The sequence below is a fragment of the Salvia splendens genome, chromosome 15 (genome assembly GCF_004379255.2).
Source record: "Salvia splendens isolate huo1 chromosome 15, SspV2, whole genome shotgun sequence".
Classification (NCBI taxonomy): domain Eukaryota; kingdom Viridiplantae; phylum Streptophyta; class Magnoliopsida; order Lamiales; family Lamiaceae; genus Salvia; species Salvia splendens.
In genome coordinates, this window is record NC_056046.1 from 20746450 (window position 1) to 20818538 (window position 72089).

At 38.6% G+C, this 72089-nt stretch overlaps 5 protein-coding genes and 1 pseudogene across 6 annotated transcripts; 1 reads left to right on the forward strand and 5 right to left on the reverse strand.

The window, feature by feature from the left end:
* LOC121768254 overlaps positions 1-591 on the reverse strand; it is a 3712-nt pseudogene extending 3121 nt beyond the window's left edge.
* A 13466-nt stretch (positions 592-14057) lies between these two features.
* On the reverse strand, positions 14058-17074 carry LOC121769541. The gene is made up of 3 exons (XM_042166380.1): positions 16368-17074; positions 15401-15511; positions 14058-14528 (listed from the first exon to the last, which is right to left on the reverse strand). Exons 1-3 carry the CDS (start codon positions 16950-16952, stop codon positions 14361-14363), a joined length of 864 nt encoding a protein of 287 aa, XP_042022314.1. The 5' UTR covers positions 16953-17074; the 3' UTR covers positions 14058-14360.
* Positions 17075-19793: 2719 nt separating this feature from the next.
* On the reverse strand, positions 19794-21620 carry LOC121766848 (serine/threonine-protein phosphatase 7 long form homolog). The gene is made up of 3 exons (XM_042163084.1): positions 20962-21620; positions 20792-20879; positions 19794-20213 (listed from the first exon to the last, which is right to left on the reverse strand). The coding sequence occupies exons 1-3, from the start codon at positions 21618-21620 to the stop codon at positions 19794-19796; spliced, it is 1167 nt and encodes a 388-aa protein (XP_042019018.1).
* An 8918-nt stretch (positions 21621-30538) lies between these two features.
* LOC121766849 (ras-related protein Rab11D-like) lies at positions 30539-43297 on the forward strand. The gene is made up of 2 exons (XM_042163085.1): positions 30539-30646; positions 42845-43297. The coding sequence occupies exons 1-2, from the start codon at positions 30539-30541 to the stop codon at positions 43295-43297; spliced, it is 561 nt and encodes a 186-aa protein (XP_042019019.1).
* Positions 43298-56401: 13104 nt separating this feature from the next.
* LOC121768532 (RNA cytosine-C(5)-methyltransferase NSUN2-like) lies at positions 56402-62315 on the reverse strand. Its single transcript, XM_042165067.1, has 15 exons — positions 62042-62315; positions 61820-61908; positions 61198-61264; positions 60992-61107; positions 60171-60237; positions 60012-60060; positions 59777-59862; positions 59354-59601; positions 59196-59251; positions 58794-58879; positions 58452-58544; positions 58001-58331; positions 57229-57815; positions 56888-57122; positions 56402-56795 (listed from the first exon to the last, which is right to left on the reverse strand). The coding sequence occupies exons 1-15, from the start codon at positions 62225-62227 to the stop codon at positions 56539-56541; spliced, it is 2553 nt and encodes an 850-aa protein (XP_042021001.1). The 5' UTR covers positions 62228-62315; the 3' UTR covers positions 56402-56538.
* A 3373-nt stretch (positions 62316-65688) lies between these two features.
* Positions 65689-67962, reverse strand: LOC121768933 (serine/threonine-protein kinase SAPK2-like). 2 transcript variants are annotated; one of them, XM_042165543.1, is made up of 9 exons: positions 67716-67962; positions 67559-67633; positions 67322-67423; positions 67154-67207; positions 66979-67071; positions 66796-66888; positions 66602-66706; positions 66326-66424; positions 65689-66094 (listed from the first exon to the last, which is right to left on the reverse strand). In XM_042165543.1, exons 1-9 carry the CDS (start codon positions 67839-67841, stop codon positions 65810-65812), a joined length of 1032 nt encoding a protein of 343 aa, XP_042021477.1. In that variant the 5' UTR covers positions 67842-67962; the 3' UTR covers positions 65689-65809. The 2 variants fall into 2 exon arrangements, with proteins under 2 accessions (XP_042021477.1, XP_042021479.1); XM_042165545.1 differs by lacking the exon at positions 67154-67207.
* Between the last annotated feature and the right edge of the window lie 4127 nt (positions 67963-72089).

Consider the following 72089-nt stretch of genomic DNA (forward strand, 5'->3'; position numbering starts at 1 on the left):
AATGAAGATCTGCAAAACCTCAGGCTCAGAATAACTATTTATACTGTACAACTTATGTTCTGATACATGTTACATAATCAAACCTCAGCATCACATATTAGACAGCAACAAATGTTCTACACGTACCTTTTTTATAGCGTTGCATTGCATCAGGGACGAGTAAATCCGTTATCTGGAGAGAGAGAGATGAGATGCATTCTAGCATAATAGAGTTAAAGAAACAGAAAGCAAAGTGAATAAACAATGTACAAACCTTTGAAATGTGTTTAGAAATCAATTGGCACTTCAATGAGAGCTCAAGCTGACCACTGTGTTGCATCTTCAGCGCAATAGGAAATCAAATGACAGATGGAAACAATTACGAGAAAATCGAAATCGAAACATGCTGTAAGCAATTGAAAAGACAAAATTAAGAAATTGAATAGCATCTGAGAATGAAATTGTGGAATTGGATTAGGAAAAAAAGAGGTGAAATCGGCGAGGAACCGTTCGGCGTCGGGATTGGCATCAGAAACTCCAACAGAATGAAGCAAATGAATATTCAACCGAAGTTTTTCCAGCTTCTCCTACCCTTCCATTTTACACTCTGCACGACTGTTAGTGTCAAGTGAACGAGAAATTTTCGGAATATGGGTTTAAATTCGCTGACCTTTCGAGATAAGGGATTCAATTCGCTTACCTTTCGAAATATGGGTCCGAGACATGCGAATTTTTCGGAATAAGGGTTTTACACCTTTTTATATTTATTTTCTTCATTTTTCTTATTATTTCCCTTCTAATAATTATAGATTTACTAAACTATCCTTTAACCAATCTCTCAAAAATTTCATTTTACCTCCCTACAAACGATTTGCGCTCTAAAAGTCAATCTTCTCTCTCAAATTCTCACGTTCACGCCGCCTCGCCTCCGCCTCCAAATCTGCCGATTTCTTCCCTCCAAATCTCATCTGGTGATTTTTTTTCTTTCATATTTTTGCTTAATTCACTTCTTTTTTTATTCTGCCGATTTCTTCCCTCCAAATCTCATCTGGTATTTTTTTTTCTTTCATATTTTTGCTTAATTAACTTCTTTTTATCTCATCTCTGTCGATTTCTCTTCTCGTATCTCACTGTCGAGTTCTCTTCTTCCTTACTAACTTTCAGTTCCCTGATTATCTCATAAACAAGTTTATCAAATTATGCGGTTTTGTATTTGAAGTCTTTTTTTCATTTTCTAATTTTGATGTATTTGATCTGTTCGTGTAATTTTATTAGTTCTTGTAATTGATCTGTTTGTGTAATTATAATAAAACAGAGGCAGCAAAACCAATTAGGAAGAATGATCTGCAATTTTCCAATGAGAAGTAGGAGAAGTTAAGAGGTTTAATATCAAATTTGAAGCGCATGATTAATAGAATTAATAGGATGAAATTAGTTCATTTTTTTCTACAATTCTGAACTTTTATATATATTGTTATGGGCATTTTAAGAATCATTCATTCCTTATTTTTGTATCAGCGGACGTGAGAATTTGAGAGAGAAGATTGACTTTTAAGATTGGAGCGAGAAGATTGACTTTTAAGATTGGAGCGCAAATCGTTTGGAGGGAGGTAAACTGAAATTTTTGAGAGATGGGTTAAAGGATAGTTTAGTAAATCTATAATTATTGGAAGGGAAATAATAAGAAAAATGAAGAGAATAAATATAAAAATGTGTAAAACCCTTATTCCGAAAAATTCGCATGTCTCGGACTCATATTTCGAAAGGTAATCGAATTGAATCCCTTATCTCGAAAGGTCAGCGAATTTAAACCCATATTCCGAAATTTCTCGCAGTGTCAACCACCTCAACTCTCCTTCCTTTTTCATTCGCTCCTTTTTCATATTTTTAGAAATATCATTTTTCGAAAATTCCTAAAGTCTTTGGCGTTTCCAATAATCCCTATATTGATTGGAGCTTTATAAGCTCAAATCAATTTTTTTAATTCTAGAGAAATAATATTGTAATTTGAATAGTATCTTGGGTCTTTCAATCGGCTTGAAAGTTACTAATGTCTACAATCGGCTTGAGCATTACTAATGTTAATGTTTGTTTTGGCCATGAAAAGCTATTTTGGATTCACAAGTATATACTTGCATTGAACTTGTCATCACTTCTTAGTTACTTAGGTCATTTCTTATTCGGGTATCCTCTCATACTCTATCTCCTAGATATTTTTTTAAGAATGCTTAGAGCATCCATATTCATGCTTTTACCAAAGAGTATGAATGTGAGTTTAGACCCACTTTTATTAATTTTTTACTCCCTGCCCTTTTCCAAGAGCACAACACCCATATCCATGCTCTTCCGCAAGGACATGCTCAAGGGTCCCACCATTCCATTATTTAATTTAAATACTTCAATTACTAAAAACATTTCTACAACATAAAAATACATTAAAATATAAAAATTACATAATTAAATCCTAACAAATAAAAATTACAAAATTAAAATCCTAAAAAATAAAAATTACATAATTAAAATCCTACAAATTAAAGGCTAAAAAATACTCTGGTGGAAGACTAGTCCTCTGGTCCTATCCCCAATATTTTTCGGAAACCCCGTATCATTGCCAAATGTGAATCAAGTTGCTCGAGAGTCATCCGAGACCTATCGGCCAAATTAAATTGAGCCAAAAGGGTCCACAACGAGTTGGTGGGGGTTGAGGTGGCATAAAGGGAGCGGGAGCGGGGGCGGATGGAGTCGCGGCGCAACTGCGGTTGGCCGTCGCCTTCTTCATTACTTGCGGCCGGCGTTGGGAACTGCTCGGGCCAGCGTCGGGGCTACCCAAGTTAGCTCCGGCAAGCTGGCTAGCCACCTCATCCTCGCCGGCGTCGGATAGGGATAACGACCTCAACCGTTTGCTGGAGGAGGATGATACGCCTCCCTTATACTTCAGATGATGGCGCACCTCCTGCCAAGCGCTGCGGTACTTGAACGGTATGTAATGTTGGGATTGGTAGGTCGCCAACGCGGCACTGATTATGTCGAGCTCGCTCCTGCCGCTCCCCTCCGACCGCTCTTCCTAGAGATAATACCCCTGGAACTTTTGGATTTTTTCGTTGGCTCTGAAGATGACAATGCGCACCATACTCTCATTGCGCTTGATGGTTTCATCCGGGCTATTTTCATTGTACCGGCGAGCGATGCGCCACCAAAACCTGTCACACCTCAACCCCAGTGATGGTAAATAAATCAGTAAATTTAAAACCTTTAACCCACATATCAAATAAAACACTAAAACTACATTTATCTATATCATTGATATCTTGCTCTTGAAAAATACTAGTGGTTTATATGAGCCACAACTCAGTGTATAAATTTCATCTTTAATTTCACATTACAATAATCAAACAAATTCTCTAACCAACACATATAACCATAAGCATTAAATATCATAAACAATTTCACATTCGTATATGCCTCTCTGTCCAGTTTATTATTCTATGACAAATTAAGTCTGGTATCTGCCCGAGATTTCCAATATGTCAATATGATTTGACCCGAAGGTCCCAATATGTATTGACCCGTAGGTCACAATATGAATTGACCCGTAGGTCACAATATGATTTGACCCGTAGGTCCCAATATGATTTGACCCGAAGGTCCCACTGTGATTGACCCAAAAGTCCCAATATGTCCATTATGATTTCAGATCCAGAGCAAGACCGTCACAGATCCTCTTTAGTCATATGATTCATATGAACCCAATACCGTGTGTAAAACATATTTGATATCCATATCATATTCCATCATTATATTCCAATACAATTTATAAAACATATCTATTGCACCAATCCAATATACAAACCATAATATTCCATCATCACTATCAAATAACACACACAACCATATTTGGTTCACACCATATAATCTAATTATTCATTCTAGTTCTACACAAATAAGTCAACCACCTAATAAATATAATTTCAAATAATATATTTCAATTTAACACATTAATCAATCACATAACATATAAAACTAAAAGTGTGATTTGTGGACATATAATTAAAAATAATTTAACCAAACTCTTGATTCTGTCTACTTATCTATCGGTCTCGATCCTTTTTTATTGACGGCGTAGTGGGAAGGGAATGGATCCCCTGCTGTGCTCCCACCACAGCAGGGAGTGATGTGCTCTCACAGCCCAATTAAAAAAGAAAAATTTAATTAATATTTTAATATTTTATTTTATTAATAAAAAATTGTGCTGTGAGAGCACAGCACTCCCTGCTGTGGTGGGAGCACAGCAGGGGATCCATTCCCGTAGTGGGAATTCACGTTGAACTGAGCGGGACAATATTTCTCTTTTCTTTTCGTCTAATACCAATTTCCCATCATACACTTTTTCTTTATCTATTTTATTTCTCTTTTTTTTCTTACTCCCCTCCTCTCTCTATTACGAACACAAAGATGTGTATATATAAATAATTCAAGTAAAGTCGGCTTAGCCAACTTGCCGTATACACAATCTTTTTTTTTATATATATTTCAATCAATTTCTAGAAAGTGGAAAAAAGACACATGCATTGGTTTATTTCATTACACGTGCAAACCTTATGTTATTAGTTTGATACACTAAGCACTCAAATAATATGTTATTAGTTTGATGTGCTTAAATAATATGTTATTAGTTTGATACACTAAGCCGTTGGCCAATCCCGTCGCGCCACATCAGCCTGCTCAGTGGCACGGCGCTGCTCGATGCATATTAGTTTGATACACTAAGCACTCAAATAATATGTTATTAGTTTGATGTGCTTAAATAATATGTTATTAGTTTGATACACTAAGCCGTTGGCCAATCCCGTCGCGCCATGTCAGCCTGCTCAGTGGCACGGACGTGCTCGATGCATCGAGCAGCGCTGTGCCAGCGGCAAGAGCGCATCGGCGGACAACGCGTTGTCGTACCAGCGGCACGGACGTCGTCCGTCCCAGCGATTACCGCTCTGCGGATGCTCTTAAGAGTTAAATAGTCAACATCTTATCCCTTTCCTATAATAACCGTCAATTTCTCTATGCATAACATGCGAATAATAGAAATCTTTTGAATATTGCAACTAAATTCGTATAGCTTTGTTGTTTTATTGAACCTAAATTATGAGATTTACAATCATAAGATGTGGATATCACTATAATCCTCTTTGAAATACGGCTTTCTAGTTTCCTCATTCTTTGTACTATAGTACATTATGTATGTATATATATATATGAAAGGATTATTTGCCTACAAATACACGAACTTTCATTTTTTCCTGTTATTTTTCCTTGACTTTGAATTTAAATACATGAACTTTGGACTTTTTTTATTTTTCCCTAAAATATACACTCTTCGTCCGCCATTAGGAGTCCCTTTCTTGGCGGCACGGATTTTAAGAAATGTTAATAAAAGTGGGTGGAAAAAAGTTAGTTGAATATGGGTTCCACTTGTATATATATGTTTGGGTTATTTGCCTGAAAATACATGAACTTTGAGGTTTTACTGGTTTTTGCCCTAAACTTTAAAATTTGAATATAAATGCATGAACTTTTAATGTTTTTTATTTTTCCTCAATATCCAAAATCAAAATACATGTGGCAAATTAAAGCTTATGTGTCAATCAAAACTACACCAACATATTTATATTAACTAATAAAATAATAAATTTAAATTCCACATCAGCATCTCTTATAGACCACACCTTCTTACTCTTTCTTGCCGCACTCTTCAGTAAGGCTCTATCGCCGCTGCCGTCGAGACAGCGCCAGAGATGTTTGCATCTCCATCAGCCCTCTCCTTGCTCAGATCGAAGCTCGCGCCTTCATCCTCAGCTCTTGCACGCACCGCGTGAGTGCACGCTCCTCCACAAGCTCCCTCTGCGGCTGCCCCTCCACCTTCAAAAACCTCTGTTAGGTATTGATTAGCCGAAGGCTTGATATAATCCAGGTCTAGCTATTACAATTCTGAGGAGATCAACCCTCAGACAGATCAGATACAAGAACTAATACTATAGCTGCAAGCAATAGCAATCAATCCCGAAACACTAAATAAACGATTAGTAACTTCAAGACAATTATCAAAGCAGTAAAGAAATCAAATAGGAATCAACAATTAATGAAGAAATCAAAGTTTTGATGTGGCTCAAGTTGCACCAGGTACAACTACACAGATCGATATATCCGGCCCTCAAATATCATGCCAACTCTGATTTACACCAAGGGAGAACACAGATCGACCGCAGTCAATCAAGGATAGTCACACCGGAACCCTAGATCCACCACCACACATCATATACTCAACCATCCGCTTCACACCGGCTACTACAACAACACTCAAGCTCTCGGAACAACTCCTCCACACTAGGAAGCCAACAACCAGTCCAGAACGCCCGCCCAAGACCAGAAACTAGAGGTTTCCACGAACAGCCTCAACACTCCATACACCTGGAACTCACACCAGAGAAGAAGGAAGGCGAGATATCTCTCAAGTTCACACAGAGAGAAGGCATTAGATCTCAGGGAGCAAACCCTAGATCTAGAGGAGAAACAATTACACACCGAGAGAGAAGAGAGTGAAAAGAGAGAGTAAAAAGTGAGGCGGTGGAGATCAGAGCGAGTATATATATAAGAGTGATAGAACACCCAATCACACACTGACACTTAGCTAGGGTTAGGAGCAGGGCCAAGAAATAATGGGAAGTGGATATTGGGTCAGAGACTAATTACTTAGGCCTCCTGCTTAAGGGCCACATTCTTACATTCTCTACCTTGGGCCTTATCAAGAGATGCATGGACTTGATCATGTGTGTTTCATGATCACCATGAAGATGCCTACAATGTCTTAGACATTAATAAGCATCAATCCCACAGACTGGGGTTTTAAAACCTTTGCAAAAGAAAACTTTTACAAAGTAAACAACACAGTCAAGGGAAAAACAACCTAAGTACCAGATTTACCTATCCACTGTCAATGCGGAACTTCCTGATGCAAGAAAGCATCTTCCCTATTGACAAACATTTGGTGCCCATATCAGCTGGATTGGAGTCAGTATGAATCTTCTCCAGCAACACTTCACCTTTCTCCACAACATCTCGGATAGAGTGAAACCTGACATCAATGTGCTTTGTCCTGTCATGAAACACATGATTTTTGCACACTTGTATAGCTGACTGGCTGTCAGAGTATACAACAATGGGCTACCTGAGGAATCTAAGTTCACTCACAAACCCTTTCAACCATAGGGCCTCTTTCATTGCTTCAGTGATAGCAATGTACTCTGACTCAGCAGTAGAGAGTGCCACAATATGTTGTAATTGTGGCTTCCAACTCACACAGGAACCTCCAAGAGTGAAGACATAAGAAGTAGTTGACTTCCTCTTGTCCCTATCATTAGCATAATTTAAGTCTACAAAACCACACAGGTTAACTAAACAGGTAGCTGTGTTGATGGCTTCACACCAAAAGTTTTTAGATAAACCACTCAAGGATAGCAAACACCTCACTCTTTCTAACAAAGTTCTATTCATACTTTCTGCCACCCCATTTTGTTGTGGAGTGTAGGGGACTTTCTTGTGTCTCCTGATACCTGCATTCATACACAGATCATCAATCTGAGGATTACAAAACTTTAAACAATTATCAGTCCTAAGAGTACTAATCTTCCTTCCAGTTTGGTTCTCTATCAGCTTCATCCAGTTCTGGAATTTCACAAACACATCAGATTTGTGTTTCAACAAGAAAACCCAGACCTTTCTGGAATAGTCATCCACAATAGAAAAAAAATATGAGTAACCCCCATGTGTAGAAATAGAGGCAAGGCCCCAAACATCAACATGTAAGTATTCAAGCACATAAGCACTGGAGCAAGTAGGCACAGAAGTAGGAAAAGACACCTTATACTGTTTTTCTTTTACACATGTATCACAGAAGGGGAGAGGCATGCTCACATCATCATTCAACAAGTAACCATGTTTATGCAAGATATGCATGCCTTTCTCACTCATATGTTCTAGTCTATTGTGCCAAAGCACAGTGTTATTCACCTTCACAACATGGAAAGTAGGTATATCACATAAGGGTTGTGCAGTGCACACATACAAATTATGTTTTTTCTCAGCTTTAAACATACACAGAGAACCCTTAAAGATTTTCATCACACCATTGCCCCCACATACGTTCTAACCCTTCAGACTCAAGGGAAGCACAAGAAAGCAGATTATAATGCAAGCTAGACACATATTTCACATTTTTCAAAGTAAACTTACAACCAGAATTAAACATGAGGCAAATAGAGCCAATGCCTTCAATCCTGCACTGTTAGCCATGGAAACAAAACCATTAGTAACAGGAGTTAATTCATTGAAAAGATCTTTGAAAGAGGAAATATGATAAGTACAGCCTGAGTCTACCATCCACTCAGACTTATTAAAGTCTTTACTTAGAGAGGCATTCACAGAAATAACATGATGGAGCATAAAGCATGTTCCATCATCATCTGACTTGACCACATTAGCAATCTGCTCAGAGTCATCATTCTTATTCTTCTTAAGCGGACACTCTTTGTTGTAATGGCCAAGTTCATTGCACTTGAAGCATCTCCTAGACTTTTTAGGGTCTTGAGATGAGGATCTGGACTTGTTTCTGTGATGCTTTTTATATCCTTTCTGAGAGGATTTACCATTTGGCTGCTTGTCCTTTCCTTTGGTGTTAGATCTGCCCCTGACTTGCAAGGCTTTGTCCAGAGCAGCCTTGGAGTCACTTTTCTCTTTCAGTTCCAACTCTTTTGATTTTAATGAGCTGACTATCAGATCCAAGGAGGCATTGTCCCTTTCATATTTGATGGATGCCTTAACATCGCTGTAAGAGTCAGGAATGAAATTCATGAGAGCAATAGAAGTATAATCATCAATATTTTGTCTCCAGATCTCTTAATATCAAGCACGAGTTTAGAGAAACAATCAATATTCTCATCAATATCCTTGGACATATCCAACTTGAATTTGAAAAGTTTCTCAAGAAAATACATGTGGTTAGACAAAGAAGTTTCAGTATACAACTCATCAAGCTTGTCCCACAAATCCTTAGTAATATCAACAACACCAACTTTTCTAATCACAGAGTCACTTAAACTCAAGAAAATAGTAGAGCAAGCCTACTCATTCATTTCTGCCTTGATGGCATCAGTATCAGTAAACTTTTGATCAATGGCTTTAAACACTTTCTGCTGGACTAAAACACACTTAAGTTTCTGTTTCCATATGCTGAAATCACCATTTCCATTGAAAGGAGTGAGTCCAAAGGGGAGGTTTGATATTTTAAACACAAAACCAGAGGCACACAAGTACAGAGCACAGGAGCCCAGAGGAACAAAACAAAAACAACAAACCACAGCAAGGCCAACAGGAAACAGTGTCACGACCGCACTTCCTAAGGATAGAAAGTACGGTGGGTCGCGACTAATGGGGGAATAAAGAAGCGGGGAAGAAAAGGGAAAACAATCAAGGGGTACGATATGTAGATCAAAAGATGAACTTTATTACCAAATTATAGTCTGAAATAACGAAGCAACAAAGTTCGTAGGAAAAATAGTCCAACAGAATAAAGATAACATCAGAGTTCTAAAACTTGACGTAGCGGAAGCATTTGAGAGTTAGCTACTACTATGTATGAAGACACAATAGCAACCAGAACGTTTATTGAATATGGTCTCGGTCCAATGCTCAACATCCTTAATCTTCATTACCTTACGTGAAATTCTAGGGATTGAAATCCTCTTCTCAATTCAAACCACTGTCGTCTTCTTCTCTCTCTGTTCACTCTTCTACTGTTCCACAGCTCTTCCTGTCGCCACCTTCGCTCCGGCAGCTTCCGTCATGAGCAACCGAGACTGTTGCTGCTGTCCGCCGCAGCCTCTACCCGAAACACGATGGCTTCAGCGCCGCCCCGTCGTCCACGCAGCTGCTGTCTGCTCAGTCGCTGCTGTTCGGGATTCGTCGAGCAGACGAGCAGTGTCATCGCTGTCCCGATCAGCATCGCACCGCCGCTGCTCTCTCGACGTTTCATCAGTGCGCTACTGCTGGCAGCCGGTTGTGAGGCTGTTGATCGGGCAAAGAGGCGTCGCTGCAGTTCGCCGCTGCTCCGTCTGCACAGAGCCTTCGGCTGCTGTTCGCCGCTGCCCCGCCATCACTGTTGGAGAGGTGGTGACCCAGCCGTCGCGGCTCACGCTGCTGCTGCCGCTGGTCTCCCCACCGGCTCATCGTCGTTCGCCTTCTCCCTCCTACCTCATCGGCAATCGGCGCCGTCGTTTCTCTCATTCCTAACTCCTTCGGCTCCCTCTCCTCTCTCTCTTTGTTGTGAAGTATAATGTGAGAAAAGGATTGAAGGGGCTAATGTATTAACTTGTGTGACTCTTGGGTGGTAGAATTAATGGTGGAAGAGGGAAGGTGAAGAATGTGGAAATGGAGGGTCTCCACTTGAAGAAACTGTCGGCCATGAGGGAGAGGAAGAAGAAGAAAGGATTCTTGGGCTTGCTCCCATTTGTTTGGAAAAAAATTTGGGCTCCCACAATTTAATTAAATTTGTTTTGGGCTCATTTAGTTACAAAGCCCAAATTTGTATAATTATTTATTTGTTAGACTTTTTTATTGTTATGGCCCAAAGCCATATTGTAAAATAAAACATTGGACTTTATTTAATTGAGAAGCCCAAATTTTACTTTTCGCATAACTTTTTATTAATTAAAGTTCATGGAAAACTTTAATTAATTTCATCGTTCCCAACTCCAACAAAAAAAAACGAGAAGCATAGCATGACGACAGAAATTCATTTTAACGAATTCACAATATTTTTTTTTTAATTTAGTACTTAAAAAGTACGGGCGTTACAAACAGAAACAAAAAAAAAACTTAAAATTAATATAGGAGTGATTCTGACAAAGCAAGATCACCACAAAATAGTCAAGAACAACAGAGCATCTGATTCCAGGATTTCCCAATTCACAATCACTCGATTCTTCGAGGGTGTAGGGGATCACTGAGATAGACTTAAGGCTCAATTGCAACCACACAGTTTCACAGACTACTTAGAGTAACTTCAAGCAAAATCACCTCAAAGATTAATGCCAAGAACCACAGAAAAAGAATCATAGCGGAGAGCAAGAGAAACACCAGGAAAAAACACTGAAAGCCACAGAAAGTGACAGAATACAATACCCCCCCCCCCGAGACCGTAGGATCTCTTAATTTACCAGATATCCACGAAAGGAGAGTAGACTATGTGAATATCACAGCCTTGGTTGATACCACTGTTACGTAATGTTCAGCTGAAGGCTTGATATAATCCAGGTCTACCTATTACAATTCTGAGGAAATCAACCCTCAGATTACAGATCTGATACAAGAACTAATACTATAGCTGCAAGCAATAACAATCAATCCTGAAACACTAAATAAATTATTAGTAACTTCAAGGCAATTATCAAAGCAGTAAAGAAATCAAATAGGAATTAACAATTAACGAAGAAATCAAAGTTTTAATGTGGCTCAAGTTGCACCAGGTACAACTACACAGATCGATATATCTGGCCCTCAGATATCCTGCCAACTCCGATTTGCACCAAGGGAAACACAGATCGACCGCAGTCAATCAAGGATAGTCACACCGGAATCCTAGATCCACCACCACACATCATATACTCAACCAATCGCTTCACACCGGCTACTACAACAACACTCAAGCTCTCGGAACAACTCCTCCACACTAGGAAACCAAAAACTAGTCCAGAACGCCCAAGACCAGAAACCAGAGGTTTCCACGAACAGCCTCAACACTCCACACACCTGGAACTCACGCTAGAGAAGAAGGAAGGGGAGATATCTCTCAAGTTCACACAGAGAGAAGACATTAAATCTCAGGGAGCAAACCCTAGATCTAGAGGAGAAGCAATTACACACCAAAAGAGAGGAGAGTGAAAAGAGAGAGTAAAAAGTGAGACGGTGGAGATCAGAGGGAGTATATATATGAGAGTGATAGAGCACCCAATCACACACTAACACGTAGTTAGAGTTAGGAGCAGGGCCAGCAAATAATGGGCAGTGGATATTGGGCCCGGGACTAGTTACTTGGGCCACCTGCTTAAGGGCCACAATCTTACAACCTCCACGACTTGCAGTGCGCCATGGCAATCGCTGCCGACGCGCACCCTGACAGCATCTACGAAAACCACCACTCACCTCAGTGCCCGTTCTGCAATGGGGATGACTATGCGAAGAGGATCGTGAAGAATTCGCTGTGGAAGAAGGTGAATTGAGTGCAGAGGTGGAAGATCTCTCGCCGGATCGAGTCCATTCGCGATTCCTTCTTCGAAATTCTCCTTCCAAACAAATCCTCCTCCCTCTGCCACTGGTTTAGCACTTAGAAGGAGGAAGTGCCCCCGGGCTGCGCAAGATCTCCGCCAGCGGATGGCTCCTCATCGCCGTAACAAGCCGATATGTGGCGCTGCTCCTCGTTCACCACCGGAGTTTCCACCACGTGAGCGTCTTTACCTTCCGCCATTGATGTAATCTTCTACCAAGATGGAGAGGCGGAAGGTTGGAACTTGAGACACGAACATCTCCGATGTTATCCCGACGGCGGCGGGCAGAGCCTTGACAAAGAGCTCGACAAAAAAGAGCAAGAAGTGTGAAAGATGGTTGATGTGACTTCAAATTTATTATTTTTTAATTAATACAAATATGTTGGTATAATTTTAATTGCCACATAAACTTTAATTTGTCACATGTGTTTTGATTTTAGATTTTGGGGAAAAATCAAAATTATCAAAAGTTCATGTATTTATATTCAAATTTTAAAGTTGAGAGGAAAAATCAGAAAAAACTCAAAGTTCATGTATTTATAGGCTAAAATCTCTATTAGTTTTAAATGAAATGTGAGTGAAATGAGTTAGTGGAATGTGAGACTCTATTACCATTTATGATAAAAGTGAACCGGGACTCATATTCACAGACGGACTAAAATAGAAAAACGGGACTCCTATTCACCGACGGAGGGAGTAACTTTTCCCCAAATTAAAGTTGATGTTTTCACCGAAAAGTGCTAAAATGGAAGAAACGCTGGCAATAAAAATGACATCGTTTATTGTGAAATGATGTAATTCGATTGTAAATACACGAACATTTGAGATATTCTACATTTTCCCCTTGAACTTTCGAAACTTTTTGATATTTCCCCAAATCGAATTAACCTTTCTTGTATTTTCCCAAACTTTTTTAGCTAAATTCAATGTCTCCATATTCCTTGCAAGATATCATAAAAAAATTTAACGTATTGATACCCAAAAGGATTGGCATGACAAATCATGCAAGTCGGTTTGTTATCATGTCGATACAACCCGATATGCCCAAACTCATACACAAACCAACCCACTTCATTCTAACATTAATACGACATAAACATATTAGCAACATGATAACAATCTGATAACAACCCCATACAATAGCCATAGAATGTCTAAATAATTTTAATGATAATAGAATACATGAACCCAAAACGACACAATAAACAAACAAATGAGACTTAATACCACCCATTAATTTTATGCAGGTTTGCGTTATAATTTCGTATCCAGAGTCCAATTTATCACCCCTTAAAAGATCTACCACAATTTCAATTTTTCCAAGAAAATGCTTACAAATATATTATCTTAAAAATGCTAAGTATTAGAAATGGGCCACTCACCCCTTAAAAGGGGTCATAAGGGGGAGGGTTATCCACACTTATATAGGTGAGCTAGGATCGTTACTAAGTCGATGTGGGACAAGAATTATGAATTTTAACACGCCCCCTCACGTGTGGGCCGGAATGACACATCGGACTTCCATCACGTGGGTAGGCAAGAGAAGAGATAAAGAGATATAATCCATCATCGACTTGGCCCCGCTCTGATACCATATTAGAAATGGGCCACTCACCCCTTAAAAGGCCTCTTAAGGGGGAGGGTTATCCACACTTATATAGGTGAGCTAGGATCGTTACTAAGTCGATGTGGGACAAGAATTATGAATTTTAACACTAAGTGAAACTCATTCGTGCTCGCTCTCAAGTCACAACTTCTATCTCGTAGTCACAATTATTACGGCTAAAATGGCCACAAAAATGATTTCCAAAATCTACAAACAAAACTAACATAACTCATGTTTTAGGAACAAATTTGGTGGCAAAGGCGACATATTTCTGCTCAGCCACCAAACTCGAACGCGGCTGGAGTTCTGGTTTGCCTGCAGCTGAACCAAGGTGCTCGTCATCTCTGCAGCTCTCCTCATCAGAAAGAGGTTGAGGATGAAGTTGCAAGTGTTTCTGTCAGAATCTACAGGATGTCGTTGTTGCTTTCTTTCTGCCACACCATTGTTTCGATCTGGTTGATTGGAGCCTCGGGTGCTTTCGGATCTTGGGCTTTTACGCGTTTGGCTCCGTCCCACAATTTCCCGGCTTTCCCAATTGCGAGAATGAGCTGGAGCTGTTTTTGCTGCTGCTCCTACATGAAACTCAGACGAAGAATCGGAGTAAGATTCAGATATACTCCCTCCGTCTGCCATTAGGAGTCCCATTTGTGGGTGGCACGGGTTTTAAGAAATGTTAAGAAAAGTGGGTGGAAAAAAGTTAGTAGAATAGGAGTCCCACTTATATATATTAGTTTTAAATAAAATGGGAGTGGAATGAGTTAGTTGAAGGTGAGATCCTATTACCATTTATGGTAAAAGTGAACCGGGACTCCTATTCGCGGACGGACTAAAATGGAAAAACAAGACTCCTATTCGCGGACAGAGGGAGTATTAATTAGTAAACATTCTAAATGAATAACTGTTCAAATCATTACATTTCTCCCTAATATGCAAAGGAAATTAGACGAGGCAGCCACATTAAACAGCTTAGAAATCTATGCTAGAATGCATATTTTACATAAAAAAAGCACTCGAAAATTTAGGCTGAAATGCAAAGATAGCACAAACACAACCGTGAAGTGGTAAATCAAACTAAAAGGCATATTATAGTCTTATAGATGCTCTCTCTTCCAAGATTGCAACGGGAGGCGAGGAGGGTTTTGATTTTCAACAAAGTTACATGAACTTCGTGCAGAAATTACCAGTATAGCCTTTTAAAAGATTAAATATAACCAATCCAAGTGAAATTGCAGAGAACGAAGAGGAGAAGGGAGCATTTTCTTCTGCCTTTATCATTTCCATTGATAATGAGAGCTAAAAGGACAGACAAAAAAAAGATTTCTTTTTCTTGCATTTTGCTGCTTGGCCGGTGATGATAATGGTAGTATAAGGCTTTAGTTTCAACACAGTTCAACATTATGATCAACCTATCTAAGGTTAATATTCAATAAAATAATATAGATACCTGCATAGAAAGTAGAACCTTCTGGATTTCACCTAGCTCCTTCTCCAAAACGTCGCTTTCTGCAGCCAATGCTTGGGTGGCCTGAGAGTTTTTCTGGACCAACAATGCTGTCTGATACAAAATGCAACAACTTTGAACTTTCTCAATAGCAAAAAACAACCCTTCATTTGATTAAATAACCAATTTAAAAAGCACGCACACACACAATAACAACACTCTCCGGAAGTGAGAGTAGCATCTTGATAAACACATTATAGAACCAATGGAGGAAAGGTCTTTTGAGCAAGTTTTTGACTGCACAGGCCATACATCTAATGAGAATTTCCAGTATCAGGTCAATATCGTCGTACAAGAAAGAGCATTGTATATCATACTCGAACAACCAATCCCTATCATATTCTCTAAATGCATCAAGAGTGCCTAGTAAAAGCAACAAAGATTAAATGTCCATTTATTCAACCAAATTTATCTTAGGCACTAACCTTTATATCACTCGAATGAAAACAACATGCTAACCGTATATGCAGCTTTCTAGTCACTAAGCTTCATCTACTAGCATTCCACAATCAAGAATCACCCCAATCCATTCAAATTTACTCATTCATAAGAACATTATCTAAGATGGTAATCTATCAATCGACAACTTTTCCGCACTCCTTGCAATGGACAGACAAACAGCTAGAAAGCTAAATAAGTCGAAAACATGACTTATCATCCTAAATGCTACCAAGTTGTCTACTTTCCAAAGGCCACCAAGCAAGAAATTCTTCAATTGAAAAGTTTTGAGTTATGGAGTGGGTCCATTTAGTATGGTTTCGACAGAAATTGGGTTATCGAAGCAATTTTTGTGTGTTATTTTGCTCTTCGCAATCAATTCGTGCTTTAATTTGCAACGAAAATTGAGCAAATACAGTACTATGCTATCAACAATTCAACATCCCAAATGTAGCATGATCCAAGAAATCACCTCAGCAATGGGCTCCTTGAGAGCTTTCCGATTCAGCCGGAAGCGAATCCCGAGCTTCTCGAGCCGCCTCGCTAGAGCCTGAACGATGGTGGCGGCGGCGCGCGAATCCTCTTCCAATTTCTCCACCCTCTCCAGCAAATTAGCCGGCCCTGCGGAGACCCCAACGCCGCAAGTCCTCGTCCACTGGCGGCGCCGTATCGCCGCCCCGGCAGCCAATCCGGTCACGAGAACCACACACTGCCACACCAAAACCCTGCTCCCCAAACCGGGGCCAATCTGCAGGCCGCATCTGACTGCGGCATAAACGCAAACAGCTGCGGAGGATGAGAGGCTGACGAATTCTACGAGGGAGAGAAGGGCATCGAGGCCGTCGGCGTTGGGTTGCTGCTGCTGTGAGGGTTCTTGGAATGAATCGGTTATTCTTGCGGCGGCGAAAAGGCGGGTGGAGATGTTTTGATTGGGGAAATGGGTCCTCGAATTTGGGGGCGGGAATGTGAATTTGGGGAAATTGGAGAAATGGGTCGGGGGGAATTGGAATTGAGCGGGATTATTGTTTGTGAAGATGGTGTGAAGTGTGAGCGCCATTGGTGTCACTCAAGTGGAGAATTGCATTAGTACTTTGAAAGAGGGAGTGGACTTTCAGAGAAAAGGATCGATGCTTCTTTCTACGAACTCAACATATTTCTATTTCTTTCTTCATTGGTATCCTCGCTGCATATTGCTAGACAATCATAAAAGAGTGTTTGGGATGAACTTTTAATACCCTCTCTATTCGAGAAAATCGCATTTCTAGGCTAGTTTGCCTTTAAAATAACGAAATGTACCCATTTTATTATCTATTCCACATATGGGAAAAACGTCAATGCCAATGACGTGTATATAAGTAAAAACACCAATGGTAATGGCGTGTCTTTAAGTAAAGACGCCAGCGTGGATGGCGTTTTATACTGTCTTCGTATTTCACCTGTATTTTCTCCAAATACAGTTTAAATAAAACATGCCAACCTGGTTAGCGTATTACGTAATAAAACGCCAACACAGTTGGCATTTTTACTAATTATAGACGCCTATGGAATTGGCGTGTTTAACATAAACACGCCAACCTCATCAGCGTGTTTCTGTTGAACCATATTCCCCAGATCTCCCCCAAAATCGCGAACTCTAACCAATATCCCTTCCCAAAAACGCGAAAACCCTTCCCAAAAATGCGAAAACACTTTCCCTTGCTCGGGTTGACCCGGTGGTTGATCTAAGCGTGTAGATTTTGATTTTGGCTCATTCTTCCAAACATTAGTCCTCCCAATCGGTTAGTATATCTAATTTTTGACTCATTCTTCCAAACATTAGTCTACCAATATTTGTTGGATTGTTATGATAGTATATATTGTAGTGTAATTTATATAATTATTTGATGGATTGTTATGGTATTATATATTGTAGTGTAATTAATAGAAATATTTTGACAAATTGTTATGGTATTATATGTTGTAGTATATCTAATTTTTGACCAATATTTGATAGGTTGTTATGATAGTATATATTGTAGTGTACTTAATAGAAATATGTTTTTACCAATATTTGTGTTTTACATTAATGCAGATAGTATGACGTGGTGTGCCAATTTATATTGGGGTGGAAAGATAATTCCCGGACCAGTTATTTCATATGATCCTCCTTTTGCAAAAGGATTCATTATGTTGGATGAAAGTATTTCATACGATAAGCTTGTGGAAACAATTTGTGAAAGGATGGGGATAAACATATTTGAAAACAAAGTTCAAATAGTATGAAAACGTCATATATTCTATGGATCTTCAGTCACGTTTATAGGTATTCTATTAGAAGAAGTATGCATGCCACTAATGTTTAGTGAGAGTATGGCTACAGGAGGTCAAATTGAATTGTATGTTGAGTATTCGGCAATTACTCAACAACATAGTCATCATCTCATAAGTTATGATGTTGGTACATCTACGAGAGGACAAGAACCATGTTTCGCTGCAACACAAGATTTTGATGTTGGTACGTCTACGAGAGGCCAAGAACCATGTTTCGATACAACACAAGATTTTGATGTTGGAGGCGTGAATTTAGGGAACAGTGACAATTGTGATGTGGTTAAGGCCATAATTGGGCATGATAAAGCCGACTTTGTTGATCCACAATCACCTTATGATTCTGAAGATGTTGACCCAGATAGTACAGACTCAGATGATGCTTCGTCGGATGATGAACAATTTATTGCTTCAAGACCATCCATTCCGTTTGGAAAAACAACAGTTGAAGAAATAGTGGTTGGAGAAACAGCAGTTGGAGGAAGAGCTGTACGAGGAAGAGTAGTTCCACAGTTCCCACAGCCTGGTATGAACTATTTTCGCACCTTACCAGGTCCATATGATAGTTTTGATCCAAAAAACTTTGAGTCTATTGATCCCAATGTGCATTATTGGAGTGAAAAAGATCCGAGCAATGCCGGTTTGCATACTAAATTTAAAACGAAATTGGAATTGAAATCAACTGTGACTTTTTGGCATTTGGAAAAAATCCGACAATATACAGTTGCTGAAAGTAAAGGAAAGAGATGACATGCAGTTTGTAAGTGGCCACAAGGAAATCCGAAAGATACGTCCTTACCTCCATGTTTGTGGGAGTGCCGAGCAACACGCCAATGTAGTTGGCGTCTTTTCATAAAGGCGCCAACAGCATTGGCGTTTTTTATAACACGCCAACCGGAAGGGCGAGTCAATACAGAATGTCTGTTTTTCATGGATAAAATCTCCAACGGAATCTTCCAAGTATAACACGCCAATGTAGTTGGCGTCTTTTCATAAAGGCGCCAACAACATTGGCGTTTTTTATAACACGCCAACCGGAAGGGCGAGTCAATATAGAATGTCTGTTTTTCTTGTCTAAAATCTCGAGCAGAAATCGCCAAGTATAAAACGACAACACAGTTGGCGTTTTTCAAAAAAGACGCCCACATCATTGGCGGTGTTTATAACACGCCAACCGGAAGGGTGAGTCAATACAGAATGGCTGTCTTTCGTGGATGAAATCTTGAGCAGAATCGCCCCAAGTATAAAACACCTACCGTGTTGGCGTTTTTGCGTATAATGTTTCTTTACAATACTACTCCAATGACAAAGTTACAATAATTATGCACAAACTATATGTTCAGTCCAATACTCCACTCCAGTATGTTCAGTCCAATAAATAAGCAAAACTATTTGTTGAAAAGTTACAATGATCAACTCAATAAACAAGTAAAATTATAAATATTACAACGTTCAACTTAATAAATAAACAAAAAATAGCAAAGTAACGTTCACGGGTCTCGCCTTTTCCGCATAAACAGACCACGGATTCCCTTCCCGATTCTGGAGGTAGGGATTCTCTACGGAGGAGTATCTTGAACTACGGCATTCTCTAAATCAATACCAAAAACTCGTCTCTCACAGAAGACCGTGGTGGAGATTGGTGGACATCACTGAGACCGATATCTTCACCTGTAGCACCAGTGTGGCTGACAGAGTGACGACCCCGAACGGCAGATCTTGATGGAGGTGGAGCCATAAAATCGCCATCGGACTCATCACCCAACTGAGTATCCATCCTTGCTGATGACGACTCTCCACCATCGTTCTTCTTTCCACGCCGCTTCACTTTTTGCCGCACGGGCATGTCAATGTCCAGCTCAGAGCGCTGGGAAGGACGACAGTCCATCGTCTCAACTTCCCCAGATATCTGGAGACCATCTTCAACCATCCTCGAAACGGTGAACAAATCCGGCCGTCCTGTCATGTCTTGCTCCCTAAGAAATTGTCGTATTTTGTGAAGCGTCTCCACCTACAATTCTCAATGTTAATTACATTTCATCATATGAATTTAAATAGTGATTAGTTGTTTCAATTTACTGCATAGTTATGAGATGAAGCCGTTTCATGGAAGCTCTCCTGAGCATGCACGCCAGGTTTTGTTAGGTACACAACCGTTATTCGGCGAAACCAATCCATGTACTCATCAGTTGCTATAGGCTCCATCGAGTACTCCGAATCGGTCCACACAATGTTGTGCCTATTATCCCAATTTTGTATATGAGCGGCGTGTCACTCAACCCAATTCCGGCCAGCTTTGCCTCGCCGATCCTGTTTCGCAAAATCAGTTCCGTGGAACCGGTCGACAAGCGGGATATACGGTTGGACAATCCCAAATTGTCGCAACACTCGCTGTGGCAAGTGTGGCTCAACCATATTCCAGCAAATAAGTGTTGTGATCGACGTCCGTATAGGACGACCGGCAACACAAACTTCCAGCAGAGTTCGCATGACATACGGCCTCCAAATAAACTAAATATGAAACAAATTTAGTCAAAACAAGTTCAATCAAAACAACAAACAAACAACAATTTAGGATACGTAAATTACTTGGTTGGCGTGCATTATAGAGAATTGATCTCTGAAAGTTTCAATGCAATGTCCGGGTGCTTTCACATAAGAGGCCGGACCATTCCACCTACAAAAATTAAATTATGAGCGAATAACACGGAAATTAATAAAAATAATGCTTAAAAACAAATATTTAGTGAACAACTTACGCGATTGCACATGGTACGTAGTCTATGGGCACGGGATTTAGCATCGTCGGTCTAATAATTGGGATTCTCTCCCAAGCCCACAACTGTAACAGAGTAAGAGCTCTTCCGACATCGGACCTCTTTGCAAGTGCAGCTTCACAAAGATTGTGGTACAAGCAGGCAAGAGTCGCACCACCCCAGCTATAGCTACCACAACGTCCTACATCCATGAAAAATTGAAGGTAGAAGAATGGAATTTTATTACCGGAGGCGTTCGGAATTAACAGACCACCAAGTAATAACAGACAATAAACACGGGCGCGTTGAACGTATATGTACTGGTCGTGGTCATCATTCAACTCAACCCTCAGTTGTTTTGATAAACTCGTCTGCTTCCAAACCATTTCTTTAAACTCAACAGTATCTGGTATAAAGCCAAGAAAATCCAGACACGCTTGCGTCCAATAGCCGACATCCTTACTGGGGATATAACCTGTCACAGCTTCCCCGTCAACTTTGAGGCCCCATAAGACCTCCACGTCTTCCAAAGTCACTGTCGCTTCGCCGATTGGAAAGTGAAATGTGTGAGTCTCTGGCCTCCATCGTTCAATTAATGCGGTGATAAGATGGTGGTCAATGTCTTTCGGTTGACCACACTTCAACATCCCGCCAAACCCCATCTCGTCAATTACAGCCAAAACACGCGGATGTATGGGAACATCCCAAATGATTACTTCGTACCTTCTGCAGCGTACATCTTCTGATGGCACTCCTTCCCATATGTTATTCGAGACGTGTTGTCTCTGCAGATATAATACGGAGGGGTCCTCAGGACCACATAAGAGTCTTCGGCGAGCACTTGAAGATGATGCCATAGTTCACCTACACAACATTCACAATTCAAAACATTAACAATTTTAACTATAACAATTTTAACTAAACAACAAATATCAATTCACCTACGTCAATTCATCAATTAACTAAACAACATACATCAATTTAACTACATCAATTCATCAATTAACTAAACAACATACACCAATTTAACTACAAAACATTAACAATTTTAACTATACAACATACATCAACCTAAACAATTTCAATAATTTATACCCTAACTAAACACCAACATCTCAACTATTATTCCACAATAATGCTATTCAAACAAGCCAATATGCTTAATAATAATTAAACAATTCAAACTAAACAATATACATCAATAATTTGTCACTAGGGTTTAGGTTTATAAGCCAAATAAAACCCAAATAAATAAAAAACCACATAAACCAAATCAATTTGCCCACTTTTTAAGCCATAACAACCCTAGGGTTTAGGTTTATAATCAAATTTAAACTCTAGCTAAACATCAATATCTCAACTATCTCAACAATATACAAATTCACTTAAACCCTAACAATGCAACATCAATTTCAACTCAATTCACAACCCATTAAAAACCCTAGCTAACTATCCAACAATTACTCTAATAATGTAAAAGATAAGCATACTAACCGAAAAAAATATACGAATTTGGGGAAAACAAGCACCGATTGATGAATGGAGGGCGAAATCACGGAGAGGAGGGCGAAATCGCGACGAGAGCGGCGCTGCTTTGGATGAGTTTTTGCGAAGTGTGTGGTTGGTGTTTATTCGCGATCTGGATGAGACAGCAATATGATTCTGTGTAAACACGCCACTCGTGTTGGCGTCTTTACTCTCTAATTATAACACGCCAACCTCGATGGCGTCTTTACCAAAAGACGCAATTCATTTCGGCGTTTCTTATTTCCTAAACACACCAACCTTAGAAGCGTTTTTCATTGGCGTTTATACTTATATACACGCCATTGGCTTTGGAGTTTTTCCCATATGTGGAATAGATAACAAAATGAGTACATTTTCGTTATTTTAAAGGCAACCTAGCCTAGAAATGCGATTTTCTCCTCTCTATTCCATAAAAATTATGAGCACATGATATGATTGTTAAGAGCATTAGCAATGGTTGGGCCCTCCCATAGGGCCCTTCTTTTTTTATTAATTCCAAATCATCATTCTTTTTTTATTAATTCCAAATCATCATTTTTTGATAGGACCTATCTTCCCACAACATTTCCATTTCATTTCCACATCAACATTATTTTGTTTTAATTTTGTAACACTTCTATATTTAATTTGTTATCAAATTAAATAAATTTAAATGTAAAAAATATTAATACGCAAATCCTCGTTGTATTGCAAGATTGGAAAATAGAATACAATGAGATGAAAAAAAACCTACATTTAAAATGGAGGGATGATCGAAAATGATGGGAAGTGGATGTATATATAGAGAAAATAATGAAAATTTCAAAAAAAAAAAATAAAAAAATGAGAGGGCTGATGATCGGCCCTTCCTCCACAATGGAGGGCCAATCGAAGGGCCCTTCTCATCGGCATAAGATGATACAACGACCTCTTGGGGGAGAGGAGAGGGGGCCGATCGACGGCCCTTCTGCTGCAATGGTGGGGCGATGGGGGACGATGGGGAAGGCCTTCCCATCGACCTTCCATTGTGAAAGGCCTAAAGTAAGATAAAAGAAGTGAATGGTAGTTAAAGTAAGGTTAATGGATAATGAGACCCACATTATTATTAGTGCTTTTATGGTGATATAAGTTGTAAATACACTAATGTATAGGGGTAATGAGTTTTGACAACTTTCCATAATTGAATCCCCATATTTTTATGAGATGAACGAAAATGGAAAGTGTACATATTTTTAAGGGGCGGAGGGAGTATTACTTTATCCATCCACCAATACAAGGATCCCCCAAAGGATCTACCAATACAAGGAAAATTTTAATACGACATGAATTTTAAGAAATATAGGAGTAAACTTGTTGAAAAGGTTAATAGAAGGTGAATCCTATTTTTATATATAGAGTAGTTTTATAATAAGATGTGAGTGACATAAAGTTAGTGAAATGTAGGGTTCATTATAAAAAATAATAAAAAACAAATGGAAAATTAATTGATGGAAGGTTAAAAATCACAAAATAGAAAGTTTATTGGTGAATGAAGAGAATACTATGATGTAGATACCCTAAATTGCATTTCCTTTCGTTATAGTATATAAGTCTCATGACTATTTTCATTCGAGAAAAATAATTATTTAAATCATAATATTTGATTGAATTCATCAGAGTTATAGCGGTAGCTTTCATAACACTAATTTTTCATTGAAATTGGCGATAGCGTAGAAGTGAATTTTCCCACGTAAACAAATTATTAGTACTTCAGAGGTAGTTATCTAACTAGAGTTGAAATAACTTTATTTCCATTTTTTCAGTAAACTTTAGGTTTTTTTCTTAGAAGTTATTTGGTTACTTTGTTTGACGTAGATAAGAGCATCCACAACCGTGATCTTGCCAGCGAGCACGGTTGTGGGCCCGACCTCACTTTTTCTGCCTGCTCTCTGGCAAAAGCACAACACCCACAGTTGTACTCTTCCGTAAGGACGAGGACAATTCAATTTAAAATTCAATTAAACAAAAACATTTCCATAATATTAAAATTCATTAAAAAACCACAATAAATATTACAATTAAAATCCTAAAAATTACATAATTAGAATACTAAAAATTAAAAATTACATAATTAAACTCCTAAAAATTAAAAATTACATAATTAAAAGCTAAAAATACCCCCGTGGACGACTACTCATCCGGCGGACACTACCCCCAATTGTCTTTGGAGGCCCAATATCATGGCCTTGTGCGATCGAAGTTGCGAGGGGGTCATAGTGGACCTATCGGCCATATTGAGTTGGACCAAAAGCTGCCACAACGAGTTGGTGGGGGGTGGAGGTGGCGCATATGGAACGGGAGCGGGAACTGGAGCATCGGCGGTTGCAGCCGCCGCCTTCTTCCTTCCTTGCGGTCGGCGTTGGGAACCGCTCGGGCCGGCGTCGGGGCTACCCAAGTTAGCTCCGGCGAGTTGGCTAGCCACTTCTTCGGAGCAGGCGTCGGATAGGGATACCGACCTTGACCGTTTGGAGGAGAGAATGAAGATGAGAATGAAGATGAGAATGAATATGGGAGAATGAAGATGAGATTTGTATAGTTTGGTGTGAATTTTTGGGTGTGAAAGTGGGGTATTTATAGATGAAAATGTGTATTTTTGGGGGAAAAAAATAAAAAAAATTAAAAAGTGGAATAAAATGGTAAAAAACGGATATATTTTTTTTGGGAAGTGAAAAATATTTTTTTTATTATTTTTAATCAGTTTTTTTAATTAAAACTGATTTTTAAAATAAAAAAAATTCAAAGGCAATGGCTATGCTGTTGCCCAATCGCTGCTCGCCACGTCGCCTTCCCGCAGGCACGGACGTGCTCGATGCAGCGAGCAGCGCCGTGCCAGCGGCGCGAGCGCAGCGGCGGCAGACCTCGTTCTTGCCAGCGGCACGGACGGACGGACGCCGTCCGTCCACCGTTGTGCATGCTCTAAGGATTCATAACCGTCCGTCCGTCCACCGTTGTGCATGCTCTAAGGATTCATAACCATGTTAAATCCTGTGTTTGGTTGTCATATTGGTCTAGTTCAAAGCCCGTGTTTTCCAACATAGGTCCAAAGTGTTCACTTAATTTCATCCAGTTTCGTGTCTAACTCCCTAACCCCCCAATTGAGTTAACCGCCCTCGATTTCTGTGACCAATAATTTAATTCTTCCGTTTTGCCCCTCTCCCATTTTGTAATTTCAAATTGAATCAAATTCAATTTGACTTCAATGTTGAAAACCCTACACCACAAGCTTCCTAGAATAGGTGAAAGGAGTGACACATCAACAGGAAGACAACGATGCCCGAGGTGCGAACGAACAAATCTACGATTAGTTTTGATATTTTCGCTTGGTGAATGTTTTCACTTTTCCTTTTTCGCTGGTGTATTGAGTTCCCTCTTCTAACTTCAAAATCAAAGCCCGACTACATCGAAGAAAACCCTACTGCACAAGCTTCCCACAATCCACACTTCAGTGGTGAAAGGACGAACACATAGCTTTGCCGAACGCGTTGATGTCAAACCCGCCGGAGCCGCCATCGCCAGAGTTTCCGTCGCCGGACATTTTGTGATGAGAGGTTAGATGAAAATTGGAGAGGAAATGGAGATGATTTGAGAAGAATAGATGTGTATTTGTGTGTGAAATGAGGATGAATTAGGAGTATTTATAGAGTAAAAAAAAGAAAAAGAAAAACGGTCGAAAAAATGATAATATTACCGTTTTCGATTTTTTATTTTATTTCATTTTATTTTTAAATTTGAATTAAAAAAATAATTTATTTCATCAGCGTGACGATGCCCACACGCGGGCCGACGAGTGGGCGTCACGCATGGCGCCGGAGCGCGCCACGTCGCGCGCCCGCGTGGCGAGACGGCTCGCCATCCCTCCCGGCGGGACGAGACGCTCGGCGGGTTGGGGACGAGACGGGACGCTGCAACGCGTCTCGCCACCGTCTCGTCCCGGCGTGACGGGTTATGAGCCACCCGCGTGACGCGTTGCGGGTGGCCATAAGGCTGCAATTGAGGGGCATATGCGTCATTTAAGTTGTGAAAATCAATTTACAAATGCCTACCAAACATCATGTCAATAGAACAACTAAACATAAGTTTTGTTACCCCATCTAGGCCCAAATTCACATCTAGAATGAAAACATTAATGTTAACTGCCACAAACCCATCTAATGAACCAAACGACTCCTTAATTTACATTATTAATGTCTAAATATAAGTGAAGGAATCGGTAATTTCTGTCAATCTTATTCATTCATAATATACAAAATCATACCCTCTATATAGGGCTACATTCTACCAATATAAGGAAAACCTAATTTACATTCAATGTGTACACCTATCCATGGAAAGCTATCATACCATATCAACCATGTATTAATTGTATATTATTCCCTTGATTTCTTTCCTACACTCCCCCTCAAGTTAAGTAATGGGATTACCGATACTCAACTTGTCCAATACTTCTCGGAATGACTTCGAGTTCACCGCCTTCGTCAGGATATCGGCTAGTTGGTCTTCAGACTTTACATAAGGCATCTCCACCACTTTAGCTTCAATGTTTTCTTTGATGAAGTGCCTGTCTACTTCCATATGCTTGGTTCGATCATGCTGAACCGGATTTTCGGATATGCTAATTGCCGCCTTGTTATCACAGAACAATCTGCACGGTTGGATTGGGCGAAGATTCAATTCTTTCATGAGCTTCCTTAGCCACAATATCTCTGTCAACCCACTTTTGATTCCTCGGAATTCTGCCTCTGCACTAGATAGTGCCACCACTTTCTGCTTCTTACTTCTCCATGTCACAAGATTACCTCCTACAAAGGTAAAGTAACCAGCGGTTGACTTCCTGTCGTTCGGGTTGCCGGCCCAATCAACATCAGTAAAACCATGAACCTCCATGTGACCATGTTTTTCAAACATGAGTCCGTGTTCAGCTGTCCCTTTCAAGTATCGAACTATCTGCAAAGCTGTCTCCCAATGCTCTTCTTGAGGTGCGTGCATGAACTGGCTTACTACTCCCACGGCATTGGCGATGTCTGGCCTAGTGTGTGATAGGTAAATCAGTTTCCCAACCAACCTCTGATATCTTCCCCTGTCGGTCTGTGTTCCTTTTTCCTTCAACTGTAGTCCATGATTCTGCACTATTGGCGTATCTGCTGGCTTGCAATCTATCATTCCGACTTCAGCCAATAGGTCCAGTATGTATTTTCTCTGACTTATGAAGATCCCTCTTTTTGATCGGAGTACCTCTATTCCCAGAAAGTACTTGAGAAGTCCTAAGTCTTTCATCTCAAATTCTTTGAACAGGTTCTTTCTCAACTCGCCGATTTCCTCTTCATCATCTCCTGTAATGATCATGTCATCCACATATATGATAAGGCACGTGATCTTGCCACCTCTCTTCTTCAGAAACAGAGTGTGATCTGAGTTACTTTGTGTATACCCATATTTCTTCATTACCTCAGTAAACCTTCCAAACCACGCTCGTGGAGATTGTTTTAATCCATAAAGTGTCTTCTTCAACTTGCACACTTCACCACCTTGAAATTCTATTGAGAACCCGGGAGGAGGTTCCATAAAAATAGGTTTTGGTAGCTCTCCGTGAATGAAGGCATTGGTTACGTCTAACTGAGGTGGCAACTGCTTCGGGCCAAAAAGATTTTGGGACTTTAGATTCAATCATCAAGGCTCTAGTCATTTCTAGGATAGTCCTGTTTTTTCTTTCGGCTACCCCATTTTGTTCGGGTGTGTAAGGACAAGAAGTTTGGTGGACGACACCCTTTTCCTTGCAGAATTGGGTCATGGCCTGATTTACAAATTCCCTCCCATTATCGGATCAAAGAATTTTAATGTTTGTATGGTACTGTGTTTGGATAAGTTTATAAAAGGAGACAAATCTATCAAAGACATCAGACTTGTGTTTCAAGAAATAAACCCACGTCATCCTAGTGCAATCATCAATAAATATCACAAAATATCGGAATCCATTTCCACCCATAATTGGAGCCGGACCCCACACATCAGAATGTACTAAAGAAAACATGGAATTCATTCGAGTGTTTGAAGGTTTAAAAGACTGTCTATGGCTTTTGGCCAGAACACAAGTTTCACACGAAAAATCAGCAGGAATAGAAAAGTTCGGATAAAGGAGTTTAAAATAACCAGTGGAGGGGTGCCCTAGTCTTCGGTGCCAAAGCCAAGTTTCTTGTTTTGTGGACCCGTGAGCCATCATCGCACTACCATGTTGAGCTATCTCATCCACATAATAGAGTCCTTGCTTCTCAGTGCCACGCCCAAGAATCCTCCTCGTCTGAATATCCTGCAAGATGCAAAAATCAGGGTGAGATAGAAGAGTGCAGTTCAACTCCTTGGTAACATGACTAATAGACATCAGCCTTTGTGACAAGGTAGGAACATATAAGCAGTTAGTAAGACGCAGAGTGGGCGATATTTCAATAGTTCCAGATCCCACAACCGTAATCAATTCCCCATTGGCAGTTCGAATATATGATTTATCAACTTCACAACTTAAATCAATAAAATCACTTTTTTCAGGGGTCATCGTATCTGTCGCCCCACAATCGAAAATCCACTCCTTCTTGTGTTTATTGGCCATATTTTCAACGTGAAATGCAGCGGAAATATTCTGTAACGGTGCAAAGGGGTTTACTGACACAAAATCACATATATTGGGGTTAATTCAAGATTTCTGGGAGTTTATGGGGTCGTTATGGTATTTCAGTGGATCTGGGGGTCGATGTTGCAAAAGATAGGGTCGTTTTTTAGATTTCTGGGAGTTTATAGGGTCAATATGGTATTTCAGCAGATCTGGGGGTCGATGTTGCAAATGATGGGGTCGTTTTTCTAATTTCACAAACTTCAGGGGGTTGAATTCAGATATATGAAAAAAGCTAGGGTTTGGTTTTAAACCAAACCCTTTACCTCCATTTTCTCGCGCCGCTGCTCCAGTCGCTCTGTCCCCCGTTCGCTCGGTGAGATTGCCGGCGCCTCGTACGCCGCCGCCACCGGAATGTCCCTCGTTGCGGTTCCCACCGATTATTGTATTCCTCTGGTGTCCGACCTCTGTCTGTCGGTTCGGTCCTTCATCATTCGCACCGGCGGCGAATTTTGCCTGCCCCGGCATTGTCCTCGCCCTTTGCCGCTCCTCCCACCACTCCGGGTACCCCAATCGTTTAAAGCAAGTGTCCCACGAATGTTTTTGTTTCCCACAGTGGGAGCACCATAGTTTTGAGGTATCGGGGCGGTTGTTTCCTAGTCGTCCGGTGGCTGGGGTGGCTGCGGGGCGTTGTGGTGGTCCGCTCCAGTCCGTGCGGTGGGGTGGTCCGTTCCGGCGTGGTGGTCGGTTGCTCTGTGCAGCCAGTCCATGGCCGATTTCCCCAAATGATGAGTCGGCTTTGTCGCCGTCGGTATCTGCGGTGGGTGTGGCGGATGTTGGTGCCATGATCCGGCGTCGAGCCGCCTCCGTCTTCACCCACCCGTAGGCCGCTTCTACTGATGGGTAAGGCTCTTCTTTCAGTATCTCTCGACGTATTGGATCGTATTCTTGATTTAATCCTGTCAAGAACTTGATCAATCGTTTCTCGTTTGAGTGCACTCTGTATTGGTCGATCCCCTGGTCACAGCATGTTACGGGCTGTTTCTGGCAGCGGTCAATGTTGATCCATAATCCGTGGATTCGTCGGTAATAAGTTTCTAAATCCATGTCTCCTTGTCTAATTGAGATAACTTTGTCTTCCAAATCATAAATCAAATACTTATCTGCCTTGTTTTCATATGTCACGGCTAGGCTATCCCACAACGCCCTTGATGTTTGGTGATGCGCGAAATCGGAGATAATGTCGTCTTCGATGTTGTCCACGATCCAAGGGAATACTATGAGATCGTTCTCTTCCCATTCCTCGAAGCCCTTGCTCCCTGGGCTCGGCGGTTCGTTTCGGATATAAGAATAGGCTCCCCCGCCTCCTATCTTCACTTTCATCAATCTGGACCATAATGGGTAGTTTCTCCATTTAGTTTGAAGGCTACTGTAATGCCTTTGCTGTTCTTCAAGCTTTTTGTCTCGTCTGTGGTTTCTGTGTTTGGTTTGATCTCATCCTCTTTGTCTGGCATATTGTTGGCTGTAGGGACTGATTTCTGGGTTTGATTTTGGTCGGAAAAAGGTCGAGAATTGGTAATTGGCTATGATGAAAACAATTCTGAGCCTAGGATCGAAAAAACTGCTCTAGTGCCATGAAGGAATCGGTAATTTCTGTCAATCTTATTCATTCATAATATACAAAATCATACCCTCTATATAGGGCTACATTCTACCAATATAAGGAAAACCTAATTTACATTCAATGTGTACACCTATCCATGGAAAGCTATCATACCATATCAATCATGTATTAATTGTATATTATTCTCTTGATTTCTTTCCTACAATAAGGAATGTCACTATATTTTTTGTATGATACAAATTTGACATTTATCAGATTCAATATAATAACATTTCTAGTGATTAATTGTGTTTATTCAATGTGTTGGGATTTTGAGTTGTACTCATGAAGTTAATGTATAATTATTAATATTCTCTTCGTTGCACGCAAAGCGAGATACTCATTTTGAAAAAATAATATAAATAGCTAAAGTGAAGAGAAAGTAAAGTAGGAGAGAATAATAAAAAAAATCTTCTCTACATTATTGTCTCTCTTATTTTACTTTCTCTCCCCTCTAACTATTGAATATATTTTTTTTAAAAACGAGTAAAAAAATAGCGTCTCTCGCTTAACGAGAGACTGAGGAAGTAACTTTTAGTTGACTTTTGATTGATCGTATAACTTTTGAAAGTACCTAATTAAACCATAACTTTTGTATCTTTCTCAATTGGTTCATATCATTAAAATTTTGATGACATTTGCTATTTAAATCATAACTTTGGGTTGACCTCTTGAGAAATTTGACATTGTTCTCTACTATGGTAGTTGATTTCCTAATGATTAACCTCCGTCTTTTAAAAATGAAAAACTTTTAAAACATCACGGGTTTTAATGCACAATTAGTAATATAAGAGAGATGATTTGGTGAACTAAGAGAGAAGAAGAGAAAAATAGTAAAGTAAGAGATAGGAGGAGAAAAAAATAATGGAAGTAATGTTAGTGGATATTCGATCCACTTCCTAACATATAAAAATTAGAATGTTTAACTTTTTAAGGGACACACTAAAATAAAAATAGTTTCTATTTTTAAGGGACATGGGTAGTATTATGTACTTCATCCGTTTCATAGAAATAGGCGTAATTTCCTTTTCGTCCATCCTATAGAACTAGTCCATATTCATTTATGGTAACCTTTTCTCCTTCTCTTTTACTTCCTCGTCCCACTTTAGAGTCCCGGTTTATCATTTTTGGATGTCCCACTTAAGGAGTCCCTGTTGGAATATTCCATAAATGGTAATACGCCTCACATTCCACTAACATTTTTCCACTCACATTTTATTATAAAACTAATAGTATATAAAAATAGAATCCACATTCCACTATCTCTTTTCACCAACTTTCCTATACATTTTTTAAAACTTGTGCCGAACTCAAATGAGACTCCTAAAGTGGGACGGAGGGAGTAGTACTTTATTATTCCCTCAGTCTGCGAATAGGAGTCCTGTTTTTCCATTTTGGTCCATCCGCGAATAGGAGTCCCGGTTCATAATTACCTCAAATGGTAAAGAGGTCTCACATTCCACCAACTCATTCCACTCATATATCATTTAAAACTAATATATACAAATAGACCCATATTTCACTAACTTTCTTCCACCCACTTTTCTTAACATTTACTAAAATTCGTGCCAAAAAAATGAGACTCTTATTCGCGGACGGATGGAGTATTTATGAGGTGACCATCTACTATATTATTTCAACTACTTTTTCTACTTCTTTATTACTTTACATCCTCAATTAACCTATTTCTATGGGACTGAGAAAGTATATGATCAAGATATAATTCCAAAATTTATAATAAATTTCATAAGAATTTTTTTTTGTTTGACCACAGGTAACCGAATCTGCCTTTGGCGGAATCTGACTAATCATGCTTGACCGGGTTTGCGGATTAAGGTCAAAAGTCACCTCACATTACACCAACGCATTCCACTCACATATCATTTAAAACTAATATAAACAAATAGACTCATATTTCACAAACTTTCTTTCACCCACTTTTCTTAACATTTACTAAAATCCGTGTAAAAAAAATGATACTCCTATTCATGGACGGAGGGAGTATTTATGAGGTGACCATCTACTATATTATTTCAACTACTTTTTCTACTTTTTTATTACTTTACATCCTCAATTAACCTATTTCTATGGGACTGGGAAAGTATATGATGAAGATATAATGACAAAATTTACAATAAATTTCATTAGAATTTTTTTTTGTTTGACCACAGGTGACCGAATCTGCCTTTGGCGGAATCTGACTAATCATATTTGACCGGGTTTGCGGATTAAGGCCAAAAGTCGCCTCACATTCCACCAACTCATTCCACTCAAATATCATTTAAAACTAATATATACAAATAGACCCATATTTCACTAACTTTCTTCCACCCACTTTTCTTAGCATTTACTAAAACCCGTGCCAAAAAAAATGAGACTCCTATTCGCGGACGGAGGGAGTATTTATGAGGTGACCATCTACTATATTATTTCAATTACGTTTTCTACTTCTTTATTACTTTACATCCTCAGTTAACCTATTTCTATGGGACTGAGAAACTATATGGTAAAGATATAATGACAAAATTTACAATAAATTTCATAAGAATTTTTTTTGGTTTGACCACATGTAACCGAATCTGCCTTTGGCAGAATCCGACTCATCATGCTTGATCGGGCTTGCGGATTAAGGCCAAAAGTCTTCCAGTGGGTGACAGGGTTTGAACCCGTAATCTCAAGTTCATCACAGCTCCATACTGCCAACTGCGCTGGAACCCATTGTAATTTCATTCGAATTTTAATGATTGGAAACAATCATGAAAACAAAAGGTAAGTTTAATTTACTATTTTTGAAAATTAGTAAGATTATTTTAAGTTTAAGTAAAAGTTACTGACAATTTTTCCTTTTTACTTATTTTTAAGAGACGTGAATGGAAAACAGATTTTAACAAAACTAGTTCCTTTTTACGTATTTTTAAGAGACGTGAATGGAAAATAGATTTTAATAAAACTATGTAGGTTGTTAGGTCATTCGCAACGTTGTCTCTTATCCGTCTCTTAACCGTCTCATATCTTAACTATTTATGGGTCTTACTGTACTTTTCACTCCATCTCTTAACTAAGAGACAGCACCTGCAACCCTCCATCTCTTAACCGTCTCTTAAACATCTCATCACTTAACTATTCATTCAATTTCATTTTTTATTTTTATTTCTAACAAATTTAATTAATAAAAACACAGTTCATTAAATAAAATAAAATTACAACTTAAAATTAAAAAAAACATATAATTAAAATCCTAAAAAAATATTAAAAATACATAATTTAATTTCTTCCGCGCACTCTACTGGTTGACAAAGTTTGCCCAAATGTGCTCCATTAGATCATCTTGGAGTTGGGCGTGGGCGGTAGAATCATGTGTCTTTGCCCGAATAGACAACTGATCTTGCATAGACGGATGCACTCCACTGCGATGCGGACTACTTGCGGTAGAGCTTCCTCGGGTTTTAGAGTCGAACCAATTTCCCGCCTAAGGTCCTTCGTCAGCGACAATCATGTTGTGCAAGATTATGCACGTATACATGATGTCAACCATATTCTCCATAAACCACGTACGAGCCGGGGCTTTGATAATATTGAATCGAGCTTGGAGAACCCCGAGCACTCTCTCCACATCCTCGCGAGCAGCCTCTTGCTTCTGCGCAAAAAGAGCTTGTTTTTCGTTCACCGGCCTGTTGAACTTCTTCACGAAGGTTGGCCACTTCGGGTAGATGTCGTCGGTAAGATAGTACCCCATTTTATACTACCGGTTGTTAGCGATGAAGTTGATGGCCGGCGCTTTACCATTCAAAACTTCGGTGAAGAGGTCGGATTGGTTGAGCACGTTGACGTCGTTGTTCGATCCTGGGACCCCGAAATACGCATGCCAAATCCATAGCCGGTAGTCGGCAACGGCCTCGAGTATAACGGTGGGTTGGGTGCCTTTGTGGCCGCTCTTGTATTACCCCCTCCACGCCACAGGGCAATTCTTTCATTGTCAATGCATGCAATCGACGCTGCCAAGCATCCCGGGGAATCCGTGCACTTCTTCGTGAAGTCAGAGCAGAAACTGACAATCTGCCATGCTTGGCCTCCGGAGAAATTCGTTGATGAAGGCTGCTCGGACGCATTTGCAGAAGTTTATCAGACACATTCTCCTCGTGCTTTCCCCAATGTGCAGATATTCGTCGAACACATACGTCGTTTGTCCAGTAGTAAGCTGACGGATTGCTACAGTACATTTCTGCAGCATCGTGTGACTGGGACGGCCAACGGCGTCGAACCCTTCTTGGAAGAACTCTTCTCGGGCTGCCAACGTATTTGCGATGTGCATAAATAGCCGTTTCCGCATGCGAAAACGGCGACGGAAGTAGGTCTCTCCCCATACCGGGTTCTCACAGAAGTAGTCGCGTACCAAGCTTGCGGCGGCTTCCTCCCGGTTACGATGGATGTAAGTCCGGGATCGCCTTTGGGGCGGCGCGACTTCCTCCGCCTCCCTACGTCGATCTTCTTTTAGCGATTCTTCCATTATTCGACGCATTTGCTCAAATAGATTTGTGAATGGATTAAATTTGGGAGAAGAATAATGTTTTGAGATGAAGAATGTAGAGTGTTTGAGAGTGTTTGAGAGTGTTTGAGTGAGAATATAGAGTTTTTTTTGTGGATTAATTTGTGGGAATGATTTGATATTTATAGAAGTGATTGGGGCTTTAAAAAATTCAAAAATAAAAAATAAAAAATTTGTAAAAACGGCTATAAACGGCTAGTGTAATTTTGGGATTTTTTATTTTTCAAATTTTTTCTGAATTTTTTTTAAAAAAAATAAAAAATACATTTTCAACGGAAATAAACAATGCCCACTCGCTGGTCAGCGAGTGGGCGTCAAGGATGAATCGCAGCTCGCCACGTCGCCAACGCGCATGGCTAGACAGCTCGCCGAGTGTCTCTTCGAGACGAGTTACGGGACGGGATGGGGACGAGACGGAGCCTGCAACGCTGTCTCGCTGCAGTCTCGTCTCTCCAAGACGAGATAGGGATCGCAACGAGACGCGTTGCGGATGCCCTTACACTTATTCTAATAACTATTCATAAAACAATAGTAATAAATTAATGATTAATTTATATTTTAAATACATTATATATATTCTCTCTCCTACTAATTTTGAATACAATAGAAATTCTGACCATCTATTGATATTTCTCATTTTTTTTAACCAAAAACATCAACTCACCTATTGTTATATTATTCTATTCCTTCCGTCCCAAGTAACTTGAGTTATATTCCTTTTTAGGTTGTCCCAAGTTACTTGAATCATTTCCTTTTTTAACTAAAAACAAAATATATAATCTCACATACTTTATTCTTTCTTTTACTTTATTCTCTCATCTACTTTATTTAACTCACTAAACACAACTTTCTTAAATCTCGTGCCGAAAAGAAACGCCTCAAGTAACGTGGGACGGAGGAAGTACTTAATTGTAAAAAAATGATTTTTACTTTAGAAATAGAATTGTTTTAAAATAGAATTGTAAAAAAATGATTTTTACTTAATTGTTTTTACTTTATTCTCTCATCTACATTTCTCGATCCATTTCATTTTCTCACTTTTACTCAATTTCGATTTTATTTTCTCTACCTATATGCATCCAATTGAGCTCTTAGATTAGGTTTTTAGCTTCGATGTTTTAGTATTTACGATTTCCAAGTCGCTGACTTCGTTTCGTAGCCTTGAATTGATTGTTAGTTGTGGAGCTGTTTGATTGGGAATGCAATCCAATTAGGCATGCACATGGGTCGGAAACCGCCGGTTCAGGTTCATGAACCGGCGGTTCACGGTTCATCATCCCCATGAACCGGAACCGGCCCGCCAAGGGTCCCGGCGGTTCCGGTTCCGGTTTAAAAAACCATCGGTTTACGGGGCGGTTCAAAACCGCTGGTTTACGGCCTGAACCGCCGGTTCCAGGCCGGTTCGGCGGTTCGTCAATTTTTATTTTATTTTTTGCATTTTTTTATTTGTTTTTCTATGAAAGGTGCGTAAATAAAATTCAAATAAACACGATGAAAGTTGCAATTTTATTGAGATTACAAGTTACAACAATTACAAATCACAAAAAAACCTTGAGGTCTTGAAGTCTTAAACAAAAATTTAAATACAACGAGACTACTAGTCAACAACGAAGCTAATTACAAATTACAAAAAAGACTTAGAAGTTCTGAACAATAATTTTATAAGTATATATACTCTTAGTCGGCGAAGAACATCTTTCTACATTTAGCAACATTTAGCCTTATAGAGAAATCTATTTCATTGACTAGAGTATATACAAATACAATTTTTTAATTATATTTGCATATTTTAAAGTAGAAACAAATGGGAAGAAAAGAAATAAAGGAAAAAAGACTTAAGTTCTACTTAAATTTAAAATTTAAGTTGAGGTGCCTGCGTATCCCCAATGTGCATTAGGGAATCAAAGCCCACGTAGTTCTCTTACCTTACTTACCTATTTGGCTTGGCCAGCGGTTGACGGTTGGCCTACGATTCATCCCCGGTGAATTCTTCTTGTGATCCCTCCTGATGATCACCCCAATCAATTTCTTGAATTCTGACGTCAGCTTTGGCCCAATCATCAAGTAACAACACGGCTTCCATATTTTTCGCGGAGAACTTACTTCTTGATTCATCCAACACACGCGAGCCAACACTAAAAGCGGACTCGACCGCTACAGTGGAAGCCGGAACAGAAAAAATCTCCTTGGCCATTGACGCAAGTATGGAAAAATCTTTCTCGTGTGTTCCCCACCAATCGAGGACGTCGATTTCGGCGAGAGGAGTAGGATCTTCATCACCAAAGGAAAAGAGTGAATAGAAATATAAATCTAACTCACTTACCATACCTGAGGACCTTCCGCCGGTGCTGTAGCTGTATAGGTCGGCTAATTGGGATTGCGCATCAGGGTCATCATAATCGGCTTGAAATGCGAAGCCAAAGTTATGTTGTTGAGGAGGGGGGTCTTCTGACTTGGTGGGTACTGTTATACTTGGTTTCATATTCGGTGTAGAGAGCACGCAAGCTAAACTCGAAGGTTTGTTGGATAATTGACCGGTTCGGGAGGTTTATTTGAAATGTTTCTGAGAGGTCTACTCCGAATTCGTCACTGATATCCGATTGCAATGCTTTAAGTGAACCAAGATCAATAGAACTCAAATTGTTATAATAAAAATCTAAAATCTTGGAGGTACCGACTAATTTCCATTTTGGATCCAAGACCTTTGCAATCAAAAACAACGTTGGAATCTCACTGAAATACTTAAGCCATTTCTCAATCATATAATATAAAACACACATCAATTCAGGTGAAGAGTAAGCATTTTTCATTGCAGTTTTAAAACCAAGTGATATATACATGCAATGCTCTAAAACACGAACAACAGTGCAATAATAAACACCCGATAATTCAACAGTTGCATTTTTGAAATATTTGAACAATTTAAATAAAGCCACGTTAAGTTCCCAACAACTATGCAAAAGTTATAAATAATGAACGGGATAGGTTCTAAAAAAATCACATAAAGAATCTTTATGCGTCAAAGTAGAATTCAGACAAATATATGTCGAATTCCATCTATGAGACACATCCATAGTAAAATTCGTATATCTTACATTCTTTTGATGGCAATATTTCTTCCAAGCTTTGCCAATAACTGGCTTTCGATGGATTAATCTAACTGAAGTTCTAATAGGACTAACATGCTTTTGCCATAATTCAAGCGCATCTTGTACACATAAATTTAAAATATGACATATGCATCTTTGATGAAAATACTTACCTCCAATAACCGGAGCACAAGCCGCAATCAAATTACTAATACTTGTAGTGTTAGCAATTGCATTATCAAAACCAACAGAAAATATCTTATTGCATAATTGAAACTCATTCAAAACTTGAATAATTAAAGAAGCAATTTCTGGTGCAGTATGTGGTGTCTCAAATTCTCTAAAACCAATTAAACGCTTGTTCAAAGTCCAACTATTGTCCACAAAGTGAACTGTAATGCCCATGTATGAATGCCGGTTAAAACAATCAGTCCATACATCTGAGCAAATGTTCACTTTGTGGCCCAAGTTAAGTAAATAACGTAATAATTCAACTTTTTTCTCTAAACATTGTCTAACGGTAGATCGTTGAATGGTCATTCGACCTACTCTTTTGATAGCTACATTTAAACCACTTTGCATAGTAACCTCAAATTTTTTATCATCATAAACATTAAAAGGAAAATGCTTCATTGCAACCCATCTAGTCATAACGTCAGCAAAAAATTTTTGATCATATTTAAAAAGAGGCGTACCCGACGAACCTGAGCCACCGGGTTGGAAGTTTAGTTGGGTTTGGGTAGAGGTAGTGCCACATTCTACTGGATGCTTTGTCACCAAATGACGACAGGGGGTGCCATATCCCCCACCACTCGCAAATTTGTAGACTTTATCACAATAGTTACAATATGCATGAAACGTCGATGTCTCTTCTTGAAAGTGCGGATCATGAGGACTTGGAATCACCACCGGGACCTTCTTGTAGTGTTTAACAAAAATATCAGATTTCAAAGTTTTTGTAGTGTTAGTGGGTGGAGGGGGAGGAGGCATCTCCTCATTTCCGCCGGTGCTAGACGGAATACGAGAATGAGATCTATTATCATTGTTGTCCGAGTCCGACGATATAGACACGTCATACTCGTCATCTTGTTGTTGGGAACTACCACCGCCCCTCCCCCCACCTTGATGTATTTCGGCGAGTAGCGTGGTCATCCTATGATCTTCTTCTATCTATAAATATTATATAAGTTGAAATTATAAGTAGGAACACAAAAAAAATTTAAAAACTCAATCTTATGAAATTATGAATTGTAAAAATAATTTTTTAGAACTTACTTGCATGCGTTCATCCGCCACTCGGGAAACCTCTTCTATAACTTCTCGACGACTAGGTCGCCTTGATTTTGAGGGATGACTACTTTGATCTTGGGTAATTCCTTTGCCCCGATCACCACGTCTCGGTCCACAACGAGAAGAAGATATAGTGATAAATGAAAGTAGTATGGATGGAATATGGAGTATTGAATAAATGGTAAATTACGAACACAACAACAAATATAGTAGTAAGTAGTAACTAGTAAACAACTTGAGCAATTAGAGAGAATAAGGAGAGAATAGAGAAATGAAGATTGAGAAGGAAATCCTTGTTAACATACGACTGGGGTGATTAAAAATGATGGGGGAAGTGGGGTATTTATAGGAGTAAAATTAGAAGAAATAATAAAAAATTCAAATTTCAAATTCGGTCGATTTACCGCTTGAACCGGCGGTTCAGTCCACGGTTTCTTACGGAAACCAGCGGTTTCAGACCGGTTTTCAGGCCTATACACTGCCACCTACGCTCTGCCACCTGAAAAAGCACCGGAACCGTCGAAAACCACCGGTTTTTCTGCACACCTCGCCTGCAACTCGACGCCCTAGCCGAAATCTGCCCGTTGGGACCGTTGAACCGCCGGTTACGGTTTGTCATATTCCCGAACCTGAACCGGCCTGCTTGAACTGCCGAACCGCCAGCCGGTTCAAACCGCCTGTTCCGGTTCTAGTTTCGATTCATGAACCGGTGGTTCCGAACCGCCGGTTAACCGCTGGGCCGGTTCGGTTTGTGCATGCTTAAATCCAATAGTGTTTTTGTTATAAAAGCATCCACAATGGGACGGATGTCCCGGTGGACATCCCGACGGACTTTCCAAAAACACCTCCTGCCGCGTCATAAGGACATCCCACTGCACAATGGCGGACATCCCACAATAATAAAAATTCACAAATTCACCAAATCAAACAATTTACGGAATTAAACAATTTAGGGAATTAAATAAAAAAATAAAAAAAATACATTTCAACAAAAAAAAAAAGTCTAAACAAATTACTGGCCACATAGGGTATATCTCATCCGCCAAATAATAGCCCATGTTGTGCTGGTTGCCGTTGGCGACGAAACTGACGGCCGGACCAACACCCATACACTGGTCTTTGAAAAGGGGAGATAACTGGAGGATATTGATGTCATTGTTCGACCCGGCTACTCCAAAATACGCATGCCAAATCCACAGCCGGTAGTCAGCTACCACTTCAAGGATCATCGTGGGATTCTTGCCCTTGAAACCGCTAGTGTACACCCCTTTCCAGGTGGCGGGGCAGTTCTTCCACTCCCAATGCATACAATTTATGTTGTCCAACATTCCCGGAAACCTGTGTTGACTCCCGTACATATCCATCAGAGCCTGACAATTTTCGGGGGTAGGATTCCGATGATATCTATCCCAGAATATCTCCCTAACGCCCTCACAAAAATACTTCAGACAATCGCGGGCAGTCGTCTTGCCAATGTGGAGGTACTCATCGAACATGTCGGCAGCACCTCCGTATGCCAGCTGCCTGATTGCGGCAGTAAACTTCTGTATGGGTGTGTGGCCGGGTTTACCAACCGAATCCTCCCTCATCCTGAAATACTCGTATCGACGCTCTAAAGCGCCCACGATACGCAGAAATGGCGGACGATGCATCCTAAAACGTCGCAGAAACATGTTCTCCCAAAACCGTGGCTCTGGAGCAAAGTAGTCCTCATACAACCGACGGTGTGCAGTGATGTGGTCGCGGGGTACTATAGTTCGACGATGGATGGGTCGAGGTACCGCAAGCTGCTGCTGCTGCTGCAAGGACGCTTGTATCGCGCGATTTATCTCCCTGGACGTAACGGCCCGCAACTGTTCTCTAATTCACCGACGTACGTCATCATAAATTCCACGACTACCACTCGCACCACTACCACTAACCATTCTGGATATATAAAAGAAACGTAGAGAGAGAGAAACTCGTTAAAACAAGTGGTGCGAATGAAATAAAGTTCAACGAGCCATATATATAGAGTTTTTTTTAAAATGAAAAATCGGGACTTTTGTCGGGAACCTGCAATGGCGGACGTCACGACGGACGTCCTCGGAATGCCGCGGAACTCCGATGTCCGCAGCGGACGTCCGTATCCGTCCCTCCCGCGCCTAATGGCGGACGTCAGGCACGCCGGTCGGACGTCCACCGGGACGGCCGCCGTTGTGGATGCTCTAAACAGTTTTTGATATAGATTTTTGCATTTATTTTAAATGTATAATAAATCTATAGAAATCACAAATTTCCAATAAAGGAAATAAAAGGATGGGGAAAATCATTGATAGGATGTTACAATAGCTGTTTACTGAAAATTTCTATCCAAGGTTATTTCTGTATTATTGCAAATTGTAGTATAAAATGAAACTAAGATATTCTACTATGTATTAGATGATGAAGAACAACTTGGTAAGACGTTTCCATGAACCATTATTAGCCCTTTTTTAGAAGAAAAGATACTAATGGTACGTTGATCAAATTATTTCGAAATATGGTTTAACGGGGTTGTAATCAAATCCAAACTCTATATATTGTACAAACTCCAAACTAGTATGATTTTGACGTTTAGATTTCAAAATTTGTCAACAGAAAATGTCAACACAACGTCAACATTGTTAACCCATTGACATTGTGTTGACATTTTCTATTGACGTTATTTGTCATCCGACATCAAATCTTGAAATCTAAAGGTCCATATCATAGTTTGGAGTTTGTAAGAAAGATGCAGTTTGCATTTTATCACTATCCTTAACCGGGGAGGTGTTACTTTTTTGGCTTAGTTGGGCCCATATATAGACAATAGGTTGGGTTGAGTTGGTAAAAGTTGAGCACCATAATTGAACCAAAGTTACAGACTGTTATCCCTCATATGTTTGGTAACTTGCCATAAAAAGTATATGGTGGAAATGGAGATTGAACTATGAATCCTAGGGCACTCTCACGTGAAGCCTCGATAACCTTGTGTAAGTAACTTGACCAACACCTTATAAAATGTATGGTAAATGAGATTTTTACATTTTCTTTTGCCTTCGTCTCTTGTGTCGTTAGATGATGCGTGTGTGTAAATGATAGTATTTGGGTTTTAATATCAATGTCATTCCAATATCTCGTATCACGAACAGGACGTTATCCACAGATACAGAGCTGTCACGAGTGCTTATTACAGGGGTGCGGTGGGGGCTATGCTGGTTTACGACATAACTAAGCGGCAGACCTTCGACCACATCCCCCGTTGGCTAGAAGAGCTGCGTGCTCATGCTGACAAAAACATTGTGATAATGCTAATTGGGAACAAGACTGATCTTGAAGACCAGAGAGCATTGCCGACAGAGGATGCTAAGGAATTTGCTGAAAAAGAAGGCTTATTTTTCTTAGAAACTTCGGCAATGGAAGCAACCAACGTGGAGGAGGCTTTCGTGACAGTGTTGACAGAGATTTTCAACATTGTTAACAAGAAGAGTCTCGTTGCCGATGAAATGAACAGCAATCCGACGTCGTTAGCCGGTAAGAATATCCTCATTCCTGGGCCAGCTCAAGTAATCCCAGAAAGTAATAGGATGTGTTGTAGATCATGATTTCTTAGATTGATATGCCTTTTCTGGAATTAATTGGAATTTGTTTTTGTGTGTTACATTTACAATGTTTTTTTCGTTATTTTCAGGGAAGATTTGAAATCTGTTTTGTACACATTATTTTTCTCCCTATTAATTCAATTTACTTCTCTCCCAAACAATACAGATTGTGTTATATTTGGAATATTTGTTCAAACATTTGAAAAAAGCACCCACCCACATTACAAATACTTCAACTATAATAGTTATAATAAGCAAAATAAATTTTATAAAAGAAGGGTGATCATATTTACAGAGAGATATATAGTGAGGTACTTATAAAAGAAGGCGATGAAGTTTAGATAAAAAATTAAATAAATTGACAAACATATGAATTCATACTAATTCTATAATTGTGTTATGAAATGCTTAGTTGGATGTTGTACTTCAAATTCATTTTAGAACTACTTTTTAGACAATGTTGATAGTTTGAATGGATAAAAAATCACAAAAGTAATAAATAAGATAAGTTATTTATTTTTGTGTGAATAAATAAATATGAGTTCCTGTTTAGTATATTAGATAACTAAACAAATATTTTAAGACTATATTTATTAATTTGTATATAAGTTTAAATTGGAATTGTACAAAAACATTCATAATAAATCTCAATCAAAATAAGAGATGTTAAAATTTGAGAGCAATAAGTAAATTTGAATTAATTATCATAATTAAAATTTTAATGTAGATTAATTAATCCACCTATTTGGTGGGTTTTTTTAACATGTCAAAACAAAGAAAATAAGTCAGATTGAACGAATAACACGAGTCAAGTGATAGTTAAACTTATACACCAAACAAGAAGTAGAGCTAGGATAATTAAACATAGCTACAAACCCTATAAATAAAAATCATGTTAACTAATCTTACTAAAACAAAAATGACAATAATCCAAAATTCTTCACCTTGAAATAAACAGATTGAAAAAGGTACACCTAAGCATGCACAAACCGAACCAGCCCGGCGGTTAACCGCCGGTTCGGGCCCGCCGGTTCATGAACCGGAACCGGTGGTTTGAACCGTCCGGCGGGTTGCCGGTTCAGACGGGCCGGTTAAGGGTCGAGGTATTGTTAAACCATGAACCGGCGGTTCGCCGGTTTGAACCGGCGGTTCAACGGTTCCAACGGCGATATTCCGACTAGGGTCCGTAGGGGTGCAGACTAGGGTTGCAGAAAACCGGCGGTTTCCACCGGTTCCGGTGACTTTTCAGGTGGCAGGTCGTAGGGTGCAGTGTGTAGGCCTGAAGACCGGTTAGAAAACCGTGGACTGAACCGCCGGTTTGTGGTTGAACCACCGGTTCAGGCGGTAAACCGCCGGTTTCTGCCGAATTTGAAATTTTCAAAAAAAAAATTTATTTCTTCCAATTTTACTCCTATAAATACCCCACTTCGCCCTCATTTCTACCCATTCTTGTGTTTACAAGGATTTCATTCTCAATCTCCATTTCTCTAGTCTCTCCTCATTCTATCTAATTGCTCAAGTTGTTTACTAGTTTCTACTTACTACTATATTTGTTGTTGTACTCGTAATTTACCACTTATTACATACTCCATACATATTCCATCCATACTACTTTCATTTATCACTATGTCTTCTTCTCGTGGTGGACCGGGACGTGGTGATCGGGGTAAGGGAATTGCCCAAGATCAAAGTACTAGTCGTCTCTCAAAATCAAAGCGACCTAGTCGTCAAGAAATTATGGAAGCAGTTTCCCGAGTGCAGGCTGAACGCATGCAAGTAAGTAATGAAAAATTATTTTTACAATTCATATTTCATAATTTCATAAAATTGAGTTTATAATTTTTTTTTTGTGTTCATACTTATAACTTCAACTTATATAATATTTATAGATAGAAGAAGATCATAGGACCGCCTTGCTACTAGCTGAAATGCAACAAGGTGGGGGTAGGGGAGGTGGTTCCCAACAAGATGACGAGTACGACGTGGCTATATCGTCGGACTCGGACAACAATGAGGATAGATCTCATTCTCGTATTCCGTCTAGCACCGGCGGAAATGAGGAGATGCCTCCCCCTCCACCCACTAACACGGTAAAAGCTTTGAAATCTGATATTTTTGTCAAACACTACAAGAAGGTCCCGGTGGTGATTCCAAGTCCTCATGATCCGCACTCTCAAGAAGAGACATCGGCGTTTCATGCGTATTGCAACTATTGTGATAAAGTGTACAAATTCTCGAGTGGTGGGGGATATGGCACCCTCCGTCAACCATTTGGTGACAAAGCAGCCAGTAGAATGCGGCACTACTTCTACCCAAACCCAACTAAACTTCCAACCCGGTGGCTCGGGTTCGTCAGGTGTGCCTCTTTTTAAATATGATCAAAAATATCTTTCTGATGTTATGACTAGATAGGCGGCAATGAAGCATTTTCCTTTTAACGTTTATGATGACAAAAAATTTGAGATTACTATGCAAAGTGGTTTAAACGTAGCTATCAAAAGAATAGGTAGAATGATCGTTCAACGATCTGCCGTTAGGCAATGTTTAGAGAAAAAGGTTGAATTAGCACGTTATTTAGTTAACTTGGGCCACAAAGTGAACATTTGCTCAGATGTGTGGACTGATTGTATTAACCGTCATTCATACATGGGCATTACGGTTCACTTTGTGGACAATAGTTGGACTTTAAACAAGCGTTTAATAAGTTTTAGAGAATTTGAAACTCCACATACTGCACCCGAAATTGCTTCTTTGATTATACAAGTTTTGAATGAGTTTCAATTATGCAACAAGATATTTTCTATTAGTTTTGATAATGCAACTGCTAACACCGCAAGTATTAGCGAGTCGATTGCGGCTTGTTCTCCGGTAATTGGAGGTAAGTATTTTCATCAAAGATGCATATGTCATATTTTAAATTTATGTGTACAAGATGCGCTTGAATTATGGCAAAAGCATGTTAGTCCTATTAAAACGCCAGTTAGATTAATCCATCAAAAGCCAGCTATTGGCAAAGCATGGAAGAAATATTGTCATCAAAAGAATGTTAGATTTACGAATTTTACTATGGATGTGTCTCATAGATGGAATTCAACATATGATTGTTTGAATTCCACTTTTACGCATAAAGATTCTTTGTGTGATTTTTTTAGAACATATCCCGTACATGATTTATATCTTTCACATAGTTGTTGGGAACATAGCGTCGCTTTATTTAAATTGTTCAAATATTTCAAAAATGCTACTGTTGAATTATCGGGTGTTTATTATTACACCATTGTACGTGTTTTAGAGCATTGCATGTATATATCACTTGGTTTTAATACTGCAATGAAAAATGCTTCCTCTTCACCTGAATTAATGTGTGTTTTATATTATATGATTGAAAAATGACTTAAGTATTTCAGTGAGATTCCAAAAGTGTTTTTGATTGCAAAGGTATTGGATCCAAAATGGAAATTAGTCGGTACCTCTAGGATTTTAGATTTTTATTATAACAATTTGAGTTCAATTGATCTTGGCCCCCTTCAAGCAATCCAATCCGATACCAGTGACGAATTTGGAGTAGACCTCTCAGAAACCTTTCAAATAACCCTCCCGGACCGGTCCACTATCCAACATACCTTCGAGTTTAACTTGCGCGCTCTCTACACCGAATATGAAACCAAGTATAACAATACCCACCAAGTCAGAAGACCCCATCCCCCTCCTCAACAATATAACTATGGCTTTGCATTTCAAGCCGATTATGATGACCCCGACACGCAATCCTAACTAGCCGACCTATACAGCTACAGCACCGGCGGAAGGTCCTCAGGTATGGTAAGTTAAGTAGATTTATATTTCGATTCACTCTTTTCCTTTGGTGATGAAGGTCCTACTCCTCCCGCCCAAATCGACGTCCTCGATTGGTGGGAACCCACGAGAAAGATTTTCCCATCCTTGCGTCAATGGCCAAGGAGATTTTTTCTGTTCCGGCTTCCACTTCGTCGTCGAGTCCGCTTTTAGTGTTGGCTCGCTTGTGTTGAATGAATCAAGAAGTAAGCTCGCGGTGAAAAATATGGAAGCCATGATGTTACTTGATGATTAGGCCAAAGCCGACGTCATAGAACAAGAAAATGATTGGGATGATCGTCAGGAGGGATCACAAGATGAATTCACCGGGGATGAATCGTAGGCCAACCGTCAACCGCCGCCGGCCAAGCCAAATAGGTAGGTAAGGTAAGAGAACTACGTGGGCTTTGATTCCCTTTGGCAAATGAGCATTAGGTATACGTAGGCACCTCAACTTAAATTTTAAATTTAAATTGAGCTCAAGTCCTTTTTCCTTTATTTCTTTTTTTTCATTTGTTCCTACTTTAAAAATATGCAAATACAATTACATAATTGTATTTGTATATACTCTAGTCGATGAAGTAGATTTCTCTATACGGCTAAATCCGGGAAACTTTTGACAATTCTACTATAATTGTTGATTGTTAGACTAAACTCAACATTTAAAGTTGAATTGCTAAAGGTATCCTTAATTTAATTATGTAGAAAGATCTCCTTCGCCGATTAAGAGTATATATATAATATACTTATAAGTTTTTTTATAAGAACTTCTACGTCGTTTTTGTCATTTGTAATTAGCTTCGTTGTTGACTAGTAGTCTCGTTTGTATTTAAATTTTTGTTTAAGACTTCAAGGCCTCAAGGTTTTTCGATTTGTAATTGTTGTAATGTGTAATATCAATAAAATTGCAACTTTCATCATATTTTTTTGAATATTAGTTACGCACATTTCATACATAAACAAATAAAAAAATGAAAAAAAAAATTGGACAAACCGCCGAACCGGCCCGAAACCGACGGTTCAGGCTGAAAACCGGCAGTTTTGAACCGCCGCGTAAACCGCCAGTTTTTTGAACCGGAACCGCCAAGACCCTTAGCGGGCCGGTTCCGGTTCATGCATATCTTGAATCGTGAACCACTGGTTCATGAATCGGAACCGGCGGTTCCGAACCGTTGTGCATGCCTAGGTACACCGTCTTCAATAAAACACATTGCAAAGTGTGCTTAAAACGCATTAGAAATATAAGGAAACACTTTGACTTGTTTCATTTCATTTTTTTCCTATTAGTTACCATAATCCGAAAGACAACACTAATTCAAACACCATCATGCCCCACCTAGCCAAGCCCATCTTCCTATATATTACTAATATATTCTTTATGTTCGTAAATAAGAGTTCCATTTTTCTATTTCAATCCGAGTCCTGGTTCATTTTTATTATACTCTCTCCGTCCTGGAATATGAGTCATATTTAGTTACGGCACGGATTTTAAGAAATGTAAAGAAAAGTGAGTTGAATAGGTTAATGGAATATATATATAGAGTGAACTACATAAAATGACCCTGACGTTTCCATTTGTTTCACTCCAGATCCCTGACTTTTAAAAATATCGCCACAAGTCTCTGGCCTTTAACATAATCACGTATCAGGTTTTTTCAGACAAAAAGACCCTTCAGCCCTAAAAGGGCATTATGGTCATACCACATGGATTCTGCAGTGGCGGCCCTGCATGGGCCTGCAACCCTGGCGTGATTTGACGAACGCGCGTCAGCCGTCAGTTATGATGGGTGCGTCAGCGGCGGTTCAGTCGACATACCACACATACATACCACGTATACCATACTCCATTTGTGATTTAACAAATACATTTCAAAAATTTCACTATGCAAAGGGACGATCTAATCTAATATGTAAACGGCCCAGAATTAAGGTGACAGAGAAAAATATAATTCCTAACCTTATATTGTATTTTCAAAATTTTGAATTATAAATACAATAAGCTAAATATAAAAATGATTAAAGGTTATACCTCGGCTGCTTACTCGAACCAACAATATTACTACGCCTTTATTTAGTTTATTTAATTGATGTAAATTAGCGTAGAATCATTCTGCTGATAGATGTAAACTGGCGTAGAATAACTTTATACTAAAGCAAAAATGCCGTTGTTCAACCATAACAAAAAGTCAAAAACCATTCATTTAGTGGTGATTTAGTAAATAAAAATTAATTTATTGATTACAATTTGTTTGAATAATATAAAATTCTTATGACTCTATTATTTATTAGAGTCAAATCATTATCTCTATCTAGAATGAGTAGCAATACATAATAATGTTAAATGTTTAAACATTAAATAAGATTATTAATTTATTAGTACTATATTGTTTTGTTATTTTTATATAAAAAAATAGTGTCACTCCTCATTTTATGGATAGCCGGCTACATATACATATTTTAAAGAAATTCGATATTTCGTAAGAATGGCGTCCTCAATTATAATTCAATTATGTTCCTCTATTATATATAAAAAAAAGGCATCTTGTTTTCTTATTTTTTATAATTACATGTTAATTACGTTACGAAAAATATGATTTAGTAATGATTTGACACCATGGCCCATCTATCATACAATTCAGTGAATTCACTATGCCCAGATTTTAAAACATTTAAGAATGGTGCAAAACTAAAACGATTGATTAACCAATAAACATCAATTTTGATTTGACAAAAGTGCAGAGGTCATGTCTAATACAGAGTAGGCATGCAAGAAAGAGCAATTTGTCTGAAATGCCCTGCAAGGCATAAGGGTATTTTAGTCTGAAAAATGACTACAAATATATGATATGTGATTATGTTAAAGACCAGAGCTTTGTGGCGATATTTTTAAAAACCAGGGGTCTGGAGTGAAACAAATAGAAACGTCAGGGTCATTTTATGTAGTTCACTCATATATATATAGGGGTGCATTATAATGATAACACCAATTTGTGTGATAACCCTATAACTAAATCTCCACCACACATTTTTAAAATATGTGGTCTAGATTTATTCTAACAAAACTATCATTTTATCAAATAAAACTATCATATTTCGGATATATTAAGGGCAAAATTGTCATTTCGTTATAAAATTGGGCGAGTAAGAAGAAAACATGAATTAAACGCTGCATTCAATTTCTCTCACACTCAAACCATCCGAATCGCATTTCAAACCCTTGCTTCTTCAGTTTCGAAGGAAAAATCATCCAAATTCTGGAATATGTCGAAGGAAAACGCTCAAGCATCATCGAAGGAAGGCTGAATGAAGTTTATTACTTATTTCACTTTTGTTTTTGCTCGATTTTATCATTTTGCCAAAGATTCTCATTTTTTTTAGATTCTATAGTTTTTTAGTGTAGATTTAGAGTTACATATGACAGCATGATGAATTTACTTTGAATTTACTTCATACTTGGTTTTATATCATCAATTCATACCTTATTCCATGATGAATTATTGTTTTAAATTATAAAATGATAGTTTCAGGGGATAAAATGATAGTTTCATATGATATAATGATACCAGAGATAGAAATCAGCTGCTTCTACTAATGTATTGAATTTCATATCAATCATTGGCTTCAAAGCATCATCACAAACAGGAATGTACATACCTACAAATCAGTAAAAGTATCATTTTATCAAATCAGAGTATCATTCTATCCGGCAAAACTATCATTTTATGCAGTAAACCTAACATTTATAAGCCAAAAGTATCATTTTATCAACTCAGAGTATCATTCTATCCGGCAAAACTATCATTTTATCAGCTTATATGCCATATCATACCAATCATTGGCTTCAAAGTATCATCACAAACAGGATGTACATACCTACAAATCAGTAAAAGTATCATTTTATCAACTCAGAGTATCATTCTATCCGGCAAAACTATCATTTTATCAGTTTTATGTCATTTTGTCACGTTAAAGTATCATTTTATCAGCTTATATGCCATTTCTTCAGCTTATATATCATTTTATAAGGTTACTGTCATTTTATCCGCTTAGATTATCATTTTAGCAGGTTAAAGTGTCATTTTATGACCAATGTATCATTTTATAAATAAAAGTATCATTTTATGAGCTGAAAGTAACATTTTGTTAACAAAAAGAGTATCATGTTATCATCCAAAGTGTCATTTTATAAGCCCAATGTATCATTTTATTAAACAAAAATGTCATTTTATACACCAAAAATACCTATCATTTTATCTGCTGAAAGTATCATTTTATCGGCTGAAAGTGTCATTTTATATCAAATGGCTTCAATCTGCCTTCTCATTGAATCTACCACAATTTCTTGAATCATGACGACCCATCTCATGATATTTACCACACCGTCGTGGAGGCTTATTTGCTTTCCTTATTGCACTCTCCCTCTTTGATACCCTGTCACTAGCTGATCCTTTGGTTCTAACAACGTCTGGAGGATGTACATCAATTACATCAGGTACTGCCATTCCATAAAATTCCTCAACCATCTTTTTCTTTTCAATGACTGAAGGTATTGCACAATTTCCAAATATATGCTCTTCCAAATCATCAAGACCAGCACAAAACAAAGACAAATGATCCATACTTCCCTCAGACTTTTGGACTAATCGATAAAAGTTGGAGAACAACTTTTTCTTAACTTCCTGCTTTTCATCCAAATCTGCAAGGTAAAAGATAACATTATTACAATAAATACTATCATTTCTCTGACTGAAAAATAGAGTTTTTACAAATAAGGTTAAAAAGGGAGCACACGTTCAAATGGTTGTATCTCCTCAGATGGTAGACCATGGGTTGCCTTTAGTAAAGAGCTCTTCAACCACCTTCGACCAAAATATTTCTCAGGAATGAGATTAGCATACTTATTCTTCAACAAACAAAATATATGACAGCATAACAAACCAATTCTGGAAACTTCTTACAACTACAGTCGAATGTGTCTTGCTTACAATCATACTTAACATCCCATGTTCTACCATATTGGTCCTTGACCTTATGCATCTTGATGTTATCTTCAACAGTTATAGAAACAATCTCACATACCATACTTATTTCATGTTGTACATGCTTGAAAATAGAATCAGTGCAGATTGTAGATGCATGCTTCTCAATAGGCAATTAGGTTGACAAATCAGGAATAGTTGAGTAATCCAAGTAGTTCAATCGTGAATTGGCATTCCTTTGATCTCCCACAGCACAGTTAAAGAAATTTATGAACTGTACAAGATTTGCACGAGGCTTTGTGTAGTTTTTAAAAAAACTATTCTCTGATTCAGACATCGATGTAGTCCTAAGAAGCGACCCAATGGGAAAATCTCGAAAATAAGCAGGAACCCAGAATTCTCTATCTTCAAACATCGATCCAAACTAGTGCACGTCTTCTAATCCATACCGTTCCATAATATCATTCCATATTATATCAAACTCATCAGGCTCTAACAAATCAGACCAAACACATGCATTCAACTCTTTTTTGAAATCTTCATTACCAAGCAAGGATTTGGGCAACTTATCTGACACCTTAACCATAATATGCCACATGCACCATCGGTGCCTTATTTGTAAAAGTACTTGTTGAACAGCAAGTTTCATCCCCCAATCTTGATCAGTGATAATCAATTTGGGTGCTACCCCCATACATCGAACAAAACAGCCAAACAACCAAGAATATGAGTCTCTACCTTCACTTGATAACAATCCAGCTCCAAATGTAACTGCTCTGGAATGGTTATCTTTTCCAGTGAATGGAGCAAAAATCATGCAATACCTTCAGAACATAACATAAAAATGAATTATATTTTCATACATACATAAAAGTATCATTTTATCCACTGAAATATAATTTAATCAGCAAAAAGTATGATTTCATGTCTTGCAGCAACAAAAGTAATATACCTGCTAGTGTTGTATGTTGAGTCAAAAGAAATTACATCTCCAAACATATGATAATTTCGTCTTGAAATAGCATCAGCCCAGAAGAGTTTAGTTAACTTTCCATGAGATCCTATCTCAATTTCATAATAGAAGGCATTAGATGATTCCTTTTGAGAACGCATATAATCAAAAATCATTTGAGCATCTGAACCATCAATATTGGACATAATATCGCGATAACCATTTCTAATATCAATAATATCACATCCAACATTTTCAGGTCCACCCATTATCTCCTTCAAAAGTTTGAATGTGAGAGTGAGACCAATATTACACTTGCCACAATCCTCCATAAACCTCCGATGGATAGAATCCAGACTGCGATTGGCCGTCATAAAATGCATATGCTCATCCGCAACCATTAAGTGATTATGATACTCAACAAACTGATAAACCTCATACCATATGCTCATGCCATCTGAAAAGTATCTCAAGTTGAGCTTAGGAAGACATTCACACCTAAATGACCGACACCTACGCTTCTTAACAGACACTTTAGTTGATTGGGATGCATCACCAGGTATAAAATTCTTAGAGCCTTGTCTGCTGCAAGCCAAATACTGCCACTTAATAATACCATGAACTGATTTGTTGCCCAGTTTACGAATGCCAAAACCAACTGAATGAGCATAATGTTCATAGAAATTAGATGCTTCTACTAATGTATTGAATTCCATACCAATCGCTGGCTTCAAAGCATCATCACAAACAGGAATGTACATACCTACAAATCAATAAAACTATCATTTTATCAACTCAGAGTATCATTCTATCCGGCAAAACTATCATTTTATCAACTCAGAGTATCATTCTATCCGGCAAAACTATCATTTTATCAACTCAGAGTATCATTCTATCCGGAAAAACTATCATTGTATGCAGGAATATACATACCTACAAATCAGTAAAACTATCATTTTATCAACTCAGTATCATTCTATCCGGCAAAACTATCATTTTATCAACTCAGAATATCATTCTATCCAGGAAAACTATCATTTTATCAACTCAGAGTATCATTCTATCCGACAAAACTATCATTTTATCAACTCAGAGTATCATTCTATCTGGCAAAACTATCATTTTATCAACTCAAAGTATCATTCTATCCGGCAAAACTATCATTTTATGCAGTAAACCTAACATTTATAAGCCAAAAGTATCATTTTATCAACTCAGAGTATCATTCTATCCGGCAAAACTATCATTTTATCAACTCAGAGTATCATTCTATCTAGCAAAACTATCATTTTATCAACTAAGAGTATCATTCTATCCGACAAAACTATCATTTTATCAACTAGAGTATCATTCTATCAGGCAAAACTATCATTTTATCAACTCAGAGTATCATTCTATCCGAAAAAACTATCATTTTATCAACTCAGAGTATCATTCTGGCAAAACCAGTAAACCTAGCATTTATAAGCCAAAAATATCATTTTATCAACTCAGAGTATCATTCTATCCGGCAAAACTATCATTTTATATAGTAAACCTAACATTTATAAGTCAAAAGTATCATCTTAACACTACATAATATAATTAAATAAGAAGTTCAATACATTAGAAACATAAACCAATCGACAGCTAATATTAATCTAAAATCAAATTCAATACATGAAGCAAAACAATCAATAAATTAAAATATGAACACAATCAATAAGCTAAATAATAGATAATGATTGTTACCTTCATTATTTGTTACAGACTCCATTGAAGCAAATTCTGACAACAGTTGAACAAGTAATCAATGAAAATAAGAACGCAAAATTGAAAACATCTCACCGGTCACAATTCACAATTATGCGAGAAATATGGAAACAAAATCTGGAGATTATGTAATAATGAACCAAATCGGAAGAAAATCTGGAAACAAAATCGATGAGAAGAGGAATATGGAAACAAAATCGCTGGGAAGAGGAGAGAATCGAACTGAGAAAGAATGAAAAAATGGAGCGAAATTCAGAAATTAAATTAGAGAAATGACACATTTACCCCCTGCGCCTTTTTTATGAAGTAAATCTAAGTTTGAATCTCAACCACAAGAGTAGAAAATATGTGTGGTTCATATTTAGTTATAGGGTTATTACGTGATTTGAGGGTTATTATATGATCACAACTATATATATATATATATATATATATATATATATATATATAGGGAGCGTTATTCTCTTATTCATCTCTTAGATCCTTTATTCTTCTTAATATGGGTCGTTAGATCTCATTCATCAACGGTCTAGATGATCTGCATTATTACACTATAATGGTGCATTATTAGTCAGTGTGCATTATTCAACTGAAAATCTGCATTATTACACTATAATGGTGTATTATTAGTCGGTGTGCATTATTCAATTGAAAATCTGCATTATTAAATGACACGTGGCACCAATCTAACTGTCGGATGACAAAATCGTGGAGCTGAGATTAAAAAGAACAAAGAACAAAAGATACAAAAAGGAAATGAATACATCCCTATATATATATATATATATATATATATATTAGTTTTATAATAAAATGTGAGTGAAATAAGTTAGTGAAATGTGGGGCATACTAACCATTTATGATAAAAGTGAAATAAGACTCTTAATGTTGGACGGGCCGAAATGGTAAAACATGACTCTTATTGTAGGACGGAGGAAGTATATGACTATAGACCTCACATTTCACTAACTCATTTACTCACATTTCATTTAAAATTAATATTACTAAGTACTATTCCCTTCTAAATGACATATTTCTAAATATAGAAAAATCACACTCTCTACTTTTTTCCTCTCTCTTATTTTATTCTCTCCACTTACTGACAAAATAACATTACATAAAATCTTGTGTGGAATTAGAAATGTTTCACTAAAAGTGGGACGCGGAGTGAGCATAATGAGACTCATAAACCACTACATTTTTCCACTCACTTTTAAGAGTATTTCATTTCTTAAAATCCGTGCAAAAAAGAAATGATACTCCTATTAAGGGAGAGTACTACGTAAATATACTTATAAAAGCTGGTTTTAATTATTTGTCACTAATTACCAATAATATTAATTTGCATTATTCATTGCAATTTACAATAATTATTCTTTCATGACAATATACAATAACACTTACTTTTATGACAATTCTACATTTTCCACGAATAATTATATAAAGAAAAGTTAGCCTGAGTTATATGCGGCAAAGGCGGTGGTATTTGTATTAAACCAATTGTACTCTAAAATCTATCCCATTTTGGATTTAAGTAAAATATACCCATATTTAAGTTTACACTAAAATAAACTAAACCACTTTTTCAAATTGCGAGTGAAAAAAAAAAACGTTGATAGGCGGGGAAATTTTAATCCACAACTTTGTTTTAGTTATAATAGTTAGATTACAATTTCCAAAATCTTGACTACATATTAATCACTACATGTCCAAAAATGGTGGCTTAATCATAAAGTTTCCGGTGCCATCACTGTGCCATCAGAACCGTTGGCTTCTGAGATAGTCACATCATCAGTCGATTCTTGGATAGGAACTGCATCAGCGACTGGTTCCGAGGCCTCGTCTGAGCGGAGCGCTGAGACCCGTTCGAGCAGTTCCTGGCAGTCATTTGCATTCACCATTACAGATACATTAGTTCTACCTCTCCAACACCCAATCGCTATAGGCATAGCATCTTCCCCTGAACCTGATTGGACCCACCCTTCTACACAAGATGAAAATTAGACAAATTAGTATCTTCACCAAATGTACGTCACCGCATTTTTCTAAGAACACGAAGAAGCCATGCGAATGAACCTGTACGCAGAATAACCACACAACAACCCAGAATTAGCTCTGAGGCCTTCTCTCTTAATGAAGGGTCGACAAAGTCTGGAAATTTAATGCTTTTGTACTGCAAGAGGTGCTTGAAATCTATCGGAGAAGCATACAGTATTTGCTTCGTTATGTGTGGAAGAATCAGTGGCAATCCTTCAGATGAGATACGGAATAAACAGGGTGCAGATGTTCCCTCCTTTGAAGTTTGGCGTTCCTGTAGACAAAAATGTTGACGATGAACACAATTATTTTTGCATATTTCTAGGTTAGAATCAATACGAATGTAAAATAACAAAAGATTCAAGCAAATGATAACATACAAACATCTTAAGTCCCACTGCAGCTATCTTAAGCTGCTGGCCGCCGAGAAGGTTCAACTCAAGAGCTTCCTTCACAGAATTTGATACGTAATAAATTCTTTTCACATGACTCGTCTCTTCGTTTCTTGAAATAAGATGGCCTTTGATTGGGAAGGATTCCTTTATTCCATAAAAGTCCATTATTTTGCTCACAACAGTTTCATCCTTGTAGAAAATAACAGGGTCTACTCCTCTCCATCTCCCCTGCATTTGAAGCTTCCTTTTTTTATCTGGAACAGTTTTCGTGTCCACCTTGTCATCAGAAGTCTTATTCTCCTGTTTCTCATCTTGCTGCTTTATCTTTTTCTGGTCAGCATCCAAAGGGGTTTCAAGAGTTCCAGTTTCAACCAAATTCTTATTCTGGTCAGCATCCGAAGGGATTTCACAAATTCCAGTATCAACTAAACTGGCGGCAGCAGCTGCTTCAGACATTTGAACGTCCATCTCACCACTTACATCAACATCATCCCCATTTTTGTCCTCTTTCACCCCATTCAGTTGCTTCTGAGATTCACCTCTTGTACCCTTTCTCTGAACAGGCGTAGGGGCTGCACAACATGCACATTTATTAGGTAACTTGCAATTAAACGAGCAAGTTACAGATATGTAGGGGGGAAAAGTCACATGACTAGTGAAGATAGAAGTGAGTTGATGCACCGGATAAGAATTAACAAGATCCTGTTTATTGAACAGAGAACAAAGTGCCCGCTGGATCAGAAACCAAAGTGCTTACCAGGCAGGGGCAAAAGCTTTTGGAAAACAGCAATAAAGAAAGCCCCAGAATTTTGATCATGAGGTACTATCCTCATACAGCGTTCTAAAGGTAAATCTGAAACTTCTGCCTCCACGTTGCTTGTAGGAGCCACTGAATCATCAATCAACTCTCCACCATTTTCATCAGTACCATTACTATTCTCACAGGTTTGTCCGTTGGCTGTCTCCTGATCTGGTTCTGATATCTCATCATACAGCTTTCCAGAAGGAAACATGCCCGGAGTTGCAGCAGCTTGGCGATTTCTACGAACGTCTTTATAAGATGTTAACCATAGACCTTTATCACGAACCTGCACAAAAAAATTGGAGTGGCAAGTTAAAAGCTAGAAAATTAACTAAAATGGTGATTGGAAGACTCTGCTTTAGGTGCCACAATTTCTGTTGACGGCAACAGGCCCCAAAGTACTAACCTTCCATGTCTTAATACCAGGCCTTCGAGCAAGCTGGGGAAGCTCAGTGGATACATCTACAAGCTCGATTGTTCCTTTACATCGCCGCAAAAGCTGAGGTGAACAGGACAGAATTAGTAGATCCTAAGAAAACATAAAACAGTTTCGAGTGGAAGGAGATGGAAAAAGTTCCAAGAAGAAAAATTGCAAAAATGAAATTATATAAATTCATAATTTTCCCAAAGTCTCTCCTGACTACTCTAACTCTTACTATTTGGCAAAAAGTCATTCAAAGTTGTAGCTTAATATTGAGAATTTCCCATCTGAACAAATGAACTAATTCCTAAAAAAATTCGTAATTACCTCAGCAACTACGGCCTCATTCTCCAATGGGTTCATTGAGCAGGTGGAATACACCATCCGTCCACCAACTTTGAGCAGTGCTAGACCTGAAATAATCACACGTCCGAAAATTGTGAACCTCTGATATTACACCAAACATAAAAAATAACTGCCAGGAACATTGTAACTAAAGTGCATTCATATGCACATGCAAAACATGCAAGCTACAACAATAACAACACTTCTTTAGTTCATTTTCAGTACTCATCATACAAGCAACTAAAAGCTAAATGGCAAAATTAATATGTTGGACACCAACTAGCTAGCTTTTACTGATTTAAGGAAAAAATGAATGAGCTACTGCTTTCTCATTTGGAATATTGCAAGTTACTGAGAAAGAGACCTCAAGTAAGAAAAAGGTACCTCGCATTGCAATCTGAACTTGTAGGCCAAAGAGACCATTACCCATCCCTGCATTCCTGAAATGCAGAAGTGCACAGGAAGGAGTATGGTTAATAATAGGGCATTGGAAGATGGAAAAAGAGAGTTAAATAATATTCTGAAACAATAGAAACAATTACCATTTCTTCCACATATCAGGAGCCTTGCGTAAAGTTCCGTCACCACTACAAGGGACATCACACAAGACACGATCAAACTGAAGCTGACGAAGAGCAGGTCCATTAATGTTTTCACCATTCTTATGCAAATGGCAGCTTGGGAAGTTTTGGGCTTCATGATTTGTGACAATCAAGTTTGCAGTACACATTCTTTTCGTTTGGTGTATAAGAAGATTACATCTTTGAACATCCAAATCATTTGCTATGATCTATAACAGAAGCATAAGATAGGATATAATCAGAAAGAAGTAACAAAAAATGACAACAACAATAACATTGTTTGATGATGAGTCCTAAACATAGGTTGAGGTGCATGGGTATTGGGTACCCCCATCCGTGTTAAGAGATCATGCCACTACAAGAATGAAAAAAAAGGAATAATACCATTCCAGTGGGGAGAGTTCCAGGTTCAGTCAACTTGTATATCATCTCAAGCAACTGAAATGTTTTTGACCCTGGTGCCGCACACACTGCATATCACATTAACAAATTGACAGTGTTTAGACACAGGAGATTAAACTGAGATGTATAACTGGTTTCGACTAATGGTAGAATAGTGGCACCCTTTCGACAAAAGAAAGGATCCATAGATAGTAATGAAGTCATTGATGAAGCTTACTATCAAGAACAAAATGATCTGGACGTACATCAAGGAACAGAGGAGGAACCTGTTATTATGTAAAATAATAGAATGAATGAGACAAATGTGATTCAAATATATCTATTACAAACTTCAATTGAAATTGCAACAGAAGAAATTAATATCATGAGTGCCCACCATGCTCACAGCCTCCTGTCTCGTTATGTTTCCAATATCATTTTCTAGCTTCAGAAACTCATGAAACCTGGCAAAGTTTATGTATATAATTCAGAAAAGGTCATAAAATGATAATCCACAAACGAGCATCTAAGAATCCTTAAAACGTAAATCTTCTCAGAATTTAGCAATCACAGAGATTATAGTTTAAAGAAGCAATAGAGGCTGGAAAGAAAATAATAAAATAAATGACCTTAAGAAACTAACTGTGCTCCCCCCATAGGCAGCGCAATTTGTGCACAATGTTAAATAGGTATAGGACCACCAAGATGTGAGAAGAAACATGTTGTATATTGTTCATGAAAGGCTTGCAAAAAATTAAAGATATGGACAGAATTTGAAAAAGTTCACATCCAACTATTTGTTAATTCAGCAAGCAGTTTTACAATAGGTCCCATAACATTGTTTACAATGAATAGGAATGCAAAAGCATTCTATCAATCAAGCATGCCATCAATTATGCATTCATCTTCAAATCCCCTATAATCTCAATATCTTGATAAACAATGGAAGTACATCTCGAAGAATATATGCAGAACTCATACAATTTACTAAGCAAAGTAATTTCTTCCTTCTCATATTAATATCAATGATTCTACCGAAGCCATAGTTATCAATAATGTACACTGTATTTAAACAAAAGATATTCAGAGTGCTGGAACCAAGGTCAACTAAGTTAGCTTGGGAAGAGGTAAATATTTGGACTCACAGCAAAGTAAACTGCATTCTCAGTTGTGTTTAGAGTCTGGTATAAAACTGTAAATATTAAATAAAGAACTCACTGTTCAAGGGCTTGATTTTTTCGCAACTGGTTTCGAGAATAATATGACTGCCAAGCAAGATGATCAGGGTACCATGGCAATACCTCTATTGCATTCACTGCATTTCCATCAGTATCCTGCATTGATAAAAAAAACACATGAGTATCCTTCAGTTCGATATTATCTCTCTCCATTGGCAACTAAAAACCATGAACATATCAATCTACCTCTGCCGGAAGGGATTTCATGAAGTCATTCTCCAACCGGAACAGAATATCCTTATAAAACTGGCTACTGCAGAAATAGATCAAGAGTAAACAACTAAGCATGTAACCTGAAAACGGTTCTACGACTTGAAGATCAATGTCTTCAGATGCGAGCAAACAGAATACATCAAGATTGTTAATGAAAGCCAGACAGATTGCTTTGTCATTACACAGTACTACAAAACTACACAGAAGAAGTAGGGAGCTGGCCAGGGTGTCATTTACATTTGAAGTTAAAAGAATGAACAAATAGCTCAACTTATTATCCTTCTCAAACTTTGTGGCATGTACTGTAACAACCACATCTAGATTTGGCAATCCATCTGTTGAAACACTTCAATTGAACACAATTTCGAAGCCAATTAAATATATCGACCAAATGTATCATCAGTCAAGAGCTTGGCAGCCAGTGAAATAAATTGATATTTAAATCTAGATTAACACTCAACACAAATTATTGTGCCAAAAGCATTGCATATGAAACCTAACACCAATCCCCAGGCGACAAACTCAAATTTAGCTGCTTCGACTTCAAGCTACTAGATTTCCGCTAACACATAAAAGCAAAATACTGACGACAAACCTGGAATTAATTCTGAAAGCAGCAGGCAGCGGCGTCCTAAGAAATTTATTGAAGGTATCCCACTCTTCAGATGACACAATTCCTTGTTCCTACACATATTCACACACAAGCATATCAAATTAAACACACACCTAAATTCATCCGATTTTCAGCAATCCGAAAGGGGGAAAACAAAGCTAGAAACAACACTAATTCATTCTGCCACAAAAATGTGATTATTACTTTGTAATAGTCGTCGAAAGCGGGGTTCTGAGTCTTGAAAGGTTCCCAGTGTGATTTGCCGGCATTGTTGTTGTTGTCAGCGGGCGTGTCAATAGCAGAAGCGTCGGATTTGGAGCGCTTCCAGACGTTCTCTCTGTTCTGGCTGAAGTGCTTTCTCTGAGTGCGAGATCTTCCCCTTCCTCCCATATTATTGAATTGGGTTGCTTGAATTCTGTGTTCAGTTTCAGTAGTTGCAAATGTGGCGCTGCTGCTGCTGCTGCTTTTGAATGTCGAAACTGCACTCATTTCAGCGTTAGTGGAAGGAGAGGCGGGTTAACTATTGGGCTTTTTTACTGGATTGGGCTCTGGCCCACACAAGCAATTTAATTTGTAACGTGATATTTTGTGTGACTGTTGGGTGAGAACATAAAATAGAAAGCATTTTATTTCATTTTTAAATATGTGTGGGAATATACAACGGACAAAGGAGTTATAAAATCATCGATTTTGGCCAAAATTTTGGTATTTGTTTGTTATTAATAAGATACTTCCTTGAAATGTTTAGATCACCTTTTAAGTCTGTGGCAAGTGGGACAAAAAGTCACGTAGAAAACTATGTTGATTTAGTAGTGCTAAGTAGGATAAAAAAATGCACGTAAATTAGTCGGATATGGAGATTGACCTGTCATGGAAAATAACAAGCAAACTATAAAATTTGTGATTTTTAGACAAATTTAAAGTTTGTGGGAAATACCAAATATTAGCCAAAGTTGATGGTTTCTTTTACTACCCCGTCCACAAAAAATAGTCTCATTTGTCATTTTGGGATTTCCACAAAAAATAGTCTCATTTCTAAAGATTGAAAGTTTCTCTCTCTTACCTTATCCACTTTTTCTTGTCTCTTCCATACTTTACCTACTTTACTTTACCTATTTTTTCTCTTTCTCTCTCATTTGATCAATTTTTCATTAAAACGAGTATCGCTTCCATCTTTTCAAATGCTACTATTATTCATACAAAATGAGTTATTTGCCAGTAAATGGAACAAAATTTACTAGTAATACCTTTGGATTTTCCTTCAAACTCTTTTAATCTAAATACTTAAATTTAGAGACTTCCTAATTTTCCCTCAACAGTCAATTCAGATCAAATTGATTACCCACTTTTAAGTTATGTATAATGTAAAATATTTTTCTTAGTGTTTATATATTGTAAAAATTCTTTATTTATTTTTTAAGAAATAAAATAAATTATTTTGTCACAATATGTTGTGTTTACATTTAATAGTTTTTTTACATATTTAAATGTATAAGAAACAAAACAAGTTAGAGTCTTTTCTTTAAGTAAACTGGTTATGGGCGACGTTCACTTTAAAGTAACACAGACAGTTCTTAATAAAAGAGAAATCGAATTTCACAACCTAGATAGGTCTCGACTATCTATCGTGAAATATTGCAATGTCAGTCCGCATAATTCCAAGCCTCAACGAAATACGATAATACTGATGTGGTATAACACTGAACTGATCTAACAGCGAGAGAAGTCTTTATTGCTATTTACTGAAAGAGGAGGTCTCGATGATTAATTTTTCTTAAACAATATATTTTTCCTCGGGCATACGATATTAATTATGTGTTACTTTGATTTATCCTGGATTTTTCGTAATCCAAGAATCTTGATATTTTAGATATGATGATCAATATCTAGCGGTGCAATTGCTAGTATGTTGAATCGTGCCCCAGACGATTCTGGTTTGATAATATCGTCAAAAGGAGCTTGAAATAAAGTTTTATTCTTCTGAATCTAACTAGTTGTAATTTATTCCACGAATAATAAATAAGAATTTAAGCTAAGTCCACTCTTGGAATAAATAAGATATTGATTAATTAGGTCAATAGCATACTTTAATTAATTAATGAATATTTATATCTTAAGCATGAAAAATAATTAAATTAAAGATGAAGCTCGGATTACTTTTTATTTTGGATTTTAATGGACCGTCAATATTATTTTATTGTAACAGCTGATAATAATATTATATTTTAGCATGAATTAAATTGACTGCTCAATTTAATTATTTTGACCTTTTATCAATAAATTGAATTTCTTGATCCAGAAAAATGGATCAAAACTTCCTATCTGAACTCACTAGTTAATTTTCATTTCTTTGGACCACATCACAACAATTCGGTTCTTATTTCATTTCTCAAGTTTTCTCAAATGGAAAAGTGAACATGTCACAAGTAAAACATGAAGTAAAAAATGATGTAAGGCTCAACTAAGAAACAAAGCTTTGCAGATGCTTTTATTGTTGTATGACATGAATTTGCATGACTTACTAATATACCATAGTTACCAACGTCATAATTGAATGGTATAATTAAACTTGTGAAAATAAAACGACAAAGACTCATGTCCGTGATGTGTGCCGACAGCATGAGTCGCCGATTCACCTTCCCGCTGCTGGCTCATACTCATAGAGCATCCGCAATGGCGGACTTCCGCGCGGAATTCCCACGGACGTCCCGGAATTCCGTCGCGGATGTCAACCATTAGGCGTACCGGGCGGATACGGAATTGGATTGAGGACGTCGCAGGTCCGCGGAATTTAGCGGAATTCCGTCCTGACGTCCGCCATTGCGTGGACTGTCACGGAATTCCACACGGACGTCCCGTATTGTGCATTAAATGTTTTTTATATTTTCTATAAATACACCCCGTAAATTATTTACTTCCGGAAATTGTTTAATTTGTGAATTTGTGATTTTTTTAATGTGGGAATTCCGTCGGGAATTCCGCAGGGGAAGTCCACCACTGTGCAGTGGGAATTTCGTATGACGTGACAGAGCAGTGAGAAGTCCTTATGACGTGGCAGGAGATGTTTTTGGAAAGTCCGCCGGTTAGACTCATTCTTGTTTGATTTAATACCACCGATATCACTTCGATTTATAATTTTGCAACTTATATACATTAATATGCTTTTACGAACTCGATCATCTGATTCCTAAAGAAATCCAATAATTTATTTGATTAACTCATAATTATCCTAAATATCTTCATAGATGTTTTTGTCTATCATATTTAAATGAAGAAATTACAAAATATTAAATATGATTTATCTAGATAATATTGAATATGGAATGCAGAAAATAAAACTGAATAAAATGCGGCGTATAGAAGATAAGTGACAGAAATAAACTTAATACTAGTCGAAGATGTCACAATTCTTGCCAAATCAATGAGGGAAAGGTGTCTAACAAAGATTAGTTCCAATTTAAACGGCTATTTAACGATTAATAAATAAAAAAAAAGAAAACGACTTTTATGATTAGTTATTAGAGATAAAATTAGTTTGCAGTGTTACTTCACCTTTGAATAATGACTTGTCCACATCAACTGCCAATTCTCTTATATTTAACTTTGTTGCATTCTTGTTTTATTTAAACCACCAATTGATGAACTACTATATCACATTTCCTTCCACTTTCTTAGCCAATGACAAGATTTGTTTCACTTATTACTAAAAAGGTATTGTATTGATGGACAAGTTTGTGGATTCCATGGTGTCATACATTGAGGGGTATTTTAAGACCTTTTCCATTGGCAACACCAAATCCATTATAAAATGTTACCAATCTTGATCATATAGAAATTAAATAAACGAGTGATGGCAACTTGAAATGACTATACATTTATTATTTGAAGATGGCAACCTCTGTTTTTGTTTGTACAATAAACTTGTGGCTCATAATCTCAACCACAAAGTGGTAGTATTATCTAAGTTGAAGATCAAAGTGCACACACAAAATCCCCACTTGTCTCTACCTCATCTATATCTTCATCGGTGTCGATGTCATCGAGATCCATGCTCCCTTCGAGCACCAGACCGCCCGTTTTAGAGGAGTCGGATGTTCTCGTGGCTTCTTGTATGGCTGCCAATGCCTCTTCAATACTTTGAGTAGAGTAGTTGTCCGAATTTATCATCTCCAAACTAGCTTCCTCTCCATCTATGAATTCTATTGGAAGGTTCTTTAGAAACCAAGGGTGTTTCTTAATTTCAGGAATGGTTATTCTCTGTTTCAAAACATCATCAACAATATTATTAACCAAATGGTTAACTTACACTTCAAAAGATAGAGAAATTATAATCGGTGGATGATAGAAATCCATGGGTTCCATCCTAAAATTAACTGGTGAGAGAGACTCATAAGACTTTTATACAGTGATTTCTATTTTTTATAAACAGTGATGTGAGATAGTTATATTTGTATATTTAGTTCAATTGCCAACAGTGGATGACATTACCTTTTCAGGATCGGAAACAAATATTCGAGATAAAAGATGTTTGCATTCGTTGGAGATTCTAACGTAGTCGGGGATGGAGTAGTGGACGCTGAGTATTCTCTGTTGAGAAAGAATCAAACATGTCAATGGTGGGATTTTGTTGGGTTACAAAACCATCCTACATCGAATGAGTGACGAAAGTTGGAAGCATATATAAGTACTATCTACACCTAATTAGTTTGAGGCCTGTGACGATCTCAACAGATTTAGATCCAAGAAATTAGAGTATAAACTCACATTGATTGTTTTCTTGAAATTCCTTGGATCATCAGGATCTTCAAATGGATATGCACCAACTAGCATCACATATAGTGTAACACCACATGACCAAACATCTGCAATCTAATAGGACCAAAGTAGGTAAAACAACACAACTTCCAAGAGACAAAGCTACTAGGTAAAAAAACAATTGTTGAGGCATGAAAGCAAACCTTGCCGTCGTATTCTTTCCTCGACAACACCTCGGGCGCGATATAAGCTGGCGTTCCGACCGTCGACTTAGGTTGAGAATGCAACACAGCTGACTACAAATATGGAAAGGAAAACACACATTAGATTACAATCAAGAAAAACTACATTCGTCGAATTATGTAATTAGGTAAAAACTAAACTACCTTGGAATAACCGAAGTCACATATCTTGAGGCGGGGCGCAGGGCTCCCATCCAACAATGTGTTTTCAAGCTTGAGATCTCTATGGCAAATTTGCTGCATTTTTTTTGTAGTAAAAAAATGATCAAAATATCATCTATCCAAAAAGTTCAAAAGTTATGAATAACTCTGTTTTTACCATGGAATGGCAATAACTGACTCCAGATATCAGCTGTTGGAAGAAAAATCTTGCCTAAATACACCCAAAATTGTTAGTCAAGAAAGCTATTTACAACACACATATTGGTTGGTTCATAAAATCAAGAGCTGTGTAGATAAAGAAAGCGCGAAGCTATACTATTCATACCTCGTCTTCACTGAATCTCCCGGCATTGCATATTCGCTCGAAGAGCTCTCCTCCCGCTGCGTATTCCATTACTATGGCTAGATGAGTTGGAGTCAGCAATACCTGAAAAATGAGCAACTTTTGTTTTTAATTTGAAATCCTTTCTACTCTGTTTTCCTCTGTTTTTAGGTAAAGTTCAACATCACTGTGTGTGTGTGTGTGTGTTTTCAGACAAAAAAGATTTGAGTTTATTACTACCTCTTTAAATCTGATAATATTGGGGTGTCTGAGTGATCTATGATTCATGATCTCTCTCTGAACATGCTCATCAATCTACAGAAAAAAAACAAGTCACAACTTGAAATAAACATCAAATTTAAAAGAAAAAACTTGGTTTTTTTTTTATAAAACACACCTTTTTGCCCCTCTCAATGTACTTAACAGCAAAGAGCTCACCACTCCATTTATCCTTCACAAGCTTAGCCACACCAAAATTCCCAGATCCCAAATCCTTCAAAATATCATATCTTTCCATTTCCATTTATCGCATGAAAAAATACTGAATTCACAAGAAAACAAAAAGAGAAATATATATATCACTTTTGGTTTGTGTAAACCAACTTTGTGGAATGATCAAACAGTCTGAATTCTTGCAAACTGGAAATTCCTAAGTTACGTTCAACGATGCTTCATTTATATATTGGGATATGGAAATGAAGGGGAAACACGTGGCGGGATGCTAGTGGCTGGAATTTAATTACAATTTGAGTTGGCCCTATTTTTTTCATTAAAAAGGTCTCAACTCGTATGCTTAGCTGACGTGGATTTCTTCTCTCTTTTGCTATCCATGGAAATAAGTTAGTTAACAATTTATTTTATTGATTACGTTATTTCCCAAATAGTACACCTAAATATTAAGGAAAATTGATGACAATTATTGTTATTTGAAAATAATTTTGGAAACGGTCTAGTTGACCAACTAAATTTATTGATTAAAGGTTGTGTTATATTTTGCCTAGCATTTTTCGTTGCCTTTATGAACACATTTTAGTGGCGAGAAAATATTTTGGATATGATTCTATATGTTTTAACTACTTTACTATTATTAATATTATTTTAATTGGTATCTCATATTCTATTTTTTTTCTACACGAATGATCATATGTGTTGGGCAAGTGGTCGTGTGTGTCCACGCATGAAAAATTGGGCTACGATTCCGAGGTATCATCGACTCACTATCATAGTGAATGCTCCACCAACTCCATCATATATCCACCAAAAGATTAATTCATCATGATAAATAAGTATTGTATGATTTATTTGAGAAGTATAGTAGGATTTGAATTCGAGAAGGTTCCAACTTAATACACTCCCTTAATCAAGTGGTATGTTTTTTTATAGTACAAATAAATGTGAATTTTTTGTTAAAATATCCAATTTTTAATCAGTAATACTCCCTCTATCCAAAAAAATAGTCTTAACTATGGATGACATAAGTTTTAAAGAGAAATTGATAAAATAAGAGATAATGACAAAAAAGTGGGTAAGGTAAGAAGATGGGAGAAAAGGTGGGAAAGTATAAGAGATAAACTTTCAATTTTTAGAAGTATGACAATTTTTTATAGACATTTGAATGATAAAATGAGACTGTCTTTCATGGTTGGAAGGAGTATATAACTTTGCATATTGCCTATAATATAAGATAAAAGAAGTAATTTTGTCAACCTTCTTTATATGATTCGTTTTAAACGTTTTTCAAAAAATAGATGGAGCATTCTAAAATTGTACTAGTAAAAAACAAAAAGGTATGAATGAGATAAAAACTTTTCCAACTTCGAAATACAAATGAGGAATTGAAGGTGATATTGGCAAGCATATGTCCCTTTCTTGGGGCGACCATTTAAAGCTATTGCCATTGATAATTTGATATGCATTCACCCAAAAAAATGCACTACAGCTTTAAGTTTATAACCTACCACATTAGAGTGGAGGGACCGCCGTGCCTATAGCCCCGGTGGGGGCGGTCTATAGTACAGGCGACGTCCGCCCCCAGGACGGACGAGGAAATGGGGGCGGTAGGCGGCGGACGGGCATTCGGCGAAACGAGGGCGAGGACGCGGCAATCCTTCACAGCCGTCGGCCGGCTATCCTTCACAGCCATCGGGATATGGCGGCTATCCTTCTCAGCCGTCGGGATATGGTGGGGCTCCGTCCCAGCTATGGAGTTGGAGTCAATCACCCCCGTCGTGGGCATCGAGTCCAAACCTTCCTCCATCTCAGTCGTGGAGGTCTTCTCCAGCGCCCTCATCTTTTCAGCGGAATCTGAGTCGCTCCGCATTTGGAGATTACAGACCCAACCTCGACCCGCTTAACCAGCTGCGTTCGGAGTCCCCTTTCCAATCCAGCCAATCTCCTGTTACCGAAGCAGATCAAGACGCATTGCATACTATGATGGGTCTGCTCACTTCCGGCGTCCCGGATACGCCGGCAGCAAGGGTGGAAACGCACGTTCCGACCCGAGGCTCTGGGGGGGCGGTGGCGGTAGGGGCGGAGACGGCAATGGCGGCACCCATAGCGGCAGTGGCTCCGGTGGCAGCTCGGGCAGCGGCGTCGGCAGTGGCGGTGGCGAGGGCAGTGGCGTCGGCGGTAGCGGTGGCTCTGGCTCCAGACGGAGCAAGCTCTACACCAAAGCGGAGTCCATTGTCGTGGCGAGGGCGTGGGATGCCCTCACATCGAACCCTGTAGTGGGCACCGATCAGACCGAGGGGAGCTTTTGGAGGTGCGTCATGATGGCGTACGATGAGTTCAAACCCGACGGCGCCGGAAAGCGCGACCCATAATAGATCCGCAAAAAGTGGGGTAGGATTCTGCTGGGTACCAAGCGGTTCGCGTGCATATACCAAAACAACCTTCTCCACGCTGAGAGTGGCCGAAGCGAAACAGACGTGAGGGCCCTGTCGCTGGGCCAATACAACACGGAGGGCTGGCCGAAGTTCACAATGTGGGAGGAGTATTGAGTCCTCGCGGATTATCCGAAATTCAAGGCCATCTGCGCGCAAGAGGTCAATACAGCTCCTTGGCCGAAGCGTACAAGGCACAACCTTGCCGGGGACTACAACAGTGGAAGCGGCTCGCACGAGTTCGAGCAGCCCAATGAGCAAGTCGAAGAGCCAGCCGCTACACACACTAGGCGAGGACGGCCCTCGGGACAACAGGCCTCTATCCGCAGCGCCAGAGGGGCTAGAAGGGCCTCCCGCCTATCGTCGGCCGCGTCTGGATCTCGCATCCCCCAGCCTGCCCCAATCCCACAACACATGGTGCAAGGTCCCCACGAGATCTTGAGGGATAACATAGATGTGCAGTTGATGCAACAAATGCAGGACGTATGCAGCAAATACGTAGCCACCGATGACCCGTACGTCAGGAACATCTACAAGAAGCTCATCACTCGGATTGAGCGTCGGCTAGGGTTGGCTGATGATGCTCCTGGGGAAACCGCGGCCGGCAGCAGCGAGGGAGGAATAGGAGAAGAAGAAGAAGAAGAAGACGAGGAAGCCGACTCCGACACCGAGTAGACGGTGGCGGAGTTTTTAGTTGTATTTTATTTTAAATATTCGTTGTATAAATTTACCCTTTTGCAATACAATGAATATTCGGCCCCAATTACCTCGTTTTCTAATTATTTACATTGCGATGATTTTAATTATACTTGATTGAAACTAAAAACATTTTAAAATGAAATTTGATTATAAAATTTGGGGGCTATTGGAAGTGTCCATCATAGTGGCGGAAACAAAATTTTGGGGCTATGGACAAAAAAACTAGGGCTATGGACAAAAACTGGGGTAGGCTATTGGGGTGTCCGCCTTAGAGGGTCCACTATGGAGTGGACGCGGCTATAGCCGCGTGGGTGGGAGGTCGGCGGGCGGGCTATAGTGGCGAGGTTGTCCGCCCCGGGGGGCGGACGTGACGGACGTGGCGAGGGTGGGTGGACGGGCGATCGCCGGGTGCCGGGCGAGGACGCGGCGGGGGGGACATGGCCGCGCCTATAGGCACGGCGACCATAGTGTGGACATCCGCCGCGGCGCATGCGGCGCAGTTTTCATTTTTTTTTTGTTTTTTCCTCTATAAATACCACTCCCCACCACCTATTTTTCACCATTTTCACAAAATCCATCCACTCACTATCTACACAACCACTCTCTAAAAAATGCACCGAGGAGACGACAAATCACCCGACTCTCAGGAATCGGGATATGGCAGCAATCCATCAAACCCCTCGGCCTATCCTTCGCAGTCATCGGGTTTTGGTGGATATGCTTCTCAGCCGTCGGGCTTTGGCGGATATGCGCCTCCGTCCCAGCATTGGAGTTGGAATCAATCTCCCCCACCGTGGGCATCGAGTCCACCCCTTCCTCCATCTCAGTCGTGGAGGTCTTCTCCAACTCCGCCACCTTTACAGCGGAATCTGAGTCGTTCCGCATTTGGAGATTACAGACCCAACCTAGACACGCTTCACCAGCCGCGTCCGGGTTCCCCTTTCCAAGCCAGCCAATCTCCGTTCACAGAGGCAGATCAAGACGCGTTTGATACTATGATGGGTCTACTCAGTTCTGACATCCCAGATACGCCAGCAGCACGGGTGGAAATGCCCGTTCCAACCCGAGGAGGTAGCGGCTGTCACACCTCAACCCCTCTGACGTATGCACTTACTATAAATAAATCCCTTATTATAAAAACAATCAATACACGTGTCTAATTCATGGAACACTCATATTATATAAGTGCA

Coding starts and splice junctions, on each gene's coding strand:
- LOC121766849 (XM_042163085.1), top strand. CDS start 30,539: ATGCCTTTGCTGTTCTTCAAGCTTTTTGTCTCGTCTGTGGTTTCTGTG. Junction 30,647..42,844: donor CTGTAGGGACTGATTTCTGG/GTTTGATTTTGG, acceptor TATCACGAACAG/GACGTTATCCACAGATACAG.
- LOC121768532 (XM_042165067.1), bottom strand. CDS start 62,227: ATGGGAGGAAGGGGAAGATCTCGCACTCAGAGAAAGCACTTCAGCCAG. Junction 58,880..59,195: donor AGTTCAGATTGCAATGCGAG/GTACCTTTTTCT, acceptor TGATTATTTCAG/GTCTAGCACTGCTCAAAGTT. Junction 56,796..56,887: donor TGTGGTTATTCTGCGTACAG/GTTCATTCGCAT, acceptor CATCTTGTGTAG/AAGGGTGGGTCCAATCAGGT.
- LOC121768933 (XM_042165543.1), bottom strand. CDS start 67,841: ATGGAAATGGAAAGATATGATATTTTGAAGGATTTGGGATCTGGGAAT. Junction 67,424..67,558: donor ATATTATCAGATTTAAAGAG/GTAGTAATAAAC, acceptor CTCATTTTTCAG/GTATTGCTGACTCCAACTCA. Junction 67,072..67,153: donor TCAGTTATTGCCATTCCATG/GTAAAAACAGAG, acceptor AAAAAAATGCAG/CAAATTTGCCATAGAGATCT.
- LOC121766848 (XM_042163084.1), bottom strand. CDS start 21,620: ATGGGGTTTGGCGGGATGTTGAAGTGTGGTCAACCGAAAGACATTGAC. Junction 20,880..20,961: donor TACGTACCATGTGCAATCGC/GTAAGTTGTTCA, acceptor TAATTTTTGTAG/GTGGAATGGTCCGGCCTCTT. Junction 20,214..20,791: donor CTATAATGCACGCCAACCAA/GTAATTTACGTA, acceptor TGAGAATTGTAG/GTGGAGACGCTTCACAAAAT.
- LOC121769541 (XM_042166380.1), bottom strand. CDS start 16,952: ATGGCGCTCACACTTCACACCATCTTCACAAACAATAATCCCGCTCAA. Junction 15,512..16,367: donor TCAAGGAGCCCATTGCTGAG/GTGATTTCTTGG, acceptor ATTTTGTATCAG/ACAGCATTGTTGGTCCAGAA. Junction 14,529..15,400: donor AGGTTCTACTTTCTATGCAG/GTATCTATATTA, acceptor AGTTTCATGTAG/GAGCAGCAGCAAAAACAGCT.